Genomic DNA, 72,089 nt, shown 5'->3' on the forward strand with positions numbered 1-72,089 from the left:
TAATGTATGATAATTTAAAAATAGAAAATGAAAAACTAAAAGCACAAATAGAGAAATTGAAAAATGACTATGCATGTTCAAATATTTTTTAAAAATCAAGGTTTACAAATTATGGTAGAATTCACTAGTACATTATTAAATAAGGGACAAATAAGGAAAATACATAAGAATTATGTACCACCAAAATTTCTAGTGAATCCAATAGGTAGGAACATATATTAGGTTCCGAAATCTTTTATAGATTGAATTCCTAATTTTTTGTTAGGGTAGAAATTGTTTGACTAAGAATTTTTTTTAATAATCTTCTATTTGAATTTTTTATTCAAAATTTCTAGACTAATATAACAGTAATGTTTCTACTGAGGGAAATTTTATTTAGAATTTTCTAATAAATAAAAAAATTATGAATTATTTTTTAAAAAGTTAATTTTTAATTATTAAAAATTTAAGAAACTAGAAACTTAGAAACTTTAATTTTTCTACCATTAAACAATCGTTTTACATATTTAAGAAAATTAGCATAATTTTTAGAGTTGAAAATATATATTTAAAATTTTATTTTCAAAAATTAGATTTCTCTACTGAAATAAATCATTTCTGTTAGATTAAATAATATCTTTCTGTGAAAACTTTTGCTACTGATCTAGCTTATTCTGTTTAAGTTCGACAAAAATTTTCAAGATTTTTCAAACCCAAAAAGTAATTTTTAAATTATTTTTGTCAAAACAGAAGGTTAATTAGCAAATATAGAATATTTTTAAAAATTATTTCTGAAAAATATTAGTCTACTCGTAATTCCTGTTATGTATCCCTAGAAATTTTTCTAATTGTTTATTTTATTTTTTTCCTATTTCTTTATATGATTAAAGGAAGAGAAATAAGTATAAGTTAAGAGGAACGTGTGATAATTGAAAATTTATTCCTATACTTATTTTCAAAATAATTAATGTCATTGCAATTTTCTTCACTTATTTATTATATTGTATTTTGTTTTAATCCTAACTTTAACTTGGGTTGATGCACATAAAAAAAAAAGATTGTAAGTATTCCATGGTAGTTTTGATGTGATTAACCGAGTTAAGTTAGGTCTTGTTTGTGTTTAATGTCTTGTGTCTAACTGTGCAAAAACTTAGGAACACAAGAAGTCAAACAGAAGATGTAGTGGAAGAGAAGGATGGTGTGGGAAGTGAGTCGACAGGCTCGGTACATCCGAGGAACTAGAATTTACCGAAGAGTACACGACAGACGAGGACGCACACAGCGCTTCCGAGGGATGAGAAGCCGGAGTAGAAGCCTACTTTGGCGAGGGCAATTCTGGATGGTCGAAATTACCCAAGCGAGCTGTGTAGCGGAAAAGCAACCAGAGTGTTTTCTTTTGGTCCAGGCGCCTCCAAGTAGCCTTTTGGCCACCGTTGCATTAAGGAAAAAGTTTTATCCTTTTGGAGGCACCCTGGACCTCTTTGGAGACCCCTCTGAGCAATAGATAGATTTTTTTTTAGGAGCCATAAAAAGACCCTTGAAGCTAGGAATTGAATAATAACTGAACTACATGTCCTGTAATCACTTCTTAGTTTTTCTTGTGAGCTGTCAACGAAAGTAAGAGGCCTCCGCTTTCAATAAAGGAACAACCACCTAGATTGCAACCAAAATGAGAAAGGGATTACTTTATTTCTGCAGGCAATTCACCCCCTCTTGCCAACTGCTTCAAGACCAACAACAACTCGGCATAGTCTAGTCAGCTGGATTACGCCTTCTTCGATAAGACTTAAAGGAGAAACTTATGATGTGGAAGAATTCTACAGTCCTCACATGTCCGGTATGATTAAGAATCAAGTTGAGCAGTCAGTTAAAGTCAAGGTGAGGTGGATTTGACCTAAGGGGGTCAGACTTAGCCTGAAAGAGATTCAGCTCTAGTTAAACTCGCTCAACTCACTCACCTCAAAAGTTCAAAGTTTAATCAAGTATTGATCCCGACACCTCTCTAGTCTCAGCCACCATTCTATCTCAGTTTCGGCCTTAGTCACCGACATCTCTTCCGGCTCAGTCCTAAATCTTGTGTTGCCCATGTCTAGGCCTAGGTCGCTGACATCCTCCATGCCTCTGATCTCGACATCACCTATATTTCGGCCTCAAGCTTCATATCTTGGCGTCCTACATGTCGTAGTCTCAGATCCTGACATTATCCTTGTCTCGGCCTCAGCAACCGACATCATCTTTAGTTCAATCTCTGTAACGCCCGAAAATTCTCAAAACTATTTTAGAAAAATTCTATAATTTTTCTGGGATTTTAGAATATTTTTATGGAATTTTTAGAGTAGCGGAAGTAGCAAAAATAAATAGAAAACGAAAATGGCCTACGCGGGAATTGAACCCGAGACCTATTGGGTCCTACGACTTATAGATAGCTTTAGTAACCGGATGAACCCAGCAGGGCTGTGCTGAAAGGAAAGGGAAATAATTTTATTTAAATTAGAGTTGGGGGAATTAATCCCTTAATATAAATAGGAATTAATAAGTGGGGAGATAGGATTTTAATCGGCAACTTCTCTTTTCCTCACCCTAGCCACGCCGCAACCCTCCCTTCTCCTCTCCTTCTCTCGGCGCCAACCACAAGAACAAGCAAGGGTTCTGTCCCAAGGGTTCCAAGGGCATTCCGGCGATGACTTCGACACGTGGACGCTCCCCTCCGCGAGAGGAACGCTTAGACGCGAGAAGATTGTCGAAAGGATCGTCTCCTCCGGAAATCTAACGATTAGAATCGTAAGAAAATCCGAACAGGAGGTAAGAAACCCCTCACCTGCAGTATAAGTAGTTTTTCATAAGATAGAATGCTTTTAAATTAGCTATATGTAGATTTTTCGACGCATAGGGTGTATTTAACCCTCCTCGCAGATTTAGGGATTTAGTTGAGCACCTCTAGATGGGCCAGACATGTTTACTCCTTTCAGTTGGAGATTCTAGACGTCGTCGGGTGCCTAGAGGTGGTCTCCCTAGTAGAGGGGAGAGTTGGAGCACACTAAGTGTTTGATAAAATGCTTAGCTCAGTAAAATGCTACAATAGGCATTTTTAATAACTCAGTAAATGCAATAGAAGCATTTAAAATAGCTTAGTTAGTCTTGCTACAGCATATATGGGACTGCGGTCCAATGGGTGGGCACCCACAGTCGCCTCTAGGTTCAGATAACCTAGTAAAAGCAAGATAAATTAGTTAGCTATGATCCAGTATTTTACTTTCAGTAGGGGCACTGTACGGGACTAGATGTCCTTGGGCTGGGCTCCCATAGTCGGTCCCTGGATTTAGATAACCTAGTAAACCTTACTAAACTCGGGATTTGCAACCCCGGGTCTAGTCAAGGATGCGCGCATAGCATGTACAGTTGTCGGGTCCATTAGCAGCATGATTATGTATTTTAATCTATTATGATAATAGTTTTCCAAACTCACAATCAGTCATGTGATTATATTCTAAATCAGTTCTAGCTCAGCTTTAGTTTAACTCAGCTATGTTTCAGTTTAGTCCTTTCTTATTAATACTTCAGTTATTGCTATGACTAGTTTTGATTTTTATGTTTTGTAAGATAGTATGCCATGCCTAGCATTCTCTATCAAGTTTTCAATCAGCATCTTTCAAAAGCATGAACTCATCGTATGCATGTTTTAGTGAGGTAGATGGTTTCTTACTAAGCGAAAGCTTACAGATACTTTCTTTTCCTTATACTGCAGATAAAGGTAAAGGAAAGATGGACTAGCGGAGGCTGGAGGGCAATGCTACGAAGATGTGTGTGGGCAGGAACTTGGAATAAAGATCTTAGGAAATTTCAGCAAGTTTGTTTTAAGTATTAGAACCTTTAGCATTTCTTATTACGCTACTTTTGCTTATTTAAGTGGTTGCATGCATGGAGTAATAGAAACTCTGCTTAGATTGTTAGTAAACCTGTTTAGAATGCTAGCTGTTTGTTATTAGAACGTTTCCTGGTTATTTTAGAACTTGAAATGTGATTGAGGCACGAAACAGTGCTGAAATCAGAGCTTAGATGCAAAATCAGAAACTCCAATCGATCGGTGGATCGATTGGGGGTTCCCAATCGATCAGCTTATCGATTGGGCAATTTGTTCCGCGAACAGTAGGCTTCTGGATCGATCGGCTGATCGATCCAGCAATTTCTGTCGCGAACAAAAAGCTCTGGAATCGATCGCTGGATCGATTGACCAGTCTGGATCGATCAGCCGATTGATCCAGAATATTGCCCGAGCACAGTAGCGTGCTGGATCGATCACTGGATCGATCCAACCCATGTCCCGGATACAGTAGCCCTCTGAATCGATCTCCAGATCGATTCGACCATTCCAATCGATCCGTGGATCGATTGGGAGGCCTGATATTAGCTAGAAACCCTTAGTTAAGTTCCTTGACCATAAGGGGAGGTAATAATGACATGAATAGCTCAGATTACACCCCTTAGCACGTGTAGAACCAAGAAATGATAATAGTTTAGCAGAAATTTTAATTGGTACAGCTTCCGCACTAGATTTAATGATGGTCATGGATTAGTTAGCACAGCATAATGTGACGATCGGCCTTACAGCTTAGTTAGTAGAAGGCGGGTCGTTACAATCTCAGTGCTTACTCAGTCTCAACCTTAGTTGCTGATATTCCCTCCGACACAGTCTTAGATCCCCCCAGCATCACTTATGTCTCGACCCAGGCTGCCAACATCCCCTACGGCTCAGTCCTAAATCTTAGCATCACCTATGTCTCAGCCTTAGTCGTTGATATTCCCTCCAGCTCAATCCCAAATCCCGACAACGGCTATGTCTCGGCACAGGTCGTTGGCATCCCCTCCAACTCAGTCCTAGATCCCGACATCACCTATGTCTTGACCTCAATCGTTGACATCCCCTTCGACTCAGTCCTAGATCTCGACATCACCTATGTCTCAGCCTCAGTCACCGACATCCCCTCCGACTCAGTCCTAGATCCCGACATCACCTATGTCTCGGTCTTAGTCATCAACATCCCCTCCGTCTTGACCCATCTCGCTGACATTGTCTACTCACAAGGCGATTCAACATCAACATTATTTCTTCATCTGTCGTTGTATCAAACCCCCTCTATGGGGCCTAGATAAGACTATCCCTCCCAAGAGAAGCGGACAACAATAGCAAATATTCTATAACATGCGACACCAGATGAATGTGTAGGTAGTTACAAGATTGGCAGATTTGGTCCTCTAGATGCTTTCCTATAAACACATGGTGCTTGATGAATGGAGAAACAGCTAATCATTGTCGGATCTGGTTCCCTCATTGGTGTATATAAGGATGATGGAGGAGCGTGCAACATTTAGAGCATTTAACGTGGATATGCTCTTTGATAGTTATATAAATCTTAGAAAGAGTAAATGCAAGGGATTCAAACAAATTCTATGAGGTCCTCTTCTTCTTCATCATCTTCTTATTCTAGCATACTACATCAAGCAAATTCTAACTTGAGTATTGAAATGGTCCATCGAGATCTCTTGGTGCCAATCTAACTCTCTTTTAGAGTGTCTTTTAGGTAATTTCATTTCCTTCACCGACTATCTTCGGAGCGCATGTGCACGTTAGCACGTTCATTAACTGGTAGTTTGACCATTCATGGTATTTAATCGGAATAACGTCTTTGCCTTAAAGTATGTTTTCATCGACTCCACCCTGACACTCCTTACCTTACGATCCCTCAGATGCTCCAAGTCATCCATTGTCGATCTCACAAACCTAGAGCCACAGGATGTCCAACCAACTTAGCCATGCCAAGTTATCTCCATGTGCATTCCACAAAGTCCTACAAGACTCGGAAACGTTTTAAATTCATAAGCAAATCTAAATTAAATTCTTTGCCCACGTATCAAAACTTATAGTCGCAATGGACATGATTGCACTAACATTGTAGACAAGAACAGAATCTATAAAAGTGCGAAAGGCTATTAAAGAAAACAATAATATCTTATTCCTGAAAAATAGATTTGGAGATTAGCTTGCAATTTGACATAGAAAATTTCTGAAGATCAGTAGCATACTTTTTTTTGGCTGAAAAGAACGGTCTATCAAGATACAGGTCCTCCATTTTCAAAAAATACTACAAGATTCCAAGATCAGTAATGTCAAACAAATTCTTCATTTCAAACTTAAACCAGTACATCACAGTTGGACTTCTATTTTTAAAATGCCTGGTTAATCACTTAAGGGCACAGGGACAAGAAATTTATTTATTCGTCACTATTAAAAAAAGTTGATGTGACATGTATTTGATACGCCTGATTATGGTTTGTATGCTGCAAGTGCCAAAATCAACCTATATGTATCCAATCCAGTCACCGGTGAAAATGCATTTGTACATTTCTAACTTTTTGACTATGGTAGCATATCAAACGTTATGAAGAATAAGGACAAAAGCGAAAAAAAAGAACAAAAATTATTAATCAATTAATTGAAGAATCTAAAACGTTTACAGATAAGGGTAGTTTAAAAACTGCCTAGCGGTTGTAAGGGTAGTTTTTTTTGACTATGGTAGCATATCAAACTTTATGAAGAATAAGGACAAAAGCAAAAAAAAAAAAAAAAACTAAAATTATTAATCAATTAATTGAAGAAGAATCTAAAACGTTTACAGATAAGGGTAGTTAAAAAACTGCCTACCGGTTGTAAATTTAAATGAGAATATAATTGCAAATAACTACCAATGTGGAAATAATCAATATTAAACTATTGTAACATCGTCTTACATGCTATCTTAAAGACGTGAATATGTGACTCATTCTTGTCAGAACTTCATCAGGAACGAGAAAGATACAAAATCTGGTCTGAGTTCAAGCAAATTATATGCTTCAATGAGATCATTCATTCGGGTGAAGATAGGTAATAGGGGAAAATATATAGAATGGGTAAAACACTGGCTGAAACAATTACTTGAAACTAAAAATCTGGAAGAGTACTAACTAGCAAGAAGAGTCTTAATCAATCTTGTCATGAAGAGTGGCCACCAGATCATGGGCATCATCCAAGAGTTTCCAAACATCCAGTTGCCCGGCCATGCTGTTGCACTCTCGTAGGATCTCATCCATGCTGCTGTATCTCTCGATGATCAACTTTCTTCTCTGCAACACGGATGCTGCAATGGCATAGAGTAGCAAGTCATCTGTAGGAGGAGCTCGCAACCTCATCCTCCCCCAAGCTGATTTACCATAACCTGCCCGAATTGCTGCCTGATCAGCCCACATAGCCTCCCACAAGCACAATGTCTGCTGGAACGTGAGCTCCCTTCGAAATACAACTACCACCATTCTGTACACAAAGAAGCAATCTTCAGCTTGAAGCTTCTCCAGATGTTCATAGAGTTGGAGGTCCTTGAACTTGATGACCTTTGATACGATATTTAATTGCCTCCTGATGCCTACCTCATCAAGCCTAAAATTATGCCTGGCTTTCTTCATAAAGCCAACAAAGCACCAAAATGCCTCATGGTCTTCTTCCATTACAGAAAGAATAGGAGTCAAAAGATCACTCATTCCTTGGCAGTACCCAATCACAGGATCATAAAGTGCATATGCTTCAAGAACTGCAACCAGTCGAGTAGCATGGTAGATTCTGCATGGTTCCAAGTCCTCATAGTCTGTCAATCCAACGTCAGCAGCAGCCTTAAGAGCTCTGGCCTCAGAGACTGCAGCTTGAACTGGAGAGTAGGGAATCCACTCTGTGTTAGCTCGGATGGAGTCTAAGCGGATGATACGCTGCCAGATGGCAAAATCCTCGATTGTTCGAATTGAATTTACAGTGTCTATATTTGCTGAAGCTATTCCTGTTATTCTGTGATTATTTTCTCTTGAAGGCTTTGCACGAGTGATCAACAAGGTTTCTGAATCTTCAACGGAAGATTCACTGCCTGATAATACTGCACCATCTTCAGGTACATCTGAATGTGTAATGCTACTCCTCTCCTCTCCATCCTGATTAGCTATGGTGGAGGTAAGACTTTCCTCTTTGATTGATTTCTCCAGATTTTCTTTGTTTGAGCATCCTTCTCCAATGGAGACAGACTCCTTAGCATAAACTTCTTCAGAACACACAAAATCACATCCCTGAACAAATCTTGGGCTATCCAATACTGCTTTTAACTCCTTGTGATCATCCCTGCTAAGTATTGTGAGGCGCTGACACTGTTTCCGTAGTTTCTCATATTCTTTCCTGTGGGCATAGGGAAATATGGTCAGCTATTCTCCTTCACAGAAAAGACCAGCAAATAGTAAATTGATTAGTGTCACTAATCATCTTATATTAGTAGTCAATATAGAGGAGCTAAATGTTTAAATATTTGTCCATAATCCTCAACCCAGCATTATCATCCAGCCGTATTTATTTGGAGTAGGCAACATGAACCTCCATTGAGTTCTCTGCAAGGTTATAACACTACTAATATTCAAATTGATTAAATCATATTCAACTAATGTTTATTTTGGTCTACCTCAAAAAAAAATCCATAGAAAAAAGGAAAATGAGCCAGAATACCTGTTTAGCATTCCTGTCAAAATTCTTTGTGGCCTTGAACTGCTCAGCTCATAGCTGGAAGAGAAAGTAAGAATTATAGTTAAGCTATACTAGGTTGGACTAAATTGAATTTTTAAAGTTTCTAAAACTCGTAATTGTTGTTCACTACACAACAATATAAATATAATATATATTTATATTACATGTGTGTATAAATATAATATATATTTGTGGAATATCACAAACAATATACACCAACTTTAGCACAATAGAGAACTTGAAGTCATAATCATGGTTTGAAATCTCATACTGTGCTAAGTGAAATAGTTGAAATGTATCATTTCGATAAATTATCGAAACTCGATACTACTAGACACCAAGACAAAGTATGTATTGTGTTAATTGTGTCAACAAGTATAATTTCATATTAACTCTCAACACTCCTCGGCATGCTAAAATTGAGATATTGATTTTTTATATATAGTTTGTCAGTACGCAAGATGATATTCAAAGTGTAGCATTCCTGATGGAAAGCAAAGGTTGAGCTTAACCATATAGTTGTGTTATCTTTTTCCTCCTTCCACCTCCAATTTATCACTAACACCATACATCAAAACGTCGGCACAATACCAAAATAATATTGTTCCAGTCAAAAATTGAAACATTGGCACAACTCGAGATTTCGAACCGCGACCAAAATTGACTCAAGTGAAAATCAGATCTTTTAATCAGATGGAATCTTTTATATTTTCACCTCTAATTAAGTTTGGTCAAAGGATTCTTATCAGAAATGTCATCATGAGATTGGTCAATTGGAGTCCTAACTAGGCTTGATAACCAAAACATAAACTTCAACTTTTAATATGCAGTTCCAAAAAGAACTCTTGGAATTTCCCGTCAAGGTCTATAAATTTGTGACTCAAAAGCCTCAACAAGCCTTATTTCTACAACATATCTTTAGCAATAAAAGAACTACTTGATGCACGAAACTCCTGTCAATACAGGATCCCGGAGAAGGGTCAAATGGGTCTATAATACACAGTTTTATCCTACATTGTAAGAGGCTTTCTGCAACTCGAACTCACACAACAACTTTACCATCATTATCTTTAGCAATACATAGAAATTTAAATCCTGACTTCCCCTTTAGCATGAAATTAAAAGGTAGGCTAGTCCCTCATTATCATGCTAAGAATACTGATTTCCATAAAAAGATGTCATTATCATGCTAACATAGACCACAACAACTGCAACAAAGCTTTTGCATGAGACTTCCAGAGCAGCACGAGACTTCCAAGGAGCTAGGGGCTGGGCCTAGGGGTTTTCGATTTTGTGATGGGGCTTTCATCTACTAGAATTTCTACAATGAAGCCAGAAGGGATCTTCTATAGTTCTGCCTCTTCTCTTTCTTCTCCTCCAAATCTTCTTCCTTTTCCCCTTTTTTATTTCCTCTTTATTCCTTCCTCCTTAGCATTTGCACACCCATCACTGCATCAATACTGAATGATTTCAGTCAAAGACTAACCCCAATTGGAACAATATTTGAACTTCATTGTAATCATTCTTTCTCGTCATAATCCATATTAAGAAATTAAAAGAAAAAAATTGACAAACTATGTTAGATAAGAATACTAATAATTATGTACAATATGTGGAAAATGCTATATTTAGTTTGTTAGAAATGAATACAAGGTGGCAAAAGGCGAATACGCTCGCCCCCAGCGCCCCTGCCAACTCGTCCCAAGGCCAACAAAGAGGAGGTAAATCACGGGCAGCTACTAGCCTTTGGAATAGTGACTAGCACATAAAGGAGACATTTATCTCGAATTTGCTGAGATTCGAACCCCATACTTCATGGTGGCAATACCTCATGCGCTAGCCACTAGACCCATCCGAGTGGACAAATGAATACAAGTACCATAAGTTGATTAACCTTATCAAATATGATTAAAAGCATTAGGAACTCATCAAGGTTTAATATTCTTTAAGATGTTGGCCACTGGTCTAATAGAAGCAACGTGTGTATCTTTCTCAACAATAACAACAACAACGAAGCCTTAGCCCACTAGGTAGGATCGGCTATATGAATCCTTTTACAAACTCTATCTCCTACTATATCATCATCTATACTTAAATAAATCTTATCTTATTTTATTGTTGCTAACCATGTCTTTTTTGGTCTTGCTCGTTTGATATACGTGTTTGTCATAGTTTCACATCACCTAACTGGAGCATTTATTGGTCGTCTAAGTACATGTCCGTACCATCTTATACGTGTCTCTCGGAGTTTTCCTAGATACAACTCTGACTTTCTCTTTAATGCTCTCATTTCTTATTCTGTTCATTCTCGTATGCCCATACATCCACTATAACATTCTTATAACTCTCATCTTCTGCTCATGTGCTCGAATCATAGCCCAACATTCAGCTCCATATAATATAGCAAGTCTAACTGCAATTTTATAAAATTTTCCTTTAAGTTTTAAAGGTATTTTACGGTCACATAAAACACCCGACGCTCTCCTCCATTTCAATCATCCTACTTATATTCTATATAAGATATCTCTCTCAATCCCTCCATCACTTTGCAAAAATAATCCTAAATATCTAAAGCTCTCGATTCCGGATAACTCGCCATCTCTTATTTTAACAATTGTCTCATTATGTCTAATATTACTAAACTCAAATTCCATATATTCTGTCTTTATTCTACTAAGCCTAAAACATATCTCTTCTAGTGTTTTCCATCAAGATTCTAGTTTAGCATTTACTCTTTCATGTGTTTCATCTACCAAAACAATATCATCTGCAAACAATATGCACCACGGTATTGTGAGTGAGTTCGTCTATAATTAATGTAAAAAGATAGAGGCTTAGAACTGATCCTTGATGTAACCCTATCTTTATTGGAAATGCTTCAGTTACTCCGCCTGAAGTCTTTACTCTAGTCGTTACATCCTCGTAGGTATCCTTAATTAGTTTAATATATATTACACTAGTACCTCTCTTTTCTAGAATTCTCCATATAATTTCTCTTAGGACTCTATCATAAGCTTTTTCTAAATCAATGAATACCATGTATAAATCTTTTTTTTTCTCTGATATTTTTCAATTAAAGAAGATGTATAGCTTCTATTGTCGACTTTCTAGGCATTAACCCAATTGATTTTCGATCACCATGGTCTCCTTCCTTAATTTTTTTTTTTTACTTTTTTCTAAAGTTTCATAGTATGACTCATTAGTTTAATACTCCTATAGTTTGCATAATTTTGTATGTCTCCCTTGTTCGTATATAAGGGAACTAGAGTACTTATTATCCATTTATCAGACTTTTTTTCGTTTTCAATATTATGTTAAATAATTTTGTAAGTCATTCGATACCTTGTTTCCCTAGGCACTTTCATATCTCTATCGGAATATCATCTGGTCCAACGACTTTTCCATTATGCATCCCATTTAAGCTTGTTCTACTTCTGATGTTTAAATTCTATGATAAAAATTTAAATTTCTATGCTCATTTGACCTACATAAATTATCTAAGTTAAGTTAGCTACTTGAACCTTTATTAAAAAGTTGATGAAAATATTTCTTCCATCGCTCTTTTATTTCTCCATCATTTACTAGTACCCTATTACATTCATCTTTAACATATTTTATTTAGATAAGATATCTTGTCTTCCTTTCTATCACTTTAGCTATTCTATAAATGTCTCTTTCCCCCTCTTTTGTATCCAATTTTTGATATAATCTTTTAAAAGTTTTATTCTTTGCTTCATTCACTACTCTCTTAGCTTCTTTCTTGACTATTGTATATTTTTTTAAGTTTTCCTCGTTCTTACAAATATATAATTCCTTATAAGCTATTCGTTTTTTCCTTTACTTTCTCTTGTTTTTTCTCATTCCACTACCAAGATTCCTTACTTAGTGGTGCATGTCCCTTTGATTCACCGAGTATACTCTTAGTTTTATTGTCAACTTTGATACCATATTATCCCATGTCGTATTAGGATCACCCATATATTTCACCTAATACTTATACTTCTACCTTCTCCTTAAATATATTTTACTTCTCATCATTAAAATTTCACCACTTAATTCTAGGATTCATATATATTCTTTTTATTGATATTATGTTTGAGGTGCATATCTAACACTACTAACATATATTGGGTAGTTAAGCTTTTTCTAGGGATGATCTTGCAATTTTTACAAATCTTTATATCCTTCTTCACAACCATAAGAAAGTTAATTTATGATTTATTATTCCGACTTTTGAATGTGACTAAATGTTCTTTTCTTTTCTTAAAAAACGTATTAGCTAATATAAGGTCATATACTATCGCAAAATTTAATATAGTTTTCCCTTTCTTATTTCTCATTTCAAACCCATAACCCCATGTACCCTCTTATATTTCTCATTTTTCACTCCGCAATGCTCATTTAAATCACCTCCTATTAAAATCATTTCATTTGGCGGAATGTTTTATAATATTTTATCTAAGTCATCCCAAAACCTTGATTTGGTAGCTTCATCTAATCCTATTTGTGGTACATATATGCTAATTATGTTTATAATTTCATTTACCACTATTATCTTAAGGGTTGTAATTCTATCTCTTTTTTAACTACTCCTACAACTTCATCCTTTAACGAACTCTCTACAACAATACTCACTTCATTTCTTGCTTTACTATTTCTTGTGTACCATAACTTAAAACTTAAGTTCTCTATCAGTTTTGCCTTCTTGTCTACCTATTTTGTCTCTTATACACACAAAATACTAATTCTTCTCCTAATCATCATATCTACTACCTCTATTGATTTATCAGTGAGGGTTTCTATGTTCTATGTTTCAAATATTAGATTATTAGTTTTCCTATCATATTTGTTCTTATCCAACTTATGGTGTGAGAACTCTTGCCTATTTAACACTATACCCAAATTCTCATGGAGATGTAGTGGTCCTTGCCGATAAGTAACAGTCACACTCTGTAACGCGAAAACTTTCATATTTAGCATTACATCTGAGTCTTGGAGATATAGCGATTTTTGCCGAGATGTTACAGTCAGACCCTCTAATGAGTATCTTTCTCAAATTATAATAAATAAATAAATAAAGAGAATGATAAAAATAGGATTTTTAAAATATATATTTATGTCAACAAATATATCAAGTATTTCTATCGATAATTTAATTCAGAATGTTAATTGTAATATTGATATTAAAGTTTAAAATTTAAATCAGAGTTTCAATATATGAGTGAAACAATACTATTTTATTATCGTGTCATGTTAATATATTTTTTATACTTTTTATTTTTAAATATAAATGTGTATTAATTAACAAATATCAATTATATTAATATTTAATAGCAATAAATATTGACTATTGAGTTTATGTTTAGGGGTTAAGGGATTCTAGGTGTTATTTGTCAAATTGTTCTTGTTTCAATATTGTCTTATGACCTTCGATCAGTATTGAATATTTTGTTGGTGCAAGTTAATGCTAAGTAATTGAACTAGTATTTTGAGATATGATAAATGGTTCAAATTGAGAAATAAGTTGAAATGACTCTTATAGGAGATTTAACAATCTTCTTGGGACTACAAATTAAACAAACCAAGAAATGCAACTATAAACACCAAACAAAATATGATAAAGAGATACCACATCAACAACCAAGTCTTATCCCACTAAATGAAGTTGACTATATGAATCATTCTTCGCCATTAGACTCTATTCCTTACTTATATCATCATTTATATTTAAATAAATTTTATCTTATTTTATTATTGCTACCAAGTCTTTTTGATCATCCTCATTTGATATGCATATTTGTCACAGTTTCACATCGCTTAATTAGAGCATTTATTGGTCGTCTAAGAACATATTTATACCATCTTAAACGTATCTCCAAGTTTTAGATGTGCTTTACGATCACAAAGAACACCTTATGCTCTTCTTTATTTTAACCATCTGCTTATATTTTATGTAAAATATCTCTCTCAATTCTTCCATCATTTTGCAAAAATGATCCTGAATACTTAAAGCTCTTAATTACAAGCAATTCGATATCTCCTATTTTAACAATTGTCTCATTATGTCTAATATTGCTAAACTTAAATTTCATATATTCTATCTTTACTTACTAAGCCTAAAACCTTTCACTTCTAGTGTTTTTCTACCAAAATTAATGTAAAATACCGAAAATAGGCGAATATTAATAAGGGAATTTTCAGGAATTTTTGAAAATTTTTCGGGAATTTTTCGGAGCTCGTATGGACGAGTTAACAGGGATAAAAATAGGGCCCGGAAAAACCTGTTTTGGCTACCCCATTTAAGCGAGGAAATGTTTATAATTACATTTCCTTTTTCTTTATTTTCCTTAGTCGTTTCTTTTTCTTACCTCGTCGAAAGCCCTGCGTGCCCGAGCCCCTCACCCGTGCCTCTCTTCTCCCTCACTCCCGAACCCGACGCCGAAAAGCCCTAACCGCCGGCGCTGGCGGTTTCTTCCCCCCGTGTCCTCACCGCGCCTTTCTTCTTCTTCTCTTGTGCCCAAGAGAGCAATGAGCCACCACCGCCGCTCCTCCCCGTTGCACACCGCGAGCCGACTTCCTGTGCCCTAGCGTCGGGCCGGTCTTCTTCTCCCTGCTGCCGGTGCCCTAGCCTCAGCCGCGACACCCATCTCTACAGCGACATCAGAGCACAGCCGGCCCTATCTGTGCCTTAGCGTAGACACACTTCTCTTGAGGGTGCCCTAGTGTGGAATCTAAGCCCTAGTTCTTCCGCTTGTTGTCACTGCCGAGCAAAATTGCTTCTTCCCTCTATTTTTCAGCGATCACCTCTGTGCCAGCCACTAAACTTGCCACTGCTCTTGATCAGTCCACGGTGAGGTTCAATTGTTGGTTGGGAATTATGTAGACTCAAGGATTTGATGAATTGTTTCCCTTTTGATTATCTACTGTTTTTTTTTATTAGAATGTTGTGTTGTTATTGTGGGATTGATCACTGTGGTAGTGAATGTTTTCCTGTAGCATCGTTTGATCTCCGGCAGTAGATAGATTCCAGCAGCAAACGATCCTACTTCCAACAGTGATAAACGGCTGTGAGTTTCAGGTAAGGCATAGGAATTTGATATATGCTATTGATCATGTATGGGTTGAATTAGGTTTATGTGTTGGTCAGGGATTTGCCCTAATTTAGGGTTAGAGAGTTATTTAGCTATTTATGAGAATGTAGCTAAATAAAAATATATGCAATTGGTAATACAGGATCTTGACGCGAGACGAGTATCTCGGAGTCAGATTTGAACCACTTTATTGGAGGCGGGTACTTTGACTTATGTCTTTTGATATGCATAATAAAGTGTTTAACATACAGCAATGATTGTGTTTCCCATTTATTTCGGTTGGTCACTACATGATCGGATACATATTGCTTGTTTACTTATTATGCACTGCATGTTATTATTTATCTGACCATACATGCTTTAGGTAGTGACCCAACCATATGATACATTATGTTCAGGACCTAGGGTTTATTTGATACCCTATCTGTTTGTGTACCTTCCATCTGATACATTGACTTGTGGTACACCTTTTATTTATGTATGGATCTTGCTATGCTATTCATGATATCCGTATTTGAGTCGCATCATCTTGCGTGATTACATCTTTGTGCGGTTTCTTCGCTCCATTATTGTGAGCGCATCGCCAATTATACGTATCTGTACACACCACCACCTCGGGGTTAGTGGTATATCGAGACGGTGTGGCGATTACATTGTTTCGCCCGGGTCTAGTGACTCATGGTGGCCGTGCAGCCTTCCGCCTGTTGGCTCCGCTGGTTTAGTGTAGCAGGCTGGCAGACAGGACTTGGACTTTGTTCCCGCTGGTCCGCCACGGTAGTGACTCAACAGAGTAATGGCCGAGAGACCTCCAAGATCGTAACTGGAGACGAGAGCATTCGCTCCCCATTTATTATTTCGGGTAGGAGTATGTGTAGATCTGACAAGATCCCATCCACTTCCACCATCGTGCGTGATGTCGGCCAGCGACTCACACACTCTACCCACCGGACTCACCATCAGGTGAGATGGTCGATCGAGTCAAGACCATGTCGTTATCGCATCATACGCACGACGCATTTATTATTCGTCTCGTTTACTTGCGATTTATTCGATGCATACGATCGATACGCATACGTGATTACGACATTCTCGATCCACGACCCGATTACCTTTATACCTCGATCTTGGTTAGCATTTTCTTCCGCTTTGTTCCAACAGATTTATCCTTCTCGTATCTGTGAGCACGCATGATTAGTGTCTATGCGTTATTTACTTTATTTTGCATATCAGTTGTACCTGCTGAGTGTCGGACTCACCCCGCCTCCATTGTTGTGATATTTTCAGGTTGAGGCTGTCCGGAGCAGTTCCAGTCGCTAGTCCCCATCTGCACGTAGTGCTAGTCCTTTGCTGGTCTTGAGTTGTTATTTTATCTTAGTTTCTCTATCAGAATTTGTTTTTAGTCTTGTATTGTTTTACTTATGGATATTGTATGGATTCTTATCGTTTGATGGATTTTTGATATGATTTGGATTTATTCTACTACATGCCTGCCTGGACGGCAGAAGAAGTGAGTTCTTCGGATTTGAGCTTTACGAGTGTAGTTGAGTAGGGTTGATTTCGAGTCATCTTTTTACTGCATGGTTGTGTCAGCAAGAGGCCGAGAATTATATTAACTGCGTGGTGATTGTCTATTTATTATTGTTGTTTATTCCAGCCGCATGTAGCTGAGGTATATACTGTTGTAGAAAAGTTTCAGATTGCCCGCCGTACAGGGGAGATGCTGCCGAAATTTCTTCGAACAGGGACTCCTCTGGGACGTGACAATTTATTGGTATCAGAGCGAGGTTTTACGATCGTTGTTTTCGTATTTTGGATATTTGAGATAACCTGATACCTATTGATATGGTATCAGAGCGCCAAAGTTTGGCGATACTTGTTTGGTTTCCGTGTGTTGGATTTTTGAGATTTATCTTATACTAATTTAGTGGTATTTGGTATCAGAGCAGGGTATGATACCTGATTTTAGTATTCTGGATATATTGTGCTAACCCAAGTTTGCGAGTCAAACTGGATAGTTATTTTTTGTTGCACGGATTTTCCATTACGTATATGTTTTGGACTTTCGTTTCGGATTTTATTATGGATTTCCGATGATTTTCTCGTATAGAATTCCGAGGTCAATTTGGGGACTGGACAGCGACGGAACATCTCCAGACAGCAATTAGGTATGAAATTATTTTAGTAATTGTTGACACTTGTAGTAATATCTGTGATATAATTTAACAGATATGAGGCGATCTACACGTATTGCTGCGAGATGTGGTGCTGGACGACCACGTACGAGGACCGCGGGATCTCTGGATACGCCAGAGATGCCTTCTGTGACTCAAGATACTGCGGGCGCGTCGGGCTCTCAGACCCCGATGGCTCCCTTAGAGGTACCTACCTCAAATTGCACCGACAAAGATCCACACCCATCGATTTCCGATCACCAGGGTACCATTGGCATTCCCGACACCGGCTCCTCAACCTATGGCGATTCTAAGACCACCGCCACTGGCCTACACAAATCGACACCACACTGTGCTCGACATCCGGTGTACCCAGCGGCGCTGCGTTAGGGATACCCACCGCTCCATCTCCGTTACCCACTGACCCCGGCGACCACATGCTCATTCTGGCCACCGACGACATATGCTCCAGTTTACTCGGCAGTACCTCCTCGGTTTACGGCATTCACCACTCCAAGTGTTTCCGCCATCCCGGCTAATGCCCGACATCTCACCGACATTTTGTGCACGAGCCGTGATTCGGTCGTAGTCGATGAAGAGTCGATTTACACTCTTCCAAGGAGACCGATCCGAGTGTGGCCTTGTCTTGGATTGAGACTATGGAGCGGACTTTCTTTTATACGGCTTGCTGTGGGAGAAAGCGGTAATGGGTCGCTTTCATTTACAGTGACGCCGCCGACACCGTGGATTACCTAGCCCATCATCGGTGAGTGTAACATCACTGGGCCGAGTTGAGAGGCTTTGAGAGTCGTTTTTCCACGAGCTTATCGGATGGCTGCAAGGATTTTCCGAGTTCATGACGAACAATCGATCGGTGATGAGTATAGTCTGATTCGGCTGATTGACGATTTTGTCCGGAGCTAGTGTTGAGACATCACGACGCAGCAGCTTATTCAAAATGGATGGACATTTGCAACTAAGACTTGTCGGTCTTGGTATCACATCTTATGCGGAGATGTTGACAGAGCCCTCATTATCGAGTCACCACAGAGAGTTTTCCAGATGAAAAAGGAAACAACCGGAGCACATCCGCAAGATCCAGCACCTCGAGCTACACCACAAAGCAGAAAGCGCAATCGGTCGAGTGGTACCAGGGTATCACGTAGGCCTCGAAATCGTATCTTCTTGAGACGCTTCCTGCCCGTAACCGGAAAACAACCCGCCAATGATATTTGTTTTGAGATGTGGGTCCAGATCACATCACCTCAGGTGCTCTCAGATCGGTTGCTTCCATTCAAGAACCGTGGGCACCAGAGCCGAGATTGTCCGCAGAAGACTCAGATACGACTTAGGAGGGTCCGATCATGGAGGACGACCAACGACGGAACTTATCGAGGAGGCGGCGACGAGCCCAACCTTCGCACGGCCGCAGCGGAGTGCTTCACTGCAGCAACGGCATTTGGCATGCTTGGACAGGAGTACTCCGGTGCTCCATAAGACCCCGAGTTCTGTTAAGGACTTTATTATCCGACGCAGGCGATCGGGATCCTCACCTTTAGGCTGCGCAGATCTAGATTCCCAATGCATCGATCGCCGTCCTCTCGCCTTCTCGGCACATTATCCGCAACCCGGCTTCGGTCGCGAGCTTACCACCGGCAACGCCCCTCCTCCTCCGCCGAGACCGGTCGATACATGCGATTACCAGAGAAGATGTGCGCGAGCCGACGGATCCGTTTTCCGCAGTATGATTTCCATTTATGCATTTTCCACGATATATCATTGATAATGGTAGCTCGCATTCTTTTATATCCGTACCTTACGCGGAGATGGTAGATTACCCATTGTTACGCAGCTGATTGGTCTCCCACCGTCCTGATACTTTAGACGCCACCAGAGGTCGAGGTTGCCGTGCTAGACTTTGGCAACATGATACTTACGGTGAGATCTTCTAGTATCGAGATGGTCGAGTTTGATATCATTCTGGCATGGATTGGTCGTCCGTATATCATGCTACCGTTGATCGCTGCACGAGGGTGGTCACCTTCCGCCCTCCGAACCAACCCTCGTGGATTTCACAGCATCGAGATGACGGCATATCGATCATTTCGTGATTCAGCTCGTGGTCACACGGCTGTCGTGGTCATATCTTTGATCGATCGAGGATGAGTAGTTCGCAGCCTCCGAGGTTCCTGTGGTCCGGAGTACCCGGATGTATTTCCAGGAGGCGCCGGTTTGCCTCCCGGAAGGCAAGTCGAGTTCGCTATTGAAATGATTCCGGACCTCCCAAGACGAAGCTCCTTATCGATGGCACCAAAAGAGTTAAACGAGTGAAGGTTCAACCCGTGAGCTTTTGGATAGGGACTTAATCGCCCTAGTGTTTCTCCGGGTTCTCCTATTATTGTCAAGAAAAAGACGACACCATGAGGTTAGCGACGACCATGCATACTGAACGAAGCTATCACGAAATAAATATCCTTTACCACGGATCGAGGATTTGTTTGATCGCCTCAAAGGTACATCGGTGTATTCTAAGATTGATCCGCGATCCGGATATCATCGCTGAGGGTCGAGACGATATCCGAGATGACTTTCCGCACGAGATACACACATGAAGTCGTAATGTCATTTGGGCTTACCAATGCTCCAGTGTGTTTATAGACTTAATGAACCGCATCTTTCGGAGTATTTGATCAGTTTGTTATCGTCATTGATGACATATCGTCTACTCGCCCGGAGGAGCACGCACAAGATCTCGCACGCTGAGATTCTTCGACGACATCATTAGACGTGAAGTCAGCAAGTGTGCGGCTATCCTCGCTGGTTTTTGGACATGTGGTCTCGGCAGGTATTTATTGATCCTCAAAGATCGAGGTCACCACTGGAGCACCAAGTCGATTCAGAGATCCCAGCAGTTGACTAGCAGGATATTACCGATTTTTGTCGAGGGTTTTTCAGATGCTACGCCACCGACACGCCTTACCAGAAAGGCGTAGTTCACGTGGTCCGAGAATGCGAGACCACTTTCGTGGAGTCAAGCGGAGATTGAGTGTCGGCTCCGCTTTGGTTTTACCCGTTGGAGAGGATGGATTCGTACTTTACACTGACGTATCTCTTTAGGATTTGGGCATTGTTCTGATATAGCACGGCAGAGTAGTCTCCTATGCTTCTCGTCAGTTGAAGGAGCATGAGAAGAACCACCCAGTATGTGATCTGGATCTAGCCACCATCATCTTTGCTTTCAAGATTTGGCGGCATTACCTTTGACATTCTCACGGATCATAAGAGTCTCAAATATATTTTTATCCAGAAGGAACTAAATCTCTAACAGAGGAGATGGATGGGGTTCCTAAAGGATTACGATTGTACCATTAGCTATCACCCAGGGGAAGCTAATGTGGTTGCCGATGCACTCAGTAGGAAGTCCAGAGGGACTTTGGCTTGCCACCGAGCTTCAGTCACGGACTTGATTCAGAGTTTTTCTGAGTTAGACCTTGAGGAGCAGGGATCTACAGAGCAGGGTATTCTTGTTACTATGGTTGCTCAGTCGTCGATCAGGACGAAGATCCGAGAGGCACAGGCTGGTGATCAACATTTGCAGTTCATTAGCAGTCAGATAGCTTCCGGGCAGCAGACCGAGTTTACACGAGACGTGGAGGGTATTATATACTTCCGAGGCAGATTATGCGTACCCGCCTCATCCGGTCTTACAGAGCTACTCTAGGAGGAACACGCCTCGATGCGATCCATCCAAAGGACCCTTTATGTATCGAGACTCGTTCCTATTGGTGGAACGGCATAAAGAAAGACATCGCGATTTCGAGCTAGATGTCTTGTTTGTGCCAGTGAAGGCCGAGCACCGAGACCGCAGGCTGGTCAATGGATTCCTATTCCCGAGTGGAAGTGGGATCACATTACCATGGACTTGTGGTAGGGTCAGCCGAGACACGACGAGGTCATAACGCGATTCGGTAATCGTTGATCGATTAACCAAATCGCAGACTTCTTAGCGATCCGGAGGACCGATTCCCTGGATCGATCGCGTATCCAGACTCGGAGATTATGCTACATGGTGTTCCGCTGAGTATCATTTCGGATAGAGATCCACACACGCTTCGCTGGCGTAGTCTGCAGCAGCCTTGGCACACAAATTGCTTTCAAGACAACCTTCCATCCATGCAGACGGACGGTCGAGCGGACCATTCAGACTTTAGAGGACCCGCCGAGGTCATGTGTTATGGATTTGGAGGCGCTGAGAGGACCATCCGCTAGTAGAGTTTGCTACAACAACAATTTCATTTGGTTATTCATGGCACCGCTGAGGCGTTGTATGTAGACCTTATTTGGACACCCGTCCTCCGATGAGGTGGAGAGGCCCATGTTGGGACCCTAAGAGTTCAGCAGATGCAGAGTTGGTCCGCATTTATCGACGGAGGATGTCGAGGCGCAGACCGCCGTAAGAGTTATGCCGATCGCAGACGCACCACTAGAGTTTTCTCGTCAGCGATCATGTATTTCGCGAGTTTCACCCACGAAAGGTGAAGAGAGATTGGCCTCGAGGTAAGCTAGCCCACCAGACATCGCCCTTTCGAGATCTCGAGAGGATCGAGCGTAGCTTACCGCTAGCACTACCACCGCCCTCGGCAAAGCGCCCACGATGTATTCCACGATCTATACGCGGAGATACGATCTGATCACGCATGTCGGCCAGATATCCCGCCCCTTCAATTGACATGCACTTATAAGGAGGTTCCATTTGATTCTCGAACGAAGGAGCGTCATCATGAACAAGACTATTCGACTAGTTAAAGTCGGATGGCAAGATCATTCGGATGAGGAGGCTAGCTCGAGGATACGATCCGAGCTCGATATCCCCATCTTTTCGAGGTATATGATTTAATTTACCATTCAACATTTATGCTTTATATCGTTGTTAATATTTATTGATGGTAGATAAATTTGGGACCAAATTTTTATTAGTGAGAGAAAATGAAAATAAGTAATATTAATAAGGGAATTTTACAGAATTTTGAAATTTTTCAAGAATTTTCTGAGCTCAGATGGATAGTCAATGGGATAAAAATAGGTCCGGAAAAGCCTATTTCGCTACCTTATTTAAGCGAGGAAATGTTTATAATTACATTTCCTTTTTCTTTATTTTCTTTATTTGTTTTTTCTTACCTCGCCGAAAGCCCTGCGCCCGAGCCCCTCACCCAGGCTCTCTTCTCTCCCTCACCCTCAACCCGATCGAAAGCCCTAATCACTGCCACAAGGTTTCTTCCCGTGTCCTCACCAGGCCTTTCTTCTTCTTCTCTCAGTGCCTAGAGAGCAAGTGAGCCACCACCGCCTCCTCCCCGTGACACCGCGAGCCGACTTCCCGTGGCCCTAGTGTCGGTCTTCTTTTCTTCTCCCCATTTCTAGCCTCACCATGACACCCATCTCTACGGCGACATCCGAGCACAGCCGGCCCTATTTGTGCCTTAGCGCAGACACACTTCTCTTGAGGGTGCCCTAGTGTGGAATCTAAGCCCTAGTTCTTCCGCTTGCTGCCACTGCCGAGCGAAATTGCTTCTTCCCTCTATTTTTCAGTGATCACCTCTGTGCCGGCCACCAAACTTGCCACTGCTCTTGATCAGTCCACGGTGAGGTTCAATTGTTGGTTGGGAATTATGTAGACTCAAGGATTTGATGAATTGTTTCCTTTGATTATCTACTTTTTTTTATTAGAATGTTGTGTTGTTATTGTGGGATTGATCACTGGTAGTGAATGTTTTCCTGCAGATCGTTTGATCTCCCAGTAGATAGATTCCAGCAGAAAGGATCCTACTTCCAACAGTGATAAACGGTTGTGTAGAAGGGATAGAATTTGACATATGTGTGAATTAGGTTTATGTATGTGTTGATGGTTTTGCCCTAATTTAGGGTTAGAGGTTGTTTAGCTATTTATGAATGTAGCTAAATAAAAATATGTTTGGTAATACAAGATCTTGACCGAGACGAGAATCTCGGAGTCAGATTTGGACCACTTTATTAGAGGCAGGTACTTTGACTTATGTCTTTTGATATGCATAATAAAGTGTTTAACATACAACAATGATTGTGTTTCCCATTTATTTCGGTTGGTCACTACATGATCGGATACATATTGCTTGTTTACTTATTATGCACTGCATGTTATTATTTATCTGACCATACATGCTTTAGGTAGTGACCCAACCATATGATACATTATGTTCAGGACCTAGGGTTTATTTGATACCCTATCTGTTTGTGTACCTTCCATCCGATATATCATTGTGGTACACCTTTTATTTATGCATGTGATTGCTATGCTATTCATGATATTGCCATGTTTAGAGTCATGCATCATCTTGCATGATTGCATGTTGTGCGATTGTCCGCTCATTATTGCGAGCCATCGCCATTATATGTATCTGTACACACCACCACTATGGGTTAGTGGTATATCGACTGTGTGGCGCTCATTGCTTAGCTCGTGGGTCTGACGGCCAGGTAGCCATGTACGCCCGCCTCTGTTTGCTCCGTTGGTTTAGTGTGTAGCGCTGGCCAGAGCAGCAGTCGGACTTTGTTTGGCCCGCTGGGTCCGTCACGGGTAGTGTGGCTCAACAAGAGAGAGACCTCCCGTCATCGTATGGGAGATGAGCATCATACCCCCATTTATTATTTCTGGGGTAGGAGTATGTGTATCTGACAAAGATCCCGTCCACCTCGCCACTCATCAGGCAAGTGATGTCGAGTGCATTGTCACACCCACCCACTCGAACTCACCCGCATTGTGATGGTGACTGAGTCAAGACCATGTCATTGCATCATGTGATCCGGTAGTAAGAGGAGCGGCCCCCTTCTCCGCAAAGTCAACGCCAAGTGGAAGTCACCGGAACACCGCCCACCCGAGGAGAGTGTGGTCCACGGACGGACGGCCATATGGCCGGTCCGATCGGATCGGCCACTGATGAATCGAGTGCCTAATGGTCCCCGGCCAGACTTATAGTTGGTAGGCACCACCAAATCGGGGTCACGCTCGCCAAAGGTCATGGACCGATGACCTTTTCAACGATCATGCCATAAAGCACCCCTGTTAGTCTCCACAGCACAAGTAAACCAACGCGGATGTCCTCGGATGTTTAGGTATCTTCCGCTGACTACAAGTTGGAGCAAAGGAAAGGGCAGGATTTCTTTTCCGACAACCAGAGGTTTCACGTGTGTCATGCTCCAAATCTTGCGGACAGGGATTCTCACGTCCCATCGAGGGCATGCCTGATCAGAAGGAGACAGTGTAAACTGGCGCACCTAGGAAAGGACAGTAAGCTTCGACACCGCGATACCTAGGATAGGACAGGGACACTTATGCACCTTGTACGCTGCGGCTCAAACCTTTCATGACTATATAAAGAACCCTCGTGTTCATCGACAGTGGGGCTGGTATGTACTCGAGACTCCGAGCCACCTTGTTCATCGTGATTTACCCGACTTGAGCGCCGGAGGGTCGTCACTGGAATCCTTCCCGGCCGACTTCACAGCAGATAGCCGAGCATCTCGACACTAGTCGGAGAGCTACATCGCCGAGCCTTGAGCGCCACGTGCCCGGTCGCCGACTTCGTTCTGACAGATCAAATTGGCGCCGCTGGAACGCCCCATCCGAGCATAGACAATGGACGAGGCCGGACGACAAGACACGGTGACGCTTTCAAGGGAGGAACTCGACGCCCGGTCGAGATAAGGGCCGCCAAACTCGCTGAGCAAAAGTTAAAGCATCCGCCGAGCGGATTGAGCAACAACAGCAACGCCTGGCCGAGCGGGAAGTACCTCCACCACCGCCGCATTCCACCGGCCTTATTTCGCACCGAGCCACGCCACCAAGAGATATAGGATCTTCCTCGATGAAATGCCAAGGATGATGTGAAGGGAAAGCTCCTGACGGACTCATCTCCCGAGCGACCAACCGCCAATTTTCGGAAGCCATTCTCATGAGATCCTTCCAAGCACTACGTGCCCCTACGATCGCCAGTATAATGGAACAACGGACCTTGATGATCATTCGGTAAGTTTGATAATACCGCCACGCTCCACCAATACACCGATGGAGTGAAGTGCCGAGTCTTCCTTACCACGCCTCGGATCGGCCCTGGTTCCAGATCGCCGGACGGATCCATCACAAGCTTCATGACTTCAACGGCCTTCCTCCACCACTTCGCCGCAATGCACTACATAAAACAAGCGTTAGCTTGTTCGCCATCAAGAAGAACCAAAGAATCGCTCGAGCTTACATCCGATTCAACCAAGTGGCGATGGACATCCCAACAGCCACATCGGAACGATGATGAACGCCTTTCACAAGGCCTCATTATGGGGACTTCAGTCGCTCATCCGAAGCCGCCCGAGACTACGATCACATGCTACATCTAAATAACCCATCACATAAACGCTGGAGGTTGATGCAGTTCTCGAGCGGAAGGGCGTCGATTGCGAACAAGACTATTCGACTAGTTAAGTCGGATGGCGGCATCGTTCGGATGAGGAGGCTACTTGGGAGCTCGAGGATACGATCAGAGCTCGATCCCCATCTTTTCCTTTGGGTATATGATTTAATTTACCATTCGGCATTTATGCTTTATATCATTGTTAATATTTCGCGATGGTGATAAATTTGGGACGAATTTTTATTAGTGGAGAATGTAAAATACTAGAAAATAGGCGAATATTAATAAAGGAATTTCTGATTTGAAATTTTCAAAATTTTTGGAGCTCGTATGGAATGAGTCAGCGGGGATAAAAATAGGGCCGGGAAAAGCCTATTTGGCTACCCATTTAAGCGAGAAATGTTTATAATTACATTTCTTTTCTTTATTTTCTTTATTTGTTTCTTTTTCTTGACTGAAGGCCCTCACTGTGCCTCTCTTCTCCCTCACTCCAGACGAAGCAGAAAAGCCCTACCGTGGCCGTATTTGGTTTCTTCCAAATGTCCTCCTTTCTTCTTCTTCTGCTTGTGCCAGGCGGTGAGCTGCCCGCTCAGCCCTCCCGTAGCGCCATTCATGCCCGAGGTGTCATGGCTCTTCTTCTCCCTGCTGCCAGTGCCCTAGCCTCAGCCGCGACACCCATCTCTACGGCGACATCCGAGCACAGCCGGCCCTATCTGTGCCTTAGCGCAGACACACTTCTCTTGAGGGTGCCCTAGTGTGGAATCTAAGCCCTAGTTCTTCCGCTTGCTGCCACAGCCGAGCGAAATTGCTTCTTCCCTCTATTTTTCAGTGATCACCTCTGTGCCGGCCACCAAACTTGCCACTGCTCTTGATCGGTCCACGGTGAGGTTCAATTGTTGGTTGGGAATTATGTAGACTCAAGGATTTGATGAATTGTTTCCCTTTTGATTATCTACTGTTTTTTTTTTATTAGAATGTTGTGTTGTTATTGTGGGATTGATCACTGTGGTAGTGAATGTTTTCCTGCAGTATCGTTTGATCTCCGGCAGTAGATAGATTCCAGCAGCAAAGGATCCTACTTCCAACAGTGATAAACGGCTGTGAGTTTCAGGTAAGGCATAGGAATTTGATATATGCTATTGATCATGTATGGGTTGAATTAGGTTTATGTGTTGGTCAAGGATTTGCCCTAATTTAGGGTTAGAGAGTTGTTTAGCTATTTATGAGAATGTAGCTAAATAAAAATATATGCAATTGGTAATACAAGATCTTGACGCGAGACGAGAATCTCGGAGTCAGATTTGGACCACTTTATTAGAGGCAGGTACTTTGACTTATGTCTTTTGATATGCATAATAAAGTGTTTAACATACAACAATGATTGTGTTTCCCATTTATTTCGGTTGGTCACTACATGATCGGATACATATTGCTTGTTTACTTATTATGCACTGCATGTTATTATTTATCTGACCATACATGCTTTAGGTAGTGACCCAACCATATGATACATTATGTTCAGGACCTAGGGTTTATTTGATACCCTATCTGTTTGTGTACCTTCCATCTGATATATTGACTTGTGGTACACCTTTTATTTATGTGTGGATCTTGCTATGCTATTCATGATATTGCCATGTTTAGAGTCATGCATCATCTTGCATGATTGCATGCTGTGCGGTTGTCTGCTCCATTATTGTGAGCGCATCGCCAGTTACATGTATCTGTACACACCACCACTCATGGGTTAGTGGTATATCAGACAGGTGTGTGGCAGTTCTGCTGTTTGGCTCCGTGGGTCTTGTGACTCAGCGTGGTAGCAAGACGATTCCTTCTGTTTGGCTCCGTTGGTTTAGTGTAGCGTTGTGGCCGTGACGATTGGACTTTGTTTGGCTCGTTGGTCGCTCATGGGTAGTGTGGCTCGGTAGTGCCGGCAGAGAGACCTCCCGTCATCGTGTCTGGGAGATGAGGCGTTGCGCTCCCCATTTATTATTCGGGGTAGGGTATGTGTGTACTCAAGGGCATCCGTCACTCGGTCACTCGTCAGGCGGTGATGTCGAGTGCGCGGTTGTCGGCCTACCACTCGAACTCACCATTGTGTGTGAGATGGCGTCGGGGGTGACCATGTCATTGGCATCATATGTGATCAGGGTAGTAGGCGGGCCCCCTTCTCAACGCCAAGTGGAAGTCACCGGGCAGCCGCCCACCCGGAGGAGAGTGTGGTCGGCCAGGACGGACGGCCATAGATGGTCAGGTCCACCGGTCGATGGAATCGAGTACCGGAAGGGTCCGGCAGGCTTGCACTTATAGTTGGTAGGCACCCTGTCAAATCGGGGTTCCGCCGCTCGAAAAGGTCATGGACCGAGTGACCTTTTGACCGATCACGGTCATAAAGCACCCTGTTTGGTAGTCTCCACAAAGCACAAGTAAACCACTGCGGATGTCCGGTCGGATGTTTAGGTATCTTTCCGCTCGGACTACAAGTTTGGAGCAAAGGAAAGGGCCGAGGATTTCTTTCTCTGACAACCTGTAGGTTTCACGTGTGTGTCGTGCTCGAATCTTGTAGAGGATTCTTGCATCCCATCGAGGCATGCTCATTTGTAGCGATATGGGTCGGGTAAACTTTCGTGACGGCGTACCTAGGAAAGGGCGGTAAGCTTTACGTGTAGCGTACCTAGGATAGGACGGGGACACTTATGCACCTTGGTACGCGTGCCCAAACCTTTCACAGTTCTATATAAAGAACCTCGGGTTTCATCGGCGGTGGTATGTACTCTGAGACTTGGAGCCACCTTGTTCATCGTGATTTACGACTAGGCGGGAGGTCGTCGTGGGAATCCCTTCGGCTCGACTTACTGCGAGGATAGCCGGAGCATCTCGACACTAGTTGGAGAGCTACATCAGTGAGCCTTGGGCGTCACGTGCCCGGCGTCTGTTGACCTGGTTCGGACGGGATCAATTGGCGCGTCTGTGGGAGCAGCTCCGCATCGAGCATAGACAATGGGCGGTGGGCGGCGGCCTGCGGTGGCGCTTTGAGGAGGAACTCGGCGCTGCGAGTGAGATAAGGGCAGAACTCGTTGAGCAAAAGCAAAAGCATCCATGCGGCAGACGGGCAACAAACAGCGTCGCGTCGAAAGCCGTGTACCTCCGACCACCGTCGCGTTCCACGGGCCTTATTTTGCCCACGGAGCCACGCCGAAGAGATATAGGATCTTCCTCGGATGAAATGCCAGGCGGGATAGCGGAAGGGAAAGCTCCGGACGGACTCGTCTCGGCGGACCAGCCTGATTTTGGAAGCCGTTCTGCGAGATCCTCTGCCCAAGCACTCGTGCCCCTACGATCGTGAGTATAATGGAACAACGGACCGGATGATCATTTGGGTAAGTTTGATAACACTGCCACGCTCCACCAATAGATGAAGTGCCGAGTCTTCCTTACCACGCTCTCGGGATCGGCCCAGCGGTGGTTCGAGGCTACCGGACGGATCCATCACAAGCTTCGAGGACTTCGAGCGGCCTTCCTCCACCACCGCCCGCGGTCGGCGTTATCGAAAACAAGCGTTAGCTTGTTCGCCATCAACAAGAACCAAAGAATCGCGAGCTTACATCCGGTGATTCAACCAGTGGCGATGGACATCCCACGACCACGCCGGAAGCGATGATGACGCCTTCACACAAGGCCTTGTTGATGGGGACTTCTTCGGTCGCTCATCGCCGCCCGAGACTATGATCACATGCTACATCGGGCCCACGAATACATAAGCGTGGAAGGCGCGAGCGCTCGGAAAAAGCTCAACCGAGCGTGCACTTGTTAGTGCGGCGGGCGACACTCAGCTCGGCAACCATCTAGAGGACCAAGGGTGAAGCATTGATCTCCCCACACCGGATCGCACGTCTGAAGTGGCTGCGCTCGTCAAGTCGAAGGTGGACCCCAATGTTACGCAAATTTCCCGACGGATCGCCTGACCACGAGGGATTGCGAAGCCTTCCCTTTGTGTCGATCCTGTTCCCCGGAGAACCCGAGCAGCGGTCTCCTCCCTCGACACGAGGCAAAGGACCCGGGAAGCCGGCCGGACCCGCGTAGAGGCGACATCACCATCGTCCGATCGGCGTAGATCCCAAGGCGGAAAGTCGCCGGGCGTCGAGGCGGTCCCGACCATCCACTCGGGAGGAAAGCAGGAGCAATACTTCCGGGCGAAATCAGCGTTATTCTTTGGTGGGCTAGGAGGAGACTCAGCCGGCAAGAAAGGCGGGCGTTCGGCAGATCCATACGGTCATTTGTAGCCAAGAGCGGGCAAGTGGACCGGAAATCACTTTCGGGCCGGAGACTGGAAGGAGTAGAAGTACCCCATGAGACGCTTTGCTCATTAAAGCGGTAATAGCAAATTACACCATTCACCGCATATTTGTTGACACGGGGAGCTCGGTCAACATACTATTCAGAAAGGCGTTCGATCATTTGCAAATTGATCGGGCAGTACACTTCAATGGCGACCCGCTCTACGGGTTTCACAGGCGATGAAGTTGATGGTGGACAATCCGGTTAGCCACCTCGGCTGGGAGAAAAGCGCTCGGGAGGACGGGACAACAAACTTCGTGGTGGTTGACTCTCCCTCATCCTACAACGTCATTTTGGGACGGCCAGCTCGGCGAATTCCGAGCGGTTGTCTCAACCTTCCACCGAAGATAAAATTTCCGTGGAGGACAAGGTTGGAGAAATACGGGAGATCAACTAGCGGCTCGGCGTTGCTATATAGAGATGATCCGAGCGAAGCTTCTTCCGCTCGGAAGGTCCCCGAATTGAGGTGCACGCCATAACGAGAAACCCCCTGCTTTAATTTATGATGAAAAGGAGGAAGTTCAGATCCATCCGACCCGATCGGAAGCCACCACTTTCATCGCTGCGGATCTGGAGGAAAAACAGAAGGAGAGGCGATCCAATGCCTCCAGAAAATCATGATGTCTTTGCAGGTCGACACAGGTTGCGGCATTTCGCCAACGATCTTGCGTAGATTGCATGTCCGGGCTCGGCGATGAAGCAGAGAAAAGGGACTTGGCGAAGCGAGAATACCATTATCCGGCGAGTAGAAAAACTTCTAAGGGCGCCCACGTCTGATTCGGTGGTGACGTAGTCTTGGTCTCGAGGCGGCAAGTGGAGGTCCGCATCGACTTCGAGACTGAACAAGCATGCCCAGTTTTATCCTCTGCCGGATAGATCGGTGGTGGACTCTCGGTAGGATGTGAGTTAATTTGCATGCTTGGCGCCTGTGCCTGCCTCGCGCGAATCAAGAAAAGGTGAGCCGTAGCGGTGGCGCATATTGCTACAATGTGATGCGTTCGGATTGAAGAATCGGGGCCACCTATCGGTTGATGAACAAGGTATTCGAGGCGGATCGGGCGGAACACGGAAGTTTCGTGGGCGACATTCTTATCAAATCCGTCCAAGCGGCCGATCTTTTCAAGGATATGGAAGAAACCTTCCGAACACTGCGTAAATATGGAGAAGCTAAATCCCGAAATGCCTGTTCGGAGCTAAAGGAGGGCGTTCTTGGGGTATATAGTGACCGGCGGGGATCGAAGCAAATCCAACAAGGTGAAAGCTCGCAAGACATGCTTCCTCCCGGAAACACAAGGAAGTGCAGCGGTTGGCCAGTCGGATAAGCTGCTTTGTCGATTCATCTCCAGCTGGCCGGGCCTGCCATTCTTCAAGATCCTACAGCAAGCTACTAAGTTCGGTGGAGCGAAGAGTGTGACCTAGCATTTGAAGAGTTGAAAACATATCTGAATTCACTGTCTTGTGAGCCGATCGGAGGCGAGTCCTTTGTATATGTATTTGTCGTCGGTAGCATCTTGTAGGCTCGGCACTTGTGTGAGGCGAAGCGGTAGGTGTATTTTCGAGCCATATTTTGAAGATCTTTGAACCGCTACGGACTAGAAGTTGGCCTTTGCTCTGGTTCTAGCCGCTCGGCGCCTTCGTCACAATCATTGTCCGGACGAGCAGTCCACTCGGAAGAGTCTGTTGAATCCGAGCGTCGACGGCTTATCAAGTGGGCGACAGAATTAAGCGAGTTTGACATCCAGTACCAGCCCCGCTCGGCGATTAAAGCCCAATCCTTGGCTGATTTTGTGACAGAAGTGCAGAGGCCAGAGCTCTGTGGAAGATATATGTGGATGGGTCTTCCACTCGACTCGGAGCGGGATTGGGATATTACTTATCTCACCGCAGAAGAAAGATGCACCTATCCGTCATTTGGACTCTGAGGCCACCAACAATGAGGCGGTGTATGAGGCCCTTATGGCGGATTCTGGTGACACGACATGTGGGGGCGGTCGGGTAACTCTGTCGGATTCACGGTTGGCCTCGTGACTTTCAAGCACCTTTGAAATCAAGCGTGTTGGCTTAAACTCTGCTGAGGCCTTTGAAAACTTCAAGCTACTTTCAGAAGTGCTTATCGGAAGATTCCCGAGCGGAGAACCAGCGGTAGATGAGTTGGCCAAACTCGCGAGCTCAATGTGAGTCGCCATTCGTGACAATTGAAAAAGCGATGGTGGCGCATGTCGACCGGATCTGAGGCCTCGCGTTTCCAAGTACGGAGGACACCTATTATAGAATTCCTCCGTTCGGGCACCACACCATCCGATGAATATGCAGCCCGGCTCCTCAGAAGAAGAGCCGGTCGGTTTACACTCATCGGAGATCAGCTTTACAAGAAAGCTTTCTCGCGTCCTCTGCTAAAATGTGTGAGCTCGGAGGACTCAGCTTACATCCTCCAGGAAGTACATCAAGGATCATGTGGAGGTCATCCGGGCGGACGCTCGTTAGCCAAGAAGATCCTCTTGGCCGGATACTTTTGGCCAACTTTACAAGCAGATGCCGCTCGGACAGTATCTACATGCCTTTCATGCCAGAAGTATCACAACTTCTCCCACCGACCGGCAGAGGAGATGAAGGCATCAACCATCTCATGTCCGTTCGATCAGTGGGGAATGGATATTGTGGGTCCATTTCCGATGGCGACCGGGCAGAGGAAATTTTTACTAGTGGCGGTAGATTATTTCTCCAAGTGGGTGGAGGCCGAGCCGCTGGCAAAGATCACTGAACAGATGGTTAAAAAATTCATCTGGCAACACATCATTTGTCGGTTCGGCATCCCTCGCCGACTGGTGTCCGACAACGGGCGGCAGTTCACAGGGAAGATGTTGGAGGATTGGTGCCAAAGCTACGGCATCGAGCAACATTTCACGTCCGTGGCCTATCCTCAGAGCAACGGTCAAGCTGAAGTCGCCAACCGGGAAATTCTTCGTATTCTGCGCGCTCGGCTCGACCATTTGGGAGGAAGTTGGCCGGATGAAGTGCCGAGCGTCTTGTGGGCCATCCGAACGACGCCAAAAGAGGGGACGGGAGTCACACCGTTCCATTTGGTATATGGCGGTGAGGCTGTCATACCGGTCGAAGTCGGCGTTGAGTCAGCCCGGATCCAGAACTATGATGATGACAACACCGAACGAAGAAACATGGAGCTGGACTTGGTAGAAGAAGAGAGGGCAAAGGCTTGGTTCGGTGATGGCGTCACGTCGTGGATGAAAGCAAAACTACTAACCGGTAGCGTAATTCCCGGATCGTTCAAGTCGGCGATCTTGTGCGGAAGAAAGTCGAGCGGTCGTGACGTCGGCAAGCTTGGCGCCATGGGCGAGCCCTTTCAAAATCATCGAAAGCTCGCTCGGGCGTATTATCGGAGGATGAGGACGGACGGCGGCTAGATAGGCCGTGGGCGCGAACCACCTCCGGCCTTATCAGGCGGGGTGAAAGGTGTATCACTGTAAATCACCATTTCATTTTTCGACTAAATACTTGAAATGCAGAGATGAAAAGTCGAAGGAGCGAATATAAGGCATTATCATCGTGGCCCGAAGGCCCCAGGCCGATCGGCCGGGTTGTGTATAGCAATAACCCGTGCCGTTCGGCCGGAATTAAATTGGTCAAGCCAACGCTCGAAGATCGAAGGCCCGTACCCTTGAACGGAGGTATATTATCCGAGCCAAAATACTCGATGAGTAGATCCTGAGCCGTGCGGCCGGAAGGCATTATCCAAGCTGGGGGAAAGGCGAAGAGCAACTCCGAGCGGAAGTGTCAAAATTAGCCTTGAAGACCGTCGAGACCGTAGAGCCGCGGCGACCGGCTATAAATATCCGCGCCGACGAGCACCGTCGTTAAAGATCAAGAGGCAGCCGGCGTCTATAAACCCTCCGGCGGAAGCCGGCGAGCACCGTCGTTAAAGATCGAGGCAGGCAGTCATAAACCCTCGGGCGGAAGACCCGGCAGGCGTCGAAGATCGAGGCAGGCGTACATAAACCCTCGGCGGAAGACCGGCGAGCACCGTCGTTAAAGATCAAGAGGCGAGCCGGCGTCTAAACCCTCCGAGCGGAAGACCGGCGAGCACCGTCGTTAAAGATCAAGAGCCGCGCCATAAACCCTCCGAGCGGAAGACCGGCGAGCACCGTCGTTAAAGATCAAGAGGCGAGCGTCTATAAACCCTCCGCGCCGGCGAGCACCGTCGTTAAAGATCAAGAGGCGAGCCGGCGTCATAAACCCTCCGCGCCGGCGAGCACCGTCGTTAAAGATCAAGAGGCAGAGGCGTCATAAACCCTCGGCGGAAGCCGGCGAGCACGTCGTTAAAGATCAAGAGGCAGGCGTCTATAAACCCTCCGGCGGAGGCCGGCGAGCACCGTCGTTAAAGATCAAGAGCCGCGGCGTCTATAAACCCTCCGGCGGAAGACCGGCGAGCACCGTCGTTAAAGATCAAGAGAGGCAGGCGTCTATAAACCCTCGGCGGAGGCCGGCGAGCATCGTTAAAGATCGAGGCAGATACATAAACCCTCGGCGGAAGGCGAGCACCGTCGTTAAAGATCGAGGGCCGCGCCTATAAACCCTCCGAGCGGAAGACCGCCGAGCACCGTCGTTAAAGATCAAGGGCAAGGCGTCATAAACCCTCAGGCGGAGGCCGGCGAGCACAGTGGTTAAAGATCGAGGCGGCGTCTATAAACCCTCCGGCGGAAGACCGACGAGCACCGTCGTTAAAGATCAAGAGGCGAGCCGGCGTCTATATCCGCGCCGACGAGAACCGTCGTTAAAGATCAAGAGGCGAGCCGGCGTCTAAACCGCGCCGGCGAGCTCCGTCGTTAAAGATCGAGGGCCGCGCCGATAAATATCCGCGCCGGCGAGCTCCGTCGTTAAAAATCAAGAGACGAGCGGCGTCATAAATAATCCGAGCGGAATATCGTCGACACTGCGATTATCCGTATTCCCCGCCGATTCGGACCGAAGCTATTTTCCGATCGGACTCGAGGTATAAAAGGTTCGGATCGGCTTATAGCGAGCGATTCTGGCTAGCAGCCCAGATTGATATTCGGCCGGACGGAAGAGCTGGGGAAAACACTTCATTCTGGAAGAATGCACCTCGAATGCCCAAGGTATGATGTGATAGAAGACGAGCGGACCGTACAAGTGTTAGCCAGGGAACAGTGCAAAAAGATAGAGTACACGAAAGGAAAGCATTTCATTAAAATTAGAACCTTAGGTCGAGTGGCCTAAGTACAAAAAGGTTCATGTTCAGCCGAGCGGCGAAATTACAAAAATTACTCGATGTAGTCGTAGAGGTCCCTCGGAATGTTGCTCAGGAGCTCCACTTGATCGCCGGCTGGAATATTGGTGGACTCCGGAAGAAGGCCCTTCGACTTCAGATAGGTCATAGTGGCCGTAATTGCCAGGTCGAAAGCCGAGTACATCCGCTCGCAAATTTTCTCCGAGAACTCGGGCGATCGGATGTAACTTTGTCGGAGAGCGGCGACTCGGCTCGGCTCGGCATCCTGGTATTCCTTGAAGGTTGCCTGGGAGCTTGTCAGGGCCTCATTCAGACGTTCAATCTTCTCCGCATCGGCCGAGCGGCCTGCCTTCTCCCGATCGAGCTGCTCCGTCAGCTCCTTTATCTTCAACTCCAGGCCCCGGGCCTCCACGTTTTTCTTCTCCAGATCGGAGATGGCTGTGTTCTTCCGAGTGGTGGCCAGAGTTATCTTTGTGTCAAGCGACTTGACCTGTCGCTCGGACTCGGCTAGGGCGTGGGCCTGATCAGCTGTTTTCTTCTGCTCAGCAGCTAGCAGAGTTTGAGTTTTCTTCAGCTCTTTTTGCAGCTCGGAGTAGGAAGGTCCTTGGGAGCCGCTCGGACCACCTGCCGCCCGCAGTTGCCTTATCTCCTCGTCCGCCATAGCCAGACGGTTGGAAACTGCTATCTCTTCCACCCACCTCTGAAACGAAAGGCGCAGTTGTTAGAAGCCGAGCGGAAATATTTTAGGTAAAACAAAAAACAAAAAACAACGAAGAACTTACCCCCGTAGCCGCTTGCATGTGGCTGTTGGCTAAGTTCTGGAGAGGGATCAGTGCTACGCGCGCCCGAGCGTCGGCCCACATCTCGGCGAGGGGCCCTTTCAAAGTAACAGTGTGCTCGGGCACGGTCGTCCGGTCAGCTTCTGGCAGCAACTCTTCAGTCGGAAGATGAAGAGTAACCCGTATTGTGCGGCCGTGACCAGGGATCGCCCGACCGGGATCAGAAGCTGGCGCAGAAGACCGCGAATGGATGGTCGAACGTTGGACCGAAGGCGAGCGGGGGAGAGTGTCGACCGGAGTGGCCTCGGCCGGAGCAGTCAGCTCGTCCAGTCGAAGGCGTCCGGTCGGATGAAATGGTCTCTGCCAAGGTGCCTTCCCTTTCGCAATCCGGCGGCCCGGTCGGAGGGTTGGACCGCGGAGGTAGCCGAGCGTAGCGGAGTCTCCACTCGGCGTCTCTTTTGCGTGGCTGATCCTCCTCCCGAACGGACCCTTCCTCTGGGGCCGTTGGTTCCCTGGAGGGTAGCGCCACTGTCCACATGCTGTTGAGAGGCCTGAGCGGCCGATTCAGCCTGGGTGCCGCTCTCTCCTTCGTGAGAACCGACCGGCTGAATACCCAGCGCCTTCATTTCTTTGGCTGCCACAGCCTCCAGCGCTGCTGCCTTTCTCTTTAGAACGCCGGCCATCACCGAGTCCATGACGATGTCAGCTGCATGAAGAGAAAAAGAAATCAGTTAGCAATTAAAGCAAGTGCCAAAGCAAAGTTCTTACCGAAGCCGGTCGGAAGTGGGGTCCGTATAGGACTCAGCCCAAAAATGTACATCACTCCCTCGTGAAGAAGCTTGTTGATGTCAAGTCGTAGACCGGCTAGTACATTTGCGGCGTGAAGATAGTCCGGTCGGGTCTTGAATTTCTTCAGTTCGGGAGGGGGAGGTAGGTGACTTGCCACTGGGTCGGAAAGTTTGGCTGACTGGGCATGCGGAGGTAGAAATAATAGTCCTTCCAATGTTTATTGGAAGTGGGTAGTTTATTGAAGAAGACCAGACCGGGCCGAGCTTGGAACATAAAGGTGCCCGGCTCGGCTTGCTTAGGATAATAGAAATAAAAGAAGACCTCCGGTCGGAGGGGAATGTTGTGAATCTTGAACAAAACGACAACGCCGCAGAGGAGACGGAAGGTGTTTGGTACTAAACTTCCGAGCGGCACGCCAAAATAATTGCAGACGTCTGCTATAAAAGGATGGACGGGGAACCGCAGACCGGCGGTAAATTGGTCGCGAAAGACACAGAAACCACCGCGCGGCGGTCTGTGTGGCCGAGCGGCAGGACCAGCTAGGCGAACTTCGATATCCTCGGGGATTTCGAAATTGTCAGCCAAAATATCAAAATCCCGTTGTTCGAAACGAGATCGCATGGTAGTATACCATGGGCCTAAGGATTGTTCTTCGGGATGAGAAGAACTGGCCATGATCGGGGCAGAAGAAATCAAAAAGGAAGTTCCAAAGACGAAGGAATGGAATTTCAAAGACTCGAGCTAGGGGAAGAAATACGGATTAGATACCGGAAAGGAAGGAGGAGAGATCTAAAACCTTACTGAGGGGAGATGAATCGAGGAAAGGCGCCGGAGAGCGTCAGAAGGCAGCAACAAGATCGCCGGAGCTCCACAGCGCAGAGAGCAACAGTAGAGGTAACGGAGGCGTGTGAAGGCGAGAAGGAAACGAAGAATTTATAGGGTGAGGGCCGGTCGGCCTCCACCGTCGGATCCAGGTCACGGGAATCAATGCATACATCTAGCCGTTTATTTCGAATTGCTTCGGTCACATCAAAATATCATGCAACCGCCTCCATACTCTGATGAAGGGATGATCGACATTGATGTCGAAGATTGGCGCAGAACGCAAGGAGATCCGGCGAAAGCCATCATTGATTCATTCAAGGATACCTCTGCCGCTGACCGGGCGGAGGAGATTAGCATGGAAGAGCCGTTCGGCTAGACTCACAGTCCAGTCAGTCGGACTATGCGCCTCCTTCGACTAGACTTGAAGGGAAGGCAAGTGATCCGGTAGTAAGAGCGGGCCCCCTTCTGCAAAGTCAACGCCAAGTGGAAGTCACCGGTCCGACTGGACTGCCGGCCGGCCGATGGAATCGAGTACCCGGAAGGGTCCGGCCGGCTTGCACTTATAGTTGGTAGGCACCCTGTCAAATCGGGTTACGCTCGATTAAAAGGTCATGGACCGGTGACCTTTGACCGATCACGGTCATAAAGCACCCTGTTTGGTAGTCTCCGCAGCAAGTAAACCCTGCGGATGTCGGGTCGGATGTTTAGGTATCTTTCCGCTCGGACTACAAGTTTGGAGCAAAGGAAAGGCCAGAGGATTTCTTTCTCGACAACCTGTAGGTTTCACGTGTGTGTCATGCTCCAAATCTTGTGACAGGGGATTCTGCGTCCCATCGAGGGCATGCTTCGATCTGTAGCGATATGGGTCAGTAAAACTTTCGACAGTCGCGTACCTAGGAAAGGACAGGTAAGCTTTCTGACAGCCGCATACCTAGGATAGGACAGGGGACACTTATGCACCTTGGTACGCGTGCCCAAACCTTTCACAGCTCTATATAAAGAACCTCAGGTTTCATCGACAGGGGGGGCTGGTATGTACTCTGAGACTTCTGGAGCCACCTTGTTCATCGTGATTTACCTGACTTGAGCGTCGGAGGGTCGTCGCTGGGAATCCCCTTCCCGGCTCGACTTCTGTGCAGGATAGCCGGAGCATCTCGACACTAGTTGGAGACCTACATCAGCGAGCCTTGGAGCGTCACGTGCCCAGCGTCTGTTGACTTCTGGTTCGGACAGGATCAATATGCATGATGCATTTATTGTTTGTGTTTGCTGCATTTACTTGCTGCATTTATTTGGATGCATATGATTGACATGCATACAGGATTATGACACTCTCGGTCTGATGACCCAGTTACCTTTATACCTTGATCCTGGTTAGTACAGTTTTCTCCTGTTTTGTTCCAGTTGCATTTATCCTTCTCGTATTCAGGAGACTGTACGCATGATTAGTGTTGTCTGTTATTTACTTTATTTTGCATATCAGTTGTACCTGCTGAGTGTTGGACTCACCCCGCCTCTATTGTTGTTATATTTTCAGGTTGAGGCTGTCCGGAGCAGTTCCAGTCGCTAGTCCCCATCTGCACGTAGTGCTAGTCCTTTGCTGGTCTTGAGTTGTTATTTTATCTTAGTTTCTCTATCAAACTTTGTTTTTAGTCTTGTATTGTTTTACTTATGGATATTGTATGGATTCTTATCGTTTGATGGATTTTTGGTATAATTTGGATTTATTCTACTACATGCCTGCCTGGACGGCAGAAGAGGTGAGTTCTTCGGATTTGAGCTTTACAAGTGTAGTTGAGTAGGGTTGATTTCGAGTCATCTTATTACTGCGTGGTTGTGTCAGCCAGAGGCTGAGAATTATATTAACTGCGTGGTGATTGTCTATTTATTATTGTTGTTTATTCCAGCCGCATGTGGCTGAGGTATATACTGTTGTAGAAAAGTTTCAGATTGTCCGCCGTACAGGGGAGATGCTGCCGAAATTTCTTCGGACAGGGACTCCTCTGGGGCGTGACAATTAAAGTCTAGGATTTACTTCTTCACATGTCTCATCTACCAAAATAATATCATCTGCAAACAACATGTACTATGGTACCGTATCTTGGACATATTTAGTAAATTAGTCCATGATTAGTGTAAAAAAATAAGGATTAGAGTTGATCCTATTTTTATGGGAAACACTTCAGTTAATCCTCCTAGGGTCTTCTCTCTTGTCATTATATCTGCATATCAATAATTAGTTCAATATACGATATGCTTACAACTCTCTTTTCTAGAGCTCTCCGAACGATTTCTTTTAGAAGTCTAGCATAAGCTTTTTCTAACCAACACTATATGTAAGTCTTCTTATGTTCTTGACACTTTTCAATTAATTACCTGAGAAGATACATAACTTCTATTATCGACCTTTCAAACATGAATCCAAATTTATTTTGGATCACCATGGTCTCCTTCCTTAGTCTTTGTTTATTACTCTTTCTCAAAGTTTTTGGTATAACTTATTAGTTTAATACTTATATAATTTGCACAATTTTATTTCCTTTATTCTTATATAAGGGAACTAGAGCATTTACCATTCATTGATTTTATAATTTTTTTGATGTTAATATCAAGTTGAATAACTTTGTAAATTATTCAATATTTTCCTTTCCGAGCACTTTCATACCTCTATTGGAATATCATATTGGTCTAACTACTTTTTCATTCTCAATCTCATTTAAAACTTATTCTACTTTTGAAGTTTGAATTTTATGATAAAAGATTAAATTTATATATTCCTTTAACTTACTTAAATTATCTAAATTAAATTGGGCACTTAAATTTTCATTAAAAAGTTGATAAAATACATATTTCATTGCTTTTTTTATTTCATTAGCATTAATAGTATCCTATTGCATTCATCTTTAATATATCTTATTTTGATAAAATTTCTTGTCTTTCTCTCTAGCACTTTAACTATTATGTAAATGTCTTTTCGCTTCTTTTATATTCAATTTTTGTTATAAACATTCAAAAATTTCATTTATTCCTTTCTCGGCCTCTTTCTTGGTTATTGTATACTTTTTAAAATTTTCCTCATTCTTACAATTGTATAATACCGTCAAAATTTTTTACTTGGTGAAACACATCCTTTTAACTCATCGAGTATACTCTTGGCTATTATTTCAATTTTAATGTCATCTTATCCTATGTTGTATTTGAGTCACTATGTGTTTCTCCTAATACTTGTACTCTTACTCTCTCCTATATTTTACTACTCATCCTTTAACTTCTACCACTTAATTCTGAGAATAATGCACATTTTTCTTCTATTGATATTATGCTTAAGACGCATATCCAATACTACTAACCTATATTAGATAGTTTTCTCCAAAGATGACCTAACAATCTTAATAAATCTTTCTATTCTTCTTCCTAATCATAAAAAATCCTTTTGAACGTGACCAAGTGTTTTTCTTATTTCTTGAAAAACGTTTTAGATAGTATAAAATTATATGTTATCATAAAATCCAATACAGTTTTCATTCTTCATTTCTGGTTCCAAATACATACCCCCTTTCATGTTTCATATTCCTCATTTTTACTCATACATGTCCATTTAGATGTACTCTTATTAAAATCATTTCGATTGACGGAATATTTTATAATATCTCATATAGGCCGTCCCAAAACCTTTATTACATTACATCTAATCCTACTTGAGGTACATATATACAAATTACATTAAAAGTTTCTTTCACCACCACTATCTTGAGAGTTATAATTCTATCCTACTTCCTAACTACCTATTATTTCATCCTTTAGATTACTATTTACAATAATACCTATTCCATTTCTTGTTTTACTACTTTCTGTGCCATAACTTAAAATTGAATTCTCTATCATCTTTGCTTTCTCTCCTACCCATTTTGTCTCTTGTTCACACAAAATATTAATTTTTCTCCTAATCATTCAATCTACTACCTCAATTGCTTTACTAGTGAGCATTCATAGGTTCCATATTCTAATTAGTTTTTTTATAATATTTATTATTATTCACCCTATGGTGTTAGAATCACGGAATGAAATGTCGTTCCGTGCCACCGACACAGACGGTTTTTACTGTTCCACAGGGCGGCCGAAACCGGCACAGGAGGCGCCCCCGTCTCAAGGAGTCGCGAACGCCTTCAGCGGCGCCAAAGGCATCCCGCGATGCCTTTGGCACCGAAGGCATCGCGCAAAACCTTCTGCGACATCGAGCGAAACCTTCTCGACATCGAAGGCATCGCCGAATGCGTTCGACGACCCTTCCGGTGCCACCAAACCCCCCGCATTGGGTGATCGATCGCGGATCACATTTTTTCCCCGATAAATAATTATTTTATTTAATTAATTTAAACAATTCCTAAGGATGTATAATATTTCGAATAGATTTTTATAAACCCTAATTAAATTATCCTAATAAAATATATAAAAAAGTATATTTAAAATTAAAATAAATTTAATAAATTTTATTAATATAAATTCTGATTTTTTTAAAAATATTTTAAATTTCATTTAAAAATTTAAAAAATATAATAATTCTTATTTATATTCTAATATTTTTTATTATTTTGTATTATTTAAAATTTCATTTAAAATTTTTAAAAAATTCTAAAAAAAATTATAAATTATAAATTTTTTTAAAAAAAAGTCTAATAAATTATATTTATATTCTTATTTTTTATTATTTTATATTTTTTTACTTGATATTTTTTACTATTTAAAATATATATTATTTAATTAATAATTAATTAAATGAATAAATAGCTACTACAACAACAACCAAGCCTTATCACACTAGGTGAGGTCGGCTTAAATGAATAAATAGTTAATTTATATAATTATTATTATTATATATAAAGTAATATCTTGTATTAATTTATATACTTATTATTATAAATAGATCCATTTAAATTCGAATTATTGATATATCAATTTTATTTAAATAAAATTATTTTTAATTATTTTTTTAATAATATTAAATTGTTCAATAATTGAGAACTTATAAAAAACAATATACAACTTATTTTTATATACATCATAAACATATTTATCATATAATTATTATATATAAATAAAAAATTACCAAAACTGTATCAGCATGGCACGATTCGATATCGAAACCTTATCGTTTGGGTCTGAGACCAAAACCACCGTACGGGTCGAAATTTTAAACCTTTGTTAGAATTCTTACATATTTAACACTATACTCAAGTTTTCATGGAGATGTAGCGGTCCTTACCGAGACGTTACAATTGGACCCTACAATGCGTTCCTTAAGGAGAAAGACCTAACATTGATACGATAGTTTGATGGTTCCATTCATTGAACATTTGCTTGAGCTGACAACTTAACGCACAACCCTCTTCCTTTTTCATCCGAGCTTGGGACAACATTGACGAGTTTAAAATATGATAAAGAGATAATTAAGAAATTTAGAATGAAAAATTCTAAGGAAATTGTCACACCTATAGCAATAAATATCAAACTAGACTATGATCCCGAAGGTAAACCTATAAATGTCAAGTACTATAGTAGTGTTATTGGCAACCTTCTATATGTTCTACTAGTTGATTTGATATATTATTGTAATAGGAGCATGCATAACACTTCAATCTTATTCTAAAGAGAATCTTGAGATATCTCAAAGGTACTCTTAACTTAGGACTGTGATACCCTAGAACTATGACCACTCAAACTCTGACTATACAAGATACAAAGCGAGAGCTGCCAACTATTAGGATCATTCTTAGTCCGTTAGAGTAGTCACCAGAAGTATTGTGTTGTTTTATCTACCACCGAAACTAAATACATTGCGTTAGGATTGACGAGCATGAGGAATCATCACAAAACCCCCTTCTTACCATGCTTAGTATTGACGCTCATTTCTTGACCGAGGAAATGAGGCAACGTAGGTGTTCATGATTATCAGTGTCTAATATTTGAGCACCCCGTTCTTTTTTGAGTTTTATAGGGATGTCATGAGTATTATAAGGCATTATAATATAGAGAAATTAGTCTTTTGTAACCATTCAATCAATCTTAACCTTTGTTCCGAGTTCTACAACCTTAAGTGACCAGTTCACTTATGCCACTAGGGCAAATTACATGAACATCATTCTTACTTTGGAGTCATTCAAGAGCACCTAGGTTATCGTCCCTCGATGAACACCTTTATTTGTTTTCCATATTTTACTAAGCCCTTACCAGCCCCCTTCTCTAACTTGACTATGTATAGCATTCACATTTCTTTTATCGTCATTGTCCACACACTGTCACCATGTTCAATTTTGTCCATCTTAGTGCACCCAACAATATTTTGTATAAAGTTGTCATGGTTTGCATCTTACCCAGATCACCCAAGGTCAAGCCAACCTAAGGTTGCCACATCTTTTTCTTATATATGTTTTTTTGTCGGAGACTAGATGTCGATGTTGCTTTATAAATTTTTCATTCCATCATCTATTTCTCGATTTTGAGACAAGGAACCATGCATATGCCCTTTTGTCATGTCATCACATCATTTCTCGCATCTCTAAGGTTAGATATGTATTGGAGCAATGTAACACCTCTATCAAAGCAATTTAACCACATATGGCCTTGGCCGGGCATGATCAAGGGGGACCACACCATGACCCAGTCGTCAGATTGTTATTGAGGACTCAAATGACGATGACAAAGTGCAGTCGATACCACAACCACCAATTCTAGCACTTCCACGACCTCTTACTATGGAAGAGAGACTGATCAGGCTAGAAGAGATAGTGACTACTCACTTTGAAGAGCTCAAACAGGGGTTCTCAACTTTTCATGAGTTCCTACAAGAGTTTATCACTTACCAATAAGAGGATCTCTACGAGATGATGAGGTCCTAACACATAAACCAAAACCCTCTACCTTTAGAGGATTAAATATTTTATTTTTATGCTTTACCTGATGCTTGGTTGTCTAGATATTTTGGATATTTGATCACTTTGGATGGATGTTGATATATTTTTCTCTATGTTTGGATATGTTTTCCATGTTTGGATGATCTTCTATGAAAAAAAAGGACAACCTGTGCACGAAGCTCCCGCCATGCGAGGTCCCGCGGAATGATCCATTGTACACAGCTTTTCTATGCTTAGATAAAAAAAAAAGGCAGTCTGGTGCATGCCACATTGGGTCTATTGTATGCAGCTTTACCTTGTATTTTATAAGAGATTGTTTCTGTGACTCAAACTCATGGCCTCAAGGTCACATGGCAACAATCTATGCTTAGATATCTAAATATTTTTCTATACTTGGATACTTTCAGATAATTATGCTTGATACTTGATATCTCTATTATATTTGCTATGCCATGATTTTGTTAGCACTTATTCCACCTAATCCAATAGTTAAGGTTTTATGTAACAAATATAAAAAGTAATATTTAATGCTCAAAGTTTTTATCAAATACTTATAAATAAATTTCATATACTTATATAAAAATATATATTCATTTTAAACAAAATTATATCATGAGACATATTTTTTTTATCAAAATATGAACTCAACAATAACACATGAAATATAAAATCAATAATAAGCATATCTAGCAATCAAAAATTGATATTAACAGAAATATTTTTTATACACTTGTATTTTAAAAAGTACCAAATCTATATTAACACAACATATTATGGTACCTAAATTTATATTCCAATTCAAGACTAAAACTCCAACAGGACTCAAAATTTTAAACCTTGTGCCAAGTTGAGAGGAAAACTTGTATATTGTATATCTCAAAGGAAATTACAATCCATGTATTACATAAGTAAATAACCACTTCTCCTAAAGACTAGGTTAAATATATGACTTGGTAAATTAATGTTTATTTTTCCTAATACTCAAATGATTTCAACATCTTCTAATCTATTTGTATTCTTCTTTCTATGCTCCTTATGTCCCATGAGATGTTATCTTTCTTCACTACAAGAGCCTAATAATCTTCTCCCCTTTCTTCTATTGCCACGCAAGAAGTCCACTCAATACACTCTTTTAATAGTCCTTAAGACCCTTGCATGTAATTTCCTTCTATGTATTATTAGTTTCGTGCTATTATATTGCCAAGAGAAGTCTATTCGGGAGACTTTCTCCTAGTACCTCTTTATTGATGTGCTGATGTGAGGTCAAAGGATTCAATGCATGCATGCTTCATCTGAAAATGTGTTTCACTTTCATGCAAGTATTGCATTCTCATTTTCATCATGTTCATGTTTTGGTTTTGTGTTTCTTGTAAAAACTTTACCAGTTTATGTTATTCTTATAAAATTTTCTAGTTTATGTAACAAGATGGAGCATAGATCCTCCAACTTGATGGGAGTATTAGATTAATTAGGGTTTGTGGGTCATATGTAGTGGATTTATTCCCACATTGTTTCAAGTTTAGAGTCTAACATCATTCCTATGTACACTATGCAATTGAATATTTACGAATCAATACATTCTTTCCTTACACATTTACAAAAATTACATGAATTTCTATTTCAAATATTTGAAAAAGTATTGAATCTGTTTGTTGTCATCTGAAACAGATTAAAGATGAAAAGGAACCCTGATATGCTATTCAAGACCACTCATCCTACCATTTTTCTACAAGACCCTGGTATCACAAGTTGTAAGTGTATCATATTACAAGAAGTAGATCAAGAAACCTACATGTAATGGATCGTATATCATACCCAGCAACTGTAGGTGACAAGAACTAGAAGATAACAGCTATAATCTGAATATATGCCAGAACAAATATATAAACTAAAATAATAGCGAAACCTTTTAAGCTTACACTCCAAGAAGAAAAGGCCAAACTTCAGCCCTGATGCTCGGATCAATTCCCTGAATTGGATATTAGTTTATTGAGTTAATGGAATTTCCTCAAATTAGTTATCACCTAACTAGTAGTTCATAAAATACAAATGTCATTGATGTGATCAGTTCTTACTCCACTGCGTACTTTCTTTAGGAATTTTACACCTCCTCCTCGAAGCTTTCCATCTGGTAAAAAGAAAGTATTCCACTGCTGCCTTGTTAATGGACGTTTTCTTTTCTTTCCTGACCATGGTGATTTAAGGCCACCTCTGATAGAAAATATCAAATTCAAACTACATACATACAAAATAGCATAAAAATGAGAAGGTAAAAGAAATAAAATGGGAACAACAATAATCTCATCAAGGAGCATGGTAGCCAAACTCAGGCTTCATGTTTTAGAGAGATGGAGAATAAATAACATCAGGAAGCTAATATCTCAAGTTTCGTATTCCAAATAACATTTGTAATGTGACAACTGACAGTGTCAATATACAGATTGCGCAAATTGAAGCACTACAAGAAAACCAGTAATATGAAATACCAGAATTGAAAGTCCCAATTGATGCGATCAGCAAGATCAAACCAGAAGACGCACAAGAATTGAAAGTCCCAATTAGATGTTAGACAAGGGAACTTTGTATGAGTTTATTTCAGAAAATGTGGTTTGGATGTCATTTAGATGGATGAACAATTCGGATTAACATTTAAAGAGGGAAGCCCTTGATAAAGATCTTGGAAAGGAGCTCAACATGAAGAATCTATAAGCTTACAGGGAGGTCAACTATAATGAATGAAATTAGTTTCATAAGGCGGCCAAATTAGAGAAACAAGAGAGTGAAAATTATACCGCTTCAAAATTCCATTGTTAGAGAGAAATCGGGAATCAAATTGACAGGTAAGGGGACAGAAAAGACACGAAGAGAGAAACGATCTCAGATGATTCCGTGACGACTTAGGTGACGGAGAAGAAGATGAAGTACGAATTCATGGCAACGCTTTCATCTATAAAGTGTATTGGTTCTTCTATCTCTCTTTATTCTAACAATTCGAATAAAAAAAAACTTGTTTCTCCTTTTTCCCGCAAAGAAATTTAGGACGGCAATTAAGGGTGCTACGTTCTAGATTTTTTTTTTTTTTTACCTACGGGAAGAGATGACCAAAGTGGCGGCCAAGGCGAGTCCAGCCATGGCCGTAACGCCCAGCGCTATGCCGTCATGCCACCGCCCATTGCTTCCTCCGGTACCCCAGATCCAAGCGCCGCCATTGTTGCTGCCGCTGCCCGCATCCCTTCTAATGAAGCTTCCGATCCCTCGTTCCAACCAGCTCCAACCCCACATCGATTCTCTCGCCGCCGATCTGATTCGTCTCCAACCATCACAGGCAGCTACAATCGCAAGATCCGTCCTCCGTTGGAGTAACTGGAAAAGGAAAGTGCCCAATATTGGCATAGATATTACGCGGATTAACAATGGGTTAAAAAGGAATTTCCTGCTGATTTATTTGATAAGATTTTCCAATAACCATTCAACCCTTTAATTTACTTACAATATATCTTACGCGGATGAGCGTAAGAGAATTATATTTAGGCAACTGAGTTTCTTAGGCTAGGGCGGTAATTGAGTCGAGTTAAATATAAAATTAATCAATTAACTGCTCAAACGGTCGCTCAAATTTAAGTTGATTTTTTTTTTAAAAAAAAAATTAGTTTGGATTTAACTCGAGAAGATTAAAAGATGAAAGAGATGAAAGGATGGATCTCGTCTCATATTTGGCTCATCAAGGAAATTGAAAAGGGTTCATGATTATCCATCGATAATCAGATGTCAACTTTCTTAGATTTATTATGTAATTAGAGAAAATATCCTACAATATGTCATAATTAAAATTTAAGTATTAGATATTTAGTTCATTGTTAAAATGCCGGATCGCTGCACCAAAACTTAGTTTGATTTAACTTGAGTAGTTAATTTAAATATTATCAAACTATTAATTGAAATTTATTTAATTATTTGTAACTTTCATATTCTTAATCCTATTTTTTTGTGCTTAGTGAGGTGGATCGTTTATTCATTGAGGACATTTATTTATTTATAATTTTATTATTAAGTTTGATAATATATTTGTTGATTAACATAATTCATGCAAATTTATTTATTTAGTTTAATTTTATACATGTTAAATGAACATCAAGAGGATTGGAAAAAGACTAGGGAGGATTGAATAGTCTCTCGTAAAACTTCTATAGTGATTAGTTTGCAAAGACAACAACAAAGACCAGAGTAGAAACTCAAACAGAAGCTAAAAATCAAGGGCAAAGATTAAATGGCATCCTAGATTTATGGAATAGTCAAATGTGCCTCTTTTTCTAATTAACTAGCTTACTTAGGCTTTAAGGTTTAGTAAATCAAAATGAATAGATCAACTAACCAATATACTATTTATCACCCTCTTGGAGCTTCAACCTGAAAACTTCCTCTCTTCTTCGATTTAGGATTTAACTTTTCTTCACAATGTAGGGTTTATTTTTGTCGTGCATATAGCTAAAAATACGACATGACTTCCTGTTATATCAAGTTACTAAATCCATTTTCAATTTTTTGTGATATTATTTGTATGATGGCTTTTTTTCTATCATTATCTTATTTCAATGGCAGGTTTTCTTGTTATAAACTCTGATGAGTTTAAAGACTGATTGTGTTTATTGTTAGTATGTTCTTAAATGAATCAAACTCTTATCATTTTTGTGATGTTGTTTCCTAATGAGTATATATCTTATGAATATTATAAGAACATGATCCACAAGGTAGAAGCTATCAAACAACTACTAACAGTTCACAATTCAATGTCCAGTGTCGGCTGCACAAGAGGGCATCGACTTTCTATCTCTGCATTACGATGGTGATGTTGTTGCACTGCCTCAGGCTGCATCATGCTACCAGGGTATGCCATTTTATTGGAATGCCTGAATATGACGTCTGTTTGGCGCAGTGTGTCTCTTACTTACTCTGGCACCAAAATCAGTTGTTGCCTATCTAGCATACAAGTAAGCCAAGAGGGTGATAAAAGAGTCAACAGGGGGCAATGAGGATTGATGGGGTGCCATTGCATTTAAGGAATGCACCAACAAAGATGATGAAAGATATGGAATATGGCAAAGATTACATGTATCCTCCTGATCACAAGGATTGCTTAGATTGCTCATCACAGACATATTTGTCCCTGTCACTTCTTGGGCACAAGTTTCTTGATTGGCCTCCAAATGATGAAAAGCAAGAGTGAAGCAGGGTACGCCTACAATTGCACATTTTTCATAGATTTAAAATTTTGGTTTATAGATAGCTTTGGAATCTACTATGGATTGTGTTCATTTTCTTGGAAAGATATGATGCCAACATTTTTTTGGACTGGGGTAATTGAGAATATTTAAACTCAGGATCCTTCACTTGGTTTGAATATAAATAATGACCAATCTTAGTAGTTATATTGCTTTTGTGGCTACTCATAATTACCACTAGTAGGAGAAAACTTCCTAATGATGGCTTCTTTCCTAATGAATAGTTTATGATAAGATTACAAAATAGTTATCGAGTATAGCAATCTGGTTATATGATAGAAGTAAAATAGGTTGTTCTCTTCTTATATTAAGTAATGCAGATGGATGCTCCCATGGCAGTTGCTTTCTGATTGATTCTTGAAAGAGTTCTTGGCGTGATTTTCTAATTTGAATATACCACCATAACATAGTTCTATTTAGAAGCTCATTATATAAGAACTTACAAACTTGTATGCCCATTTTTTTGTTAAAATGTAGGAAGTTAGTTTTCCTGTTAAACGTTGCATTTTATCTCTCTATTGTTTGATTATCATAGAAAGTTTTTTGTTTGATCAAATGCAAAAATTTAAGCAAATAATGAGGGAATTGCAAGGAGCTATAGTCGTTGGTTTGGGTTGTAGTGGTCTCATGTCACTTCTTCTAAGACATTATAATTTTTTATTTCATGTATATTGTTTCTATTAGTATTAGAGTTGGAGCAATCATGACGAGTTGACCTAAACCCAATGAAAAAAAAAAGAGAGAGAATAATGTTATGTGAAATATTTTTGAAGGATGAAATAATAAAATGCTTTTAAAAAAACTACCATAATGGTAGATGCTTTGGCTCCTTTATCACCAAATATAAATGTCGAATAATAGAAAGAAGTATGACAATGGCACACTTCTTGACTTATCGGTGCTACTGTTTCCTTATAATTCTACATGTCGTAGTTACTCCAACAGTGGTTGTAGTAGGATTGACATATTTCAGTTTTGCATTTCCTCAAGCTGGAAATTGTGTGGAGATCAACATTCCTTTGATTTTATTGATTCTTATTTTTACATTGGTAAGAACTATGAAGCACTTCCTGGTAATTATGTAGAATGCTCCTTTGATTAGCAGTTTGCCCTTTGTAATGATTAAGCATCCTTTTGACATTCTTTTACTAAAGTAGAAGATATATCTATAGAATGTTCATGAATATCTTCGTCTTTCTGATGTAATGGCAGTACCTCAAAAGACTATCCTTAATTGAGAATGGTTTATTCTTCATTTATGCGGTATCACCTTTTTCCTCATCTTTTATTTTAGTTTACTTGAGTAGACCTTTATAGCATCTAATACCGAAGTTTGGTTTCTTCCTCTATTATTAGGTTTCACTTCGTGTCGTCATTGTATGGACATATGCATCCTTTTTTACAGCAGGAGGAGCTTACAACTACAAGGGTTGCAATTCAACTATACCATTAACTTTTTATTTTTTTACCATGTAGTTGGGTCACGATGAATAAGTATTTCAAAAAGACTAGGTTTTAAAAAATTGATAGGTATATATTTTGATTATATATTTAGGCATCAATTGATAATTCTTATTATTTAGGAAGCAATCTTACATGTCATTAGTAAGGTATTTACTTTCCCTATATTTGCCTTTATGTTTAGTTGGTAGTTTTATTCCAATTTATTATGTCCTGATGCATCAATTTCTTGACTTTTTTGGAATAAGGTTTTGACTTCTTGGATGATAGAAGTTGAGATTGTGAAAATTTCATATGTCGTTTATTTATTTCTGTCGTCTTTCATTAGATGTTGAGACTGTGGAAATTTTACATGCAGTGTCTTTTTAGATATTTTGAAGGTGAATGAAGATATTCAGAAACTCTAGCTAAACAGCTCAGGTATGGATGATTACAGGAGCAACAACTACATGCTATGTGGCACTGCATCCGAAGCTCAGGGGTGTGACTGAAAGTACTTCGACAAAGAACTATCAAGAAGGCTTTGGAATTTAAGCGAGAAGATGGTTAAAGCCAATGAGTAAAGAACATTCAAGTCAAGAGGATAAGTAGCATCTATCAAGATCCGTTAAGTTCATGCAATAAGATGTAGTCGATAGGAGTAGTTTTGAGTGTCTCCTAATTAAAAAACTTTTGTATACAAGTAATTATGTTTGTTATAGAAGTGTAAGGATGATAATTTGTATATTTATCTTGGATGTTTATTTAATAATATGTTGTTGATTGAAATACATTCATTTTCATTTATCTCTTATTTATCTTTGGTATTAAAAGACAATAGTTTAAAACCTTTTATCTTTTGATAAAAAATACAACGCTTTTTTATGCGTTGTGAAATTGGTCTTTGCTAAAAAAGACAACGTTTTTTATGCCTTGTATTTAAAAAAGACAATACTTTTTATGCGCTGTCTTTAAAAAAGACAACACTTTTTATGTGTTGTCTTTGCAAAAAATGACAACGCTTTTAAAGTGTTGTAAAAGCGTTGTCTTTGCTACAAATAACAATGCTTTTAAATCATTGTCTTTGAGCAGACTTTTAACAACAGTGCTTTGAACAACACCTGTCTATCGGCTTTTTTCTTGTAGTGGCGGCTATAACAATATCATTATCTTATTTTAATTTTGCTTAATTGAGAGTGATAACTTGGTTAAAATAACATTTCAAATTATAAAACAAATTAAGAGGACTCTAAGACCCACTATAGGTAAAATAAACATGAACATGATCCACCAGTACAACAAATTTGAGTTTTCGTAGCGCAACATCAATGATGCACGGTTATAACACACTGTTAATATTAAGTTTTGTGGCACACCTAATTATGTGCATTGTTATTATTATTATGCTTATACAAACAATGACGTGAAAAAATATGTTGGATTGGGTTGGCTGGCTGGGGGGTGAATAGCCCTGCAAGTAAAGTTAATTCTCTTGCTTTTGAACTTAGCAAGGATACACACGTTAATTAATTAGATAAAATAACAACACATAAATAAAAGTAAGAGACACAGCAGGTTTGCTTAGTTTGCAATCGGAGAGGTTGCTAATCCAAGGTGAAAGCTTAACTAAAAAAGTCTTCTTTGTTAAAGGTGGAATAGTCTCTTACAGACTTTAAAAACTCAAACATGAAGAACAGAAATGGAAATACAAGTACAGATTTGTTGTTTTTATTCTCGAACACTAAGACTTTATTTATAACATACTAGTTGAATATGACCATTGGTGACATGGCACCTTCTGGGTGCTTGGAAGCAATCTAGGCGCTTGGATTCGTCAAACCCTATCAATCTTGGCAACGACCAACTCAACGGCTCTGGATGACTTTTGGTATTCCGAGCGCTTGGAAGTCTACTGATGTGGTCACCATGTTGATCCGCTTTGGCAATACATTGCTGACATGGTCATTCTTTCCAAGTGCTTGTATTAGATCTGGGCACCTAAAATCTAGGCACCTATATTCTATTCAGGTGCTTAGAACGGTCAACTCTGAGTTGACCATTTTCTACTCCAGTCACTTGGGTAATGTTCAGGCCATCCAAAGTTGAGCTCATCAAAATCCAATTTCGGTCTTCTCCTCGAGCGGGCTTTTTCTCGGCTTCTCATCCCTCGGATGCATCGCACGTGTCTTTTTCGTTCACCGGTGTACTCTTTCATAGATATCCTTGTCCCTCGGATGCACTGAGTCTGTCAACTCTCTTACTATACCATCCTTCTCATTTATTATGTCTTCTGCTCGAGTTCTTGTATTTCTTAAGCTCCTACACAAGACATCAAAACTACACAAGACCTAACTTAACTTGATTGATCACATCAAAACTATTCTGGGTACTTATAATCTTCCTTTTTTTTGATGTACATTAATCAAAGTTAAGATTAGGGTAATCAAATAATAAAATTGTTTATGAAAGAACAATTAAAAAGTAATTATAATTAAGTATAAGAAATTTTTTTGCAATTCTCCTCTTAACTTAACCCGTATAAAATCTTCCCTTTTGATTACATCAAACAATAGGGTAAGGAAAATAAAATATAGAAAATCTAAAAAAATTTCTAAGGGTTGTTCACATTAGATCTAAAGTTCTGAATTTTTGTCAAAATTATTTTATAAAAGATTGTTTTTTAAGAATTTAATCTCAGATATGCAAAAATAATTTTAATTTTTAAAAATCCTAAAAATTTTTTATCAATAATCAATAGTCAATTTGATCATAAATAAAATTTTTATGACAAAATTAATTTTCTTTTTACTAAAATAAAAATTTTCATACAAAAATAGTTATTTTGTAAATTAAATACTTAAAAATAGCCTGATTGATCAAAATAATTTGTTAATTTTCCAAAGCATGGAAAAGATAATGCTTATTTATAAAAAAAAATCAAGTTAGTCAAAAATCAATGGAAAATTTTAGTTTGAAAAATTCATTTTTTGATAAAAACTTTATAAAAAATTATATAACAATAACAAATTAAAACAAATTGTTAACAGATAATCTATTTTTGTATCACAGCAAAATTTAACCTTAAGAAAATTCGTACATAAATTATTTGAAAAATATTTTTAAATAATAACTAAAGTAAATTAATTTCTAACATGCATCTTAAAAATAGATTAATGTGCTAAACAGGATTTTGGTTCCAAATATAGATTTTTATCTATTGGATTTATCAAGAATTTTCTAGGTATTTCATTTTTTAAAAGTTTTGCCATTTAGCCCCTATGGTTTCTAACATAGTAATTAAGTCATCCAAAATTTCTAATATTCAAAATTCATACAAAATTTGAGTATGCAGAATTCTTTAACAATTCAATTTGATATTTTAGTTTTTTATTTTCAGTTTGAAGTTGATCAAAATGTTCTAATAGCCATGCAATTGATAACTTTATTTTGAGATCAATGCAATTTCTTTTTAAACTTACATACTTGGACCTTGATTTGCATAAAGATCTAGATATCATTTTAATATCTTGGTAAAGTTGGTTAGGAGGTAGAAGACGTATCTCACTTGCTGTTTCAGATTCGTAGTTTGATTTTTCTTCTTCATTGCTGCTTTCCTTTGAAGTAGCTCCTCCTTCATTGATGTTCTCTTTTTGATGACTTGTCATTAGTGCTAGTTCGACATACTCCTTAATCTTGGACTCTTCTAATGATGACTCGTCCCATGTTGTTGTGGCGTTCTTCTATTTGGATTTTCTTGACCCTTTGTCTTTGTCTTTTTCTTTATTCTTTAATCTGGGGCAGTTATCTTTGATGTGCCCCTCTTCATTATAGTTGTAGCATTTTACTTTCCTTTTTCCTAAAGAAACTTCTTAGACTCCCTCTTATTAAATTTATTAGTTTTTAAAAACTTATTTAACTTTCTTACCATAAATACTTCTTCGTCTTCGTCGAGTGAGGAATCCGACTCTAGTTTATACTTCTTGTTGATTTTCAGCACTAGGTTATGATTGACTACTTTTCTTTTCTTAAGCTTACACATCTTGTTTTGTGTAATTCAAAAGTAGAAAGTAAATCTTCTAAGCTACTTTCCTCAAGATTTTTTGAAATTTAATATGAGTCTACAATTGAAGTTCTCTTGAGTTTTGGAAAAGAATTTAGAGCATATATGATTGAGTCTCGATTAGTTACCGTTTCTCCAAGGTTGGTTAATTTGGTAATCAACTCCTTGATATTCGTGTGTAGTTGAGTCACCATTTCTCCCTTTTCCATCTAGAGGTTTGTTAGCTAATTTTGGTGCAAGTCTCGTCTCGCTATCTTAGCTTCCGAGGTTCTTTCGTGAAGCTCCAAGAATTTTTCCTAGAGTTCTTTCATAGAGTCATTGTCGCCAATTTGGTTGACTTCTTGTGTAGTAATACACTCAACAAATGAAACTCTGCTTTTCCATTAGCCACAAAGTTAGTCTGTTCCTTTTTGCTCCATAGATGATCTTACTTTTCTTCTTTATGCTGATCTTTGGGTGCTATAAAATACCTCTATACAGCAATTCCATATCACAAACTCCCCCTTAAACTTCGATGGATGAATACTAGGTCCAGCCATTGTATTTCTCCTTTAGTCGACGATTAATCCTTCTAAAGCGTTCAGGCTCTGATACTAATTGCTGGATTGAGTTGGCCGATTAGGAGGGGGGGGGGGGGGGGGAATAGCCTTGCAAGTAAACTTAACAATTCTCTTACTTTTGAACTTAGCAAGGACACACACATTAATTAATCAGATAAAAATAACAACACATAAATAAAAGTAAGAGGCACAACAACTTTACTTGGTTTACAACCGGGGAGTTTGCTAATCTAAGGCATTGAAAGTTCAACTAAAAAAGTCTCATTCGTTGAACGCAGAGTAGTCTCTTACAGACTTTGAAAGCTCGGACTTGAAGAATAGAAATAGAAATGCAAGTACAAATTTATTGTTTTTAATCTCGAGCACCAAGGCTCTATTTATAGCCTAATGGTCAAGTATGACCGTTGGTTATGTCACACCTTTTAGGCTCTTGGAAGCGATCTGGCTGCCTAGATTCGTCAACACCTATCCGTGATTGCAATGGTTAACTCAATGGCTCTGGATGACTTTTGGCATTCCGGGCACCTGGAAGTGATCCGAACGCCTGAAGTCTATTGACGTGGCCACTACTAATCCACTTCGGTAATGGGTCACTATGTGGCTACCCTTTCTAGGTGCTTCTATTAGATCTGGGTGCCTGGAATCCAGGCGCTTGGAATGGTCAACTCTGAGTTGACCATTTTGTAGTTTGGCCTCTTGGGTGATGCTCTGACTGTCCAAAGTTAAACTTACCTAAACTCAACTATGACCTTCTTCTTGAGCAGACATCTTCCCATCTTCTCATCCCTTGGATGCGCTGCATGTTAGGACCTTCGGATGACTAGAGAGGGGGGGAGTGAATAGCCTCCACTAAAAACTCAATCAATTCCTCACAAAAGCTTGTTAGCACAGCGGAGATAAACAAAAAGAAAACTGATGCAAGGAAAGAAACACAACCCACAACTTACACAAGTATGTACGAGGTTCGGGGATAACTTGCCCCTACTCCTCGGCGTGTCCGTAAGGTGGACGATCCCTTGATCTTTCGGTAGATCACACCCCGGACAAATTCCGGCTAAGTATTTCTCCTTCTCGGTGGAGTAACCTCTCCACAACGTCACAGAAAAGATTTGAAATGAAGCACAGGACTTACAAAATTCAGTGGCCAAAAGAAATGAACAATGAAACTTACAGCCACGAAGCAGAACACAAAGACAGAAGGGATTCCTCAGCCAAGAGCTCAACAACACAGCACCCTTGCTTCGGTCGACAAAGAGTTTCAAAAAACTTACCAAACCTCTCTTCTGCCTTCTTCTTATTCTGCTTTCTCACTATCTTCAGCCAGAGCTGAATCACTGTCACCTGTATCGAATCACTGCGACCAACTCAGGCGTCGCCAATCACTCTTCCTCCTCATCTGGTTCTCTGAACTCACACCAATACCATCCATGGTCTTCACTGGTGTCTCTGAGCTCGAACCAATAAGCAAGAGTCAAGCTGTTGCCAACTGATCGCAGCCAGTGAACGTTGACGCTCCAATTGCACCATTTGCAGCGAAACACAGTAGAAAGAGCATTTGGTCTTATTCTTCTGATGGAGCTTAATTTGAAATTAAGCACTGGCACGACACCTGCAACCTGTAACTCAAAAATCTTACAGCAGATGATTTGATCAGGTGAATCAGAAATCGCAGAGAAACAGCAGAAGACAAACGACATTGTTGTGGATCGGTCAACAGACCGATCCATAGCCTTCTGGACCGATCAGGACATACCCTGATCGGTCTGGGATGATTCTGATCGGTCTGTGGACCGATCAGCCTATGGGTGGATCGGTCCACAGACCGATCCCCCCTATCGCTCTGAATCCCATCGCATCCCATTGCTTCCTTCTGATCGGTCCACAGACCGATCAGATAGCCCACAGATTGCTTCTGTGTGGTTACTGATCAGTCATGAGACCGATCAGATAATCCACAGATTGTTTCTGTGTGGTTACTGATCGGTCACGAGACCAATCAGATAATCCACAGATTGTTTCTGTGTGGTTACTGATCGGTCACGAGACCAATCAGATAATCCACAGATTGCTTCTGTGTGGTTACTGATCGGTCACTAGACCGATCAGATGACTCAGGTATCACTAGATCGATCGACAGACCGATCCAGTCAACCAAAGTATCACTGGATCGGTCAACAGACCGATCCAATGTCTCTGTGTTAGTTTTAGAGCTTCCCAGCCCTAAACCCTAACATCTTCCTGGTCCAGAGAATGAGCTACCGAGCCCTCTCTGACCTAGTCTGGAGAACAAGCTACCGATCCCTCTTCGACTTCCACGTCCGGTCCAGAGACCGAGCTACCAAGCCCTCTCTAACCTAGTCCGGAGAACGAGCTGCCGAGCCCTCACCGACTTCGTCTGGTCCAGAGAACGAGCTACCGAGCCCTCTCTGACCTAGTCCGAAGAACGAGCTATCGAGCCCTCTCCGACTTCGTCCGGTCCAGAGAACGAGCTACCGAGCCCTCTCTGACCTAGTCCGGAGAACGAGCTGCGAGCCCTCTCCTACTTCGCGTGCCAAGTATCCGTGCTTGGACTTTTCCTCTCCACATGATCAACCTTGATCATTAATCAGTCCGAGTTTAATTAATATCTAATACAAATTTAAATCAGTGTCAACATCAAAACAACAGCCAGGTCAGACTGTATTAACAATCTCCCCCTTTTTGTTGTTCGACAACACGATTTAAGTTTAGATCAGAAATGTTCATATTTCCCTAATTTTAGGGGAATCAAGATCCTCCCCCTAAGACAGATACAACACCATGTAAGGATAGGGGAATCAAGATCCTCCCCCTAAAGTCAAACTTTCATTTATCTTTAAACTTAGTTATCTTCTCCCCCTTTGTCAAACACTGAAAAGGTGCAAATTAGGAAAGAAAACGTTAAAGGACTCCCCCTTAACCCATACTGTCTTTTTCTCAATCCTTCTAAAATGCCCTCTAAGTGTATTATAAGACAGTAATAAAGAAATAAGAGACATACAAGACATGGCATATGAACAGCAAATTAATAGACAATAAGAAGTGAAACATAAAGAAAAATAAGAAAATGAGCAGCATGAAATCAGCAAGTATCCAAGTCAGACATAAGTATCCAACAAACAATATCCAAAACATATATAATCAAAATGATATCATAGAACAATGTGTATCACTCAGCCTCCTCATCATGAGGAGCATCAGCATCATCAATGGGAGGAGTGGGTCCCTGAGGTGGCATGCCGCTGCTCGAGGATGGATAGCCCGAGAAATCCTGCGGAGGTGGGTATCTGGCCATCCATCCCATAATCACCTGATGTGTCGCCAACTGCTAACTGCGTAGATCATCGTAACGCTGGTCAATCCGAACGCGCAGCCCGTGGAGCTTAGCAACCAGCAGCTTATCATGCCGATCAATGCGATTCTCCAGCTCGGTGATCTGCCAGCGCAGATCAGGATCTGCCTCTCCATCGTCAGCAGCAGCAGCAGGAGGAGCAGCAACAGGCGCAGCAGTAACCTGTCGTGGAGGTCCCCGTGGTAACTCACCTAGAGCTCTCCCATCCTTCCACCGAACGTCCCCATCCTGTCCTATGATGCCAGACTTGGAAAATGCCCGTTTCCCAAGTTTGCAGTCCTGCCTGACCATCTTGACTATTCTACCCTTGGAGACATCAATCTGAAGGGTCTCGAGCCAATCTGTAATGATATGCCCATAAGGCATATAAACAGTGAAGCTGTTTGACTCACTATAGGAAATGATCGAAGAGTAGATGCTAGACATGATGTCAAAGTCGAGACGCCGACGCAATCCATAAAGCATCAGACAATGATATGGTCGGATTTCAGACAAGGGTTTAGATGTGATTGGCAGAAGGCAGTTTGTGACAATCTTAAAGAGGATGTAATCTTGGGCAGATAATCTCAAGGCTGCAAAAGTAGGAAAATCAACATCTAATTCATCTATCCCACTCGGTCTAGGATGTCTGAAGAAATACTCATAAATAGAGTCAGATGTGACATCAAAAGGTGAAGGTAAGGGGTCTGGTAAGTCAAGATATATCGAAAAGACATTTCCGGAACACCTCCGACAACCTAGATAGTCAAAGAAGGCTGAGAAACTGAAATCAAGAGTCTGCTTAGCAACTTTTGTTTTATAACTTACATCATTAGTTTGATGAAGATTGTTATAAAACTCAGATACTAAGTCATAATTGATATCTCGTTCTAAATAGACAAGTGTATCAAGTTTGTAGTAGGCAATGATTTCTGACACAGTTGGACAAAATTCGTCCATGAATTTTCGATTCACAGACCTACAAGGGAGTAATTTAAAGGTTCTTTGTCTAAAGGCTTCCTCAAAATGGTGGTTTGGAAATCTCCCGGAGACAAATGGTTGAGGTCGGGAGGGAGCCTTAGACTTCGACTTCTCAGGTGACTTAGACTTAGAGGTTCCTTCACCCACTAGTTTCTTCCTAAGGGTTAACAATGTGATACAATGGGGCAAGTAAGTGAGCACCGGAGTCACCAACACAAAAAGCATAGATACGGTGAGAAATGAAACCGAAATGCCAAGGTGAGTAGTTCTAGGGAAGTATGGAGTTACCTTGGTGCCATTGAAGTGTCTTTTGGCTAGGGCTTTGGCGGGCAAAGAGAAGAGAAGAGTGGAGGTGTAGGAAAGAGTCGGCTAGGGCTTCCGCGTGAAAGGAGATAAGAAAGGATCGGGAAGATTTAAGGGAGATGGGTGTTAGATGTTGAAATGATCGGACGGCTGTCCGATCAGGAGATATCAGGAGCCTCCTGATCGGTCCCTGGACCGATCCGGGAACATTCTGATCGGTTCGTAGACCGATCAGGGAAGATCAGTAGCCTGCTGATCGGTCCCTGGCCCGATCAGTGAACCTTCTGATCGGTCTGTAGACCGATCAGAAAGCGATCAGTGGCCCTCTCTGCGTACCAGACTGACCTGATCGGTCCCCGGACCGATCAGGGAACCTTCTGATCGGTCTGTAGACCGATCAGTGTCTGATACTGAAGTTTCTCCAGGAATTTCAGTAACTGAAATTCGTAGAGGTGTTCGATAGAAGTTTTTCCAGTAAAACTTCCAAGTCCAGTACCTAGACCCTGAAGAATCTACAAGCATAATTATTTCCTAAAGATTATGGTCTGAGATTGTTTATAGCCCGAGAGTTTCAGACATTTCGAAAAACAGATAACTCAAGGCTTGAGAATTGAAATTTTCTGACTTTGTTATGTACAGTTTCAAATTTGTCAAAATATATTCAAATTGCTATCATTACTTCAATAGCTTGTCTTATTTTCAATCAGAATCATGAACGGTATCGATCAAAAATATCAATCAACTCATTAACCAAGGTTAGATAAAATCTAGGTAAAAGCCCAACCAAGTTTCCTTGGTTGGAATATATGAGTAAGATCTAGGAACCAAATACACATGAATTATATAATGGTCTTCCCCATACTCAATTTATGTCTCTTCAACCTAATTATTCAAGGGATGAATGATACATTTTGAATAATTAGGCTGATCCTAGCATCTCACCCCATTTCTAGCAAACAAAAATCATTTGTTAACCTTATAGTTTGTGTGAGATGTTCCCAAGTTGCCCAAATTAATTTCCCAATTCCTCTTGTCGTTTTAATGTCCTTATCGATCATGATGGGGTCCTAAAGGCTTATTGAGCCAAACACATTACCAATTCTCTCCTCAAATGACTAAATTCATTTTCCGGAAGAGGTTTGGTGAAAATATCGGCTAGGTTTGACTTTGACTCAACATATGTGAGTGCAATGTCTCCCCTAGCTATGTGATCTCTAATGAAGTGATGACGCACTTCAATATGTTTGGTCCTTGAATGATGGACTGGATTTTTCGTTAGGTTTATTGTGCTGATGTTGTCACACAACACTTGCACTCCCTTATACGAAAGCCCATAATCTTCTAGGGTGTGGATCATCCACAACAATTGTGATACACTCTCTCCCATGACAATATATTCAGCCTCGGTTGTGGAGAGAGCAACGCAATGTTGCTTCCGACTTGACCAAATAACCAATGATGAATTTAAAAATTGGCAACCCCCACTAGTGCTTTTCCGATCCAATTTGCACCCAGCATAATCAGAGTCGGTATAACCTATCAAGTTAAAAGACTCCGTACGAGGGTACCATAGACCTACTCTAATTGTGCCCTTAAGGTATCTCAGAATTCTCTTAACTGCAATTAAATGAGATTCCTTGGCACATACTTGATATCTAGCGCACATGCCCACAGCAAAAAGTATGTCCGGTCGACTAGCTGTGAGATATAGAAGACTACCGATCATGCTTCTATATTGCGTTAGATCAACTGGTTTTCCATTCTCAACATTGTCAAGGCTAGTGTTCATCGCCATTGGAGTGGATACTTCCTTAGAGTCACTCATTTTGAATTTCTTGAGCATCTCTTGAGTGTATTTCGTCTGATGGACATAGATGTCATCTCGAGTTTATTTGATTTCAAGTCCAAGGAAGAATGTCAATTCTCCCACCAGACTCATCTCAAACTCACTTTCCATGTGAGTGATAAATTCATTCAAATAGCCCTTGTTATTTGAGCCACAAATTATGTCATCGACATACACCTGGGCTACAAATATGTTTTCACCATCTCTACGCAGAAATAGTGTTGGGTTTATTTGGCCTCTTACAAAACCCTTTTCTAGTAAGTAAGTTGACAACCTTTCGTACCAAGCTCGAGGTGCTTATTTAAGCCTATAAAGAGCTTTCTTGAGCTTGTACACGTGGTTTGGAACTTCGGTATTCACAAACCCCGGTGGTTGTTCAACATAGACCTCTTCTTTAATGAAACCGTTTAAGAAGGCCGATTTAACGTCCATTTGATAGAGCTTGAAACCTCTATGTGCAGCAAAAGCTAGCATTAAACGAATGGACTCTAGTCGGGCCACGGGAGCATAAGTCTCATCATAATCGAGGCCTTCGACTTGACTATAGCCCTTGGCTACAAGTCTTGCCTTGTTTCTTACGACTTCTCCCTTTTGGTTTAACTTATTTTTGAAGACCCATTTGGTTCCAATAATGGTGGTCTTCTTAGGTCTAGGAACTAAGTCCCACACTTGGCTCCTTTCAAATTGACCTAACTCATCTTGCATAGCTATGATCCAATCAGGATCGTGCAATGCCTCATCAACTAATTTTGGTTCGATTTCTGAGATCAAGGCGACCTCATTAGACTCATTTCTAAAGAATGATCTAGTCCTAACCCCTTGTTGAATGTCTCCCACAATCTGGTCTTGGGAATGACTAGAGGCTATCCTAGATTGCCTTGGTGTTGGTGGTGCCTCATGAGTGGTCTCACTAGACACAGGCAAGGGCTCAGTATCAGGTAAAGGATCAGACTGAGCCCTCTCTTGCCTTTGCTCATCATCATCGGAGTCAATTTCGACTCTTTCTATGTTTTGATCATTTAAACTTAGATTTCTAAGTTCAAATTGAATTTCTCCTACATCCCTTGATTGATCATTTGATTTAGGAATTTATTCAAATGCTACATCCGAGGACTCTTCAATCAATTTAGTCCTATTGTTGTAGACTCGATAGGCTTTGCTGATGAGAGAGTACCCGACTAGTATCCCTTCGTCAGCCTTAGCCGTGAACTTTCCAAGATGATCCTTGGTGTTCAAGATAAACACCTTACAACCAAACACCCTAAGATGTTTAATTGTAGGGGGTTTCCCAAACCAAAGTTCATGGGGAGTCTTTCCTAAAAACCTATGTATCAAGACTCGGTTTTGCACATAGCAAGCGGTATTTACAGCTTAAGCCCATAAGTAGCTCGGTAGTGAGTACTCATTGAGCATGCTTCGTGCAGCTTCTTGCAAGACTCGGTTCTTTCTCTCCACAACCCCATTTTGTTGTGGGGTCCTTGGAGTAGAGAACTCATGCCTATATCCTTTTTCTTGACAAAACTCTAAAAATCTATGGTTTTGAAATTCTCCACCATGATCACTTCTAATTGTTTTAATTGTTGTTGATTTTTCATTTTCAGTCCTTCTACAAAAAGAAACAAAAACATCTATGGTTTGATCCTTATTTTTCAAAAAGAAGGTCCATGTATATCTAGTAAAATCATCAATGATCACTAAGCAATATCTACTTCCATTCAATGAAATAACATTACTGTAATCAAACAAAACCATATGTAGTAAATCTAAAGTAGTAGATGTACTTACAACGCTTTTACCTTTATGAGACGCTTTTGTTTGCTTACCCTTTTGACATGCATCACATAATTTTGTCTTTTGGTACTTGATGCTTGGTAAGTCTCGCACTAATCCTTTGTTGGCAAACTTTCGAATATTCTTCATGTTTACGTGGGCCAACCTTCTATGCCACAGCCATGATTCTTCTTCTTTTGACATAAAACACTTAGCAGAGGCATTAGTAGCACTTTTAAAAGATACTTGATAAATGTTGTCTATCCTTGTGCCTACTAGTACCGTGTCAAGTGTGTCAATGTGTTTGACCAGACATTGACTTGAATGAAACTCAATTGTGTAACCCGTATCACACAATTGGCTGACACTTAGGAGATTAAAGGTCATCCCCTTGACTAGAAGGACATTTTTGATTTGGAGACATTCGGATATATGAATATCTCCAACTCCTATCACCTTAAGACTACCATTATTACCAAAGGACACATTACCTCTATTTTTATTTTGAAGGGTAGTAAAGAGTGACTTGTCCCCGGTCATGTGCTTGGAGCATCCACTATCAACAAACCAAGTTGATAGATGCTCCCCCTTGACAAATGCCTACAAGACACGAAAGATAGATGTTTTAGGTACCCAAATCTTGGGACCTAATGCATCTACAATGAAAGACGTAGGAACCCATGCCTTGGTCACACCCTTCCTAGTCTCATGAACCCTAGAAGCATGTGATCTATGAAATTGGGTTCTAGACACTAAGGAAATGAAACTAGACTCCTTAGGTTGATATCCTAACTCAGCCTTGTTGTAGACCGCCCTTTGGGCATTTAGAATAATATCTAAGGTCTTAGAGCTAGTTGAGAATTTCTCAAGCATTTTCTTGAGTTTCTCAACTTCACTCTTTAGGGCTTTGTTTTCATCTTCAAGAAGCTCTTGATGTAGGTCATCAACCTCATCTTCCCTAAGAGTCTTCAAGTGTTCTACTTCATCTTTTAATGATTTAATTTCTGTTTTTGATTTCTTAAGCAAAGTAGATAAATGTGCAATAGTTTTATAGCATTTTTCTAAGTGAGGAGAAGTTACCTCTTCATCATTCGAAGATGATGAAGCCGCGGCTGATGTATCACTTCCGGAGTCTGATTCCTCCCTTGCCATGAGCGCTAATTGGCGAGTGCTTTTCTCCTTCTTCTCTTCCTCCGATGAGCTTGAGGAGGATTCATCCCAAGTAGCTTTTAGAGCTTTCTTCTTCTTGGCCCTTTCCTCCTTCTTCTTGAGTTTTGGACACTCGCTCCGATAGTGTCCTTTCTTGCTACACTCATAACATGTAACATTAGTCTTATCAACATTTTGATCAATAGATTTACCTTTCCCTTTGTATCTCCAACTCCTTCTCATGATTCTTCTCACGAAGTTGGCCATCTCGCTTGATGATGATTCACCTTCATCATCGGACTCGGAGGAGGATGAGGATGTAGGAATTTCTTTCTCCTTCTTTTCTTTCTTCCTTCTTCCATCCTTGCTCCTGTAACTAAGGCAATACCTTTCTCTTTTTGACCCTTGTTAGCAAGTTCATGAAGTTCCATTTCACAAAAGAATTCATCTAATTTAACAATTGAAAGGTCCTTGGAGACCTTGTAGGCATCTACCATAGATGACCACAAGGCATTCCTCGGAAAGGCTTTGAGAGCGTACCTTACAAGATCACGATTCTCTACGTGTTCATCTACGGAATGAAGACCATTGATGATCTCTTTGAACCTTCCGTGTAGTTCACTTACCGTTTCGTTCTCCTTCATGGTGAGATTTTGTAGTTGGTTTAGGAACAAGTCTCTCTTGGCGATCCGAGAGTCTCGGGTTCCTTCTTGAAGCTCGATGAGCTTGTTCCACAAATCTTTTGCACTCACAAATGGACCTACCTTGACAAGTTGATCTTTGGCTATCCCACATTGTAGAGTGACCACCGCCTTGGCATCGGCTTGTCCTTTGCGAGTTTGCTCGATGGACCACCTTGACGATTCTAGTTCCTTACCTTCTTCGTCCTTCGGAGGTGTGAACCCTTCCTTGACCAAGAACCAGATGGAGATGTCGGTCTTGAGATAGTACTCCATACGGCTCTTCCAATATTGGAAGTCCGCTCCGTCGAAGTAGGGTGGACGATTGGTGCTAAAACCTTCCTTCATAGCCATCTTCTTGCTCTTTAGGGTGTTAATCCGGATGAAGAGCGCCTTGCTCTGATACCACTTGTTAGGACCTTCGGATGGCTAGAGAGGGGGGGAGTGAATAGCCTCCACTAAAAACTCAATCAATTCCTCACAAAAGCTTGTTAGCACAGCGGAGATAAACAAAAAGAAAACTGATGCAAGGAAAGAAACACAACCCACAACCTACACAAGTATGTACGAGGTTCGGGGATAACTTGCCCCTACTCCTCGGCGTGTCCGTAAGGTGGACGATCCCTTGATCTTTCGGTAGATCACACCCCGGACAAATTCCGGCTAAGTATTTCTCCTTCTCGGTGGAGTAACCTCTCCACAACGTCACAGAAAAGATTTGAAATGAAGCACAGGACTTACAGAATTCAGTGGCCAAAAGAAATGAACAATGAAACTTACAGTCACGAAGCAGAACGCAAAGACAGAAGGGATTCCTCAGCCAAGAGCTCAACAACACAGCACCCTTGCTTCGGTCGATAGAGAGTTTCAAAAAACTTACCAAACCTCTCTTCTGCCTTCTTCTTATTCTGCTTTCTCACTGTCTTCAGCCAGAGCCGAATCACTGTCACCTGTATCGAATCACTGCGACCAACTCAGGCGTCGCCAATCACTCTTCCTCCTCATATGGTTCTCTGAACTCACACCAATACCATCCATGATCTTCACTGGTGTCTCTGAGCTCGAACCAATAAGAAAGAGTCAAGCTGTTGCCAACTGATCACAGCCAGTGAACGTTGACGCTCCAATTGCACCATTTGCAGCGAAACACAGTAGAAAGAGCATTTGGTCTTATTCTTCTGATAGAGCTTAATTTGAAATTAAGCACTGGCATGACACCTGCAACCTGTAACTCAAAAATCTCACAGCAGATGATTTGATCAGGTGAATCAGAAATCACAGAGAAACAGCAGAAGACAAACGACATTGTTGTGGATCGGTCAACAGACCGATCCATAGCCTTCCGGACCGATCAGGACATACCCTGATTGGTCTGGGATGATTCTGATCGGTCTATGGACCGATCAGCCTATGGGTGGATCGGTCCACAGACCGATCCCCCCTATCGCTCTGAATCCCATCGCATCCCATTGCTTCCTTCTGATCGGTCCACAGACCGATCAGATAGCCCACAGATTGCTTCTGTGTGGTTACTGATCGGTCACGAGACTGATCAGATAATCCACAGATTGTTTCTGTGTGGTTATTGATCGATCACGAGACCGATCAGATAATCCACAGATTGCTTCTGTGTGGTTACTGATCGGTCACTAAACCGATCAAATGACCCAGGTATCACTGGATCGGTCGACAAACCGATCCAGTCAACCAAAGTATCACTGGATCGGTCAACAGACCGATCCAATGTCTCTGTGTTAGTTTTAGAGCTTCCCAGCCCTAAACCCTAACGTCTTCCTGGTCCAGAGAACGAGCTACCGAACCCTCTCGGACCTAGTCTGGAGAACAAGCTACCGAGCCCTCTCCGACTTCCACGTCCAGTCCAGAGACCGAGCTACCGAGCCCTCTCTGACCTAGTCCAGAGAACGAGCTGCCGAGCCCTCACCGACTTCGTCCGGTCCAGAGAATGAGCTACCGAGCCCTCTCTGACCTAGTCCGAAGAACGAGCTATCGAGCCCTCTCCGACTTCGTCCGGTCCAGAGAACGAGCTACCGAGCCCTCTTTGACCTAGTCCGGAGAACGAGCTGCCGAGCCCTCTCCGACTTCGCGTGCCAAGTATCCGTGCTTGGACTTTTCCTCTCCACATGATCAACCTTGATCATTAATCAGTCCGAGTTTAATTAATATCTGATACAAACTTAAATCAGTGTCAACATCAAAACAACAGCCAGGTCAGACTGTATTAACACTGCACACATCCTTTTCATCCACCAGTGTACTTTTCCGTTGCTCTCCTCGTCCCTCAAATGTACTGACCCCATTGACTCTTTTCTCATGTCATCCTTCTCATTCATTGCATCTTCTATTTGACTTCTTGTGTTTCCTAAGATCCTACACAGTTAGATATAAGGCATCAAAAGTAGGTAGTGTAAGTACCCCGGGTTAGTTTTGATCTGGTCAATTAGGTTAAGTTAGGTCCTATTATGTTTAATCCTTGTGTCTAAGTGTACAAGAGCTTAGGAATACATGAAATCGAGCAGAAGATGCAGCTAGCGAGAAGGATGGAACGGGAAGAGAGTCGATGGGCTTGGTGTGTCTAAAAGATGAGGTGCTACGAAAGAGTATGCTGGCAGATAAGAAGGATGCACACGATATTTTTGAGGGACGAGAAGCCAGAATAGAAGATTACTCAAGGAGAAGGCTAGAGTTGGGTTCAAGTGAGCTCAACTCTTGAAGGCCTGAGGATCACCCAAGCGACCAGAGAAGAAGTCAACGACCGACGAAGGCGCTGGATAGTCAGCACATGGCTGACTAATCCAGCACCCAAACTAGTTGGTTTGGGCGTCCAGACCGCTAAGGTGCCTAATAGGCACCTCATCGTAGTGTCGTTGTTATGGATTACCTTTGGGTCCATGTCAGCAACGGTCTGGGTGTCCGGACATGGAAAAATTTAATCTTGATGCCGTTGCATGGATATAAAGTTTGCCTCGCTGGGGGCACCCGGAGAGGGTCTAGGCGCACGGAGATACCATGTCAGCAAATGGTTAGTTTCGACTAGTGGACTATAAATAGAGCCCTGATTTTCTTCATTCAATACAACACTTTCTATATTTGAGTTTTCTATTCTGTTCTTCAAAGTTTTGTACGTTCAATGTTCTGTACGAGGCTCTCCACCTCTGACTTGTGGTAAAAATGAGTTGACTAGTTGAGCTTCATTTACCTTGGATTAGCAACTTTCCTAGTTGCAAACTAAGTAAATCCTTTTTTATCTCATACTTATTTTATGAAATTTAGTTTCGTTTATTAAAGTGTTTGTCTTAATCAAAGTCAAAAGTTTTAAAAAAGGGTATTTTTGTAATTTTAGGCAATTTACCCCCCTTTTATCGGCTGCACTGAGATCAACAAGTGATATCAGAGTGTGGACACTTTAAAGGACTAACCACTAACCGAAGTAAAGAAATTGATGGCCAGACCAAGCATCAATCCATCAAAGTTTGAGGGAGAGTTTGCATACTGGAAATGTCGAATTAAGGTATTTCTAAGAACATATTTCATTCTTTTAATAATAAAGTACGGTTTATAGTTTTCAAGGATCAACAAGGAGAAGAGAAAGAAGAATACCTTTAGACGAAGAAGGAGCAAAATAACTTCATACCCAACAACAGAGCAGATTATCACTTGCTAAGTGTATTACCACCTCAAGAAGTCAACTGTATCGGAAGTTATACCTTATCCAAAGAACTCTGGGAGAAATTCCTGGGGCTCCATAAAGGCACATCCGAAGCATAGCTTGCATGATGGGATATTCTTCAAAGTAAGCTAACAAACCTTCACTTAAAAAAAGGTGAGACAGTGGCTCAACCATACATAAAGATCAAGGAACTAATCATCGATTGACTGTGTAGGTTTAAAGTCTCTGGTTCCTCCTAAGGAAGCCCGAGCGGGTCACTCCTTAAGATCCCCAATCGATTGTGTATGATGGTTAAAATCTCCGGTTCCTCCTAAAGAAGCCGACTAGGTCACTCCTTAAGATCCTCGATCGACTGTAGAAGGAGGGTCGATTTGTTTGCTCTAGGAGAATTTATGTGTTTATCAGGGGATGTTCGGCTGCACTTTTTCATTATATATAAAAATTAAATGAAATACATGAATGAGTTACAGGCATACTTGTTTAAGTTCTATAAGGCTGCAAGTGGTTCGCGCTCCAAGGTCGTTAGAGATTCCTCCTATCTACGTCCTAGAGATAGTAGGAACCCAAAGAAAGCTTCTGTATTACCTTATATGGTCCTCCCCATTGTGGTGCCAGCTTACTAACATCTCCGACAGGTTTGATGCGCTTCCATACTAGATCACCGACTTGGAAGAACCTTGGGATTACCCTCCTATTGTAGTCTTGTCTCATCCGTTGCCGATATGATATGAGGTGGGCTACTGCTCTGTTGCGAATTTCTTCTATAAGATGCAGCTCCATAAGACGCCGACTTGAATTACCATCATCATATAACCGCGTCCAATCAGATTCCATCCCAACCTCTATGGGGACTACTGCTTCTCCACCATACACCAACTGAAAAGGAGTTATGCCTATAGCTTCTCTAGGAGTAGTACGATATACCCACAATACACTAGGCAACTCATCTACCCAACTACCACCAACATGATCCAATTTAGTTTTAAGACCTCTGATAATTTCCCTGTTAGTTACCTTTACTTGTCCGTTGCTCTGTGGATAAGTCACAGAGGTGAATGCTTGTGTAATATCATATCCCACACACCATTCCTTAATCCTTTCTCCTTGGAATTGTCTTCCATTATAAGAAACTAGCTTGTGTGGAATACTAAATCTATAAATGATATGTTGCCATAGGATTTGATAACCACGTGTTCAGTAATCCTGGCCAGTGGTTCAGCCTCCACCCATTTTGAGAAATAGTCTATATCCACCAATAGGAATTTCCTTTGTGCTGTTGCCAAAGGAAATAGGCCAACTATATCCATACCCCATTGATCAAAAGGACAGGATACTATAAAATTTTTCAATAAACTAGTGGGATGATGTGGAATGTTCTGATGCTTCTAACAAGACATACATGTTCTTACTAGTCGAGTTGTATCTTCTTGTAAAGTAGGCCAAAAATACCCAGCCAATAATATTTTGCGAGCTAAGGATCTCCCTCCTATATGACTATCATAAGAACCTTGATGAACCTCTTGGAGAATATATTGTATATCCTCCAACCCTATACACTTGAGCAGAGGACTAGAGAAAGCCCTTTTATAAAGCTGATCACCCACTATAGTAGGCAACCCTCTTCTTGAATATCCGTGCTTGTTCTCCATCTTCTAGTAGAACACCCTGCTGAAGGAATAAAATGATTGATGCTCTCCAATCACCTTGTATTTCTGCATCGGTCTATCATTCAATACAAGATACCAACACAGTCTGCTCTATAGGCCTATCCAAGTTCCAAGGTATTATAGCTGAGGCCAATTTAGCCAACTCATTT

General features: G+C 41.6%; 1 protein-coding gene across 3 annotated transcripts; it reads right to left on the reverse strand.

Moving 5' to 3' along the window:
- Window positions 1–6,725: 6,725 nt before the first annotated feature.
- On the reverse strand, window positions 6,726–48,585 carry LOC122026131 (rab GTPase-activating protein 22-like). Of its 3 annotated transcripts, none has more exons than XM_042584781.1 (5): window positions 48,254–48,585; window positions 47,256–47,379; window positions 47,088–47,137; window positions 8,546–8,599; window positions 6,726–8,224 (listed from the first exon to the last, which is right to left on the reverse strand). In XM_042584781.1, exons 1-5 carry the CDS (start codon window positions 48,559–48,561, stop codon window positions 6,994–6,996), a joined length of 1,767 nt encoding a protein of 588 aa, XP_042440715.1. In that variant the 5' UTR covers window positions 48,562–48,585; the 3' UTR covers window positions 6,726–6,993. The 3 variants fall into 3 exon arrangements, with proteins under 3 accessions (XP_042440715.1, XP_042440708.1, XP_042440721.1); XM_042584774.1 differs by having other exon boundaries at window positions 47,244–47,379; window positions 48,254–48,584; XM_042584787.1 differs by lacking the exon at window positions 8,546–8,599 and having other exon boundaries at window positions 47,244–47,379; window positions 48,254–48,584.
- Window positions 48,586–72,089: the final 23,504 nt, after the last annotated feature.

The sequence above is a fragment of the Zingiber officinale genome, chromosome 1A (assembly GCF_018446385.1).
Source record: "Zingiber officinale cultivar Zhangliang chromosome 1A, Zo_v1.1, whole genome shotgun sequence".
Taxonomy (NCBI): domain Eukaryota; kingdom Viridiplantae; phylum Streptophyta; class Magnoliopsida; order Zingiberales; family Zingiberaceae; genus Zingiber; species Zingiber officinale.

Coding starts and splice junctions, on each gene's coding strand:
- LOC122026131 (XM_042584774.1), bottom strand. CDS start 48,561: ATGCCAATATTGGGCACTTTCCTTTTCCAGTTACTCCAACGGAGGACG. Junction 47,138..47,243: donor TAAAGAAAGTACGCAGTGGA/GTAAGAACTGAT, acceptor TATCCAATTCAG/GGAATTGATCCGAGCATCAG. Junction 8,600..47,087: donor TGGCCTTTTCTTCTTGGAGT/GTAAGCTTAAAA, acceptor TTTCTCTTCCAG/CTATGAGCTGAGCAGTTCAA.